Raw genomic sequence first — 72,089 nt, forward strand, 5'->3', positions numbered from 1 at the left:
TTTTTTGATAATATTCTTTTGTTCATATAATTTTCCTGAATTTTTTCAGAATTTTGGCATCTCGGTACCTATGAAGATGAAAAAAAAAATCCTATTTTTTGTTTTTATTTTCTAAATAAAGAGTGTTATTTGTGGGTTTTAGCTTTTTGGTACTTAAGGAACTTAAAAAAAACACTCATAATACACGTTTCTCGTAATGTCCTTTTGTTTCCCAAACATAGTGTTCTTTGCATGTATTTAAGCTTTTTTATAGATAACATGATAAATATCACCCAAATTACATGTTTTTGGTAATGTTATTCTGTTTCTCCATAAAGTTTGTTTTGCATGCGTTTTAGCGGTTTGGTATATAAGGAGCTCAAAAACATTTAAAGGCAAGTTCTTGGTAAAAATTGGTTTTATTCCAATGAAAAGTGATTGCCCTGCTTTTTAGTGTTTTATTGCCTATCACGATCAAAAACACTCAAAAGACATTTTTCTGGATATGTCATGTTTTCCCACATAAATCTGGTTTCGCATGAAATTTGGGTTTTTGGTAACTAAGAATATGAAAAACACTCAAAATACATGAATTTGGTAAGGTTGTTCTGCTTCTCAATTAAGAGTGTTATTCATGAGTTTCAGAATTTTGGTATCTAGGAAACTTCTCCATATACACGAGTTTTTGCGTTTTTTGCCTTGTTGTTCTTTTGAACTATAATACACTCATTATACACTTTTATAGCAATGTCCCTTTGTTTCCCAATATAGAGTGCTTTGTATCAATTTTAGCGTTTTTTTTGTAGGTAACAAGCTCAAAACACTCAAAATATACCTTTTTGGTAATGTTTTTTCTATTTCTTTATATTGGTTGGTTTGCATCCATTTTAGCGTTTTTCTACGTAAAACATTGGGAACACACGTTTTCAGTAATTTTGTTTTGGATTCCCATATAAAGTGAGTTCCTTATTATTTATCATTTTGGTGCTTAACATGCTGAAAAACACTCAAAAGACAGATTTCTGGTAAGGTCGTTTAATTTCCTTATATAGGAGGCTTTGCATGCAGTTTAGGGTTTGGTACATAACAGTCCGAAAAAAAAACAACTAAAATCAACTTTTTTGATAATATTCTCTTATCATATAATTGCCTTGAATTTTCCCAGAATTTTGGCATTTCGGTACCTATGAAGATGAATAACAAAAAAAAAAAAAATCCTATTTTTTTTTTATTTATTTATTTTTTTTTTTTTTTTCTAAATAAAGAGTGGGTTTTAGATTTTTGGTACTTAAACTTAAAAACTCTCATAATATACGTTTCTCGTAATGTCCTTTTGTTTCCCAAACATAAGGTTCTTTGTATGTATTTAAGCGTTTTTATAGATAATATGATCAAAAATACTCAAAATACATGTTTTTGGTAATTTTATTCTGTTTCACCATAAAGTGTATTTTGCGTGCGTTTTAGTGTTTTGGTATATAAGGAGCTCAAAAAGACTTAAAGGCAAGTTCTTATTAAAAATTGGTTTTATTCCAATGTAATGTGATTGCCCTGCTTTTTAGTGCTTTATTGCCTAACACGCTCAAAAACACTCAAAAGACATTTTTTTCTGGTAATGTCATTTTTTTCCCACATAAAGCTGTCTTCGCATGCAATTTGGGGTTTTGGTAACTAAGAATGTGAAAAGCAGTCAAAATACACACATTTAGTAAAATTGTTCTGTTTCTCAATTAAGAGTGTTGTTCATGAGTTTCAGCATTTTGGTATCTACGAAACTTCTTCATATACACTAGTTTTTGCATTTTTTGCCTTGTGGTTCTTTTGAACTATAAAACACTCATTATACACTTTTCTTGTAATGTCCTTTTCTTTCCCATTATAGAGTGCTTTTCATCAATTTTCGTGTTTTTTTATAGGTAACAAGCTCAAAAACACTCATTGTTATCGGTGGTATTGGAATTTTAGATTTATCAATTTATCAGTTATTGGTTATTGGGCAATAAATTTATTGCCAATTATCAGTCATCACTGATAAGGTTATTGTTACCGATTTATCAGTTATCATGATTAATTTTTTTCGTCATCACGACCAGCTATATATATATATATATATATATATATATATATATATATATATATATATATATATATATATATATATATATATATATATATATATATATATATATATATATATATATATATATATATATATATATATATATATATATATATATATATATATATATATATATATATATATATATATATATATATATATATATATATATATATATATATATATATATATATATATATATATATATATATATATATATATATATATATATATATATATATATACAAAGATGGGTAGTCGTAGAACAAAGTGATAGAGTGAGAGAAACTTGGAAGTAGCACTAGAGAAATGAATATGATTACTTCAAGAACTAAATAAATGTTGTAAAATTTGAAAGTGGTGTATATATATATATATATATATATATATATATATATATATATATATATATATATATATATATATATATATATATATATATATATATATATATATATATATATATATATATATATATATATATATATATATATATATATATATATATATATATATATATATATATATATATATATATATATATATATATATATATATATATATATATATATATATATATATATATATATATATATATATATATATATTTATATACACCACTTTCAAATTTTACAACATTTATTTAGTTCTTGAAGTAATCATATTTATTTCTCTAGTGCTACTTCCAAGTTTCTCTCACTCTATCACTTTGTTCTACGACTACCCATCTTTGTTTCTTTATCCTCTTGTCCCATTTCCAACATATGCTATTTCTTAGCTCCATTTGTCAATCTTGACTCCGTCATATTCATGTTAATAATCAGATTGGCTCCATTATATTCAGAATTTTCTGATAATTCTCCACTTTTCATTTTGCATGATTATCTTCATGACTGTAGCATCATTTACAGACATATATTTTTTTTGGTCATTTAGCATATAATTTACATAAAATGATATACAAAATTAGAGCTAGTGTGTGTGTGTGTGTGTGTGTGTGTGTGTGTGTGTGTGTGTATGTGTGTGTGTGTGTGTGTGTGCAGTTGATAAAGACATGCTGTTGCTACAATGAGACAGATCATTTGTTGTGGGGGCTGTTGAACCACACTTAACAAGCTGAGGGAAGTGTAAAATATGTGGTCATTTATATATTTTGGTTGTGTGCAAGTACGGTGAGACAAGTCATAAAGGTTCACATGACTGCTGTACTGACAGGTGTGACCCTTTTATTCAGTGTGGAGCCTGCAGGGGCTGACAGATGATATGGAGTGTTTAAGTCACTATAACAGCAGTTTTGTTTTGTATCTGATGAAATTTTTAAGGATGCTAATGAAGGTCAGTATTGACTTTTTTTTAAGGAGGCAAGATAAAAGATATTTTGTAGCTTTATTCATCCATATACAGTATGTACAGTATTAGTAACAAGGGGAACCCACCAACCTCCTTGTAATCTCCTAAATTTCATTTTCATCTTCCTTTTTCCATTCTCCCTTTATTGCATATTTTCAGAAGTTCTTATATCCTTACCCACTGTCTTTTTTCTCTTCACCTCCCCTTTCCTTCTGTTCCATTTCCTGGTGATGGCACAGAATTATCAACAACAAGCTTTTGATGGCTGAGGATGAAGCCCGAATAAACCAGATACAGGCCAGGTCATTAGCAGCAGGCATGGCCGCCGTGCCCTCCAAGCCCGGGTGTTGAACCTGAGACCAAGCCAGGTAGGTGTGTGGCCTGTACACCTAGCCACTTGTACTTCTTGTGCTTCACTTCCTATGCTGTCACATGAAACATATTTATTCCTTGTTTTCACAATGTTTCACTCTTAATTTTTGTACTTGTGTTTTGCTATGTATGTATGGCAGCATGTCCTCAAAACACTAAGCAACATAAGAGGAAAGGAAATGAGGTGGTGATTTATTATTTCTCTTATATGACAATAAAAAAGTTGTCAAAGGCATGTCAAGTTTGTGTGCAGGATTCTGTATTTGAGTGTTGAAGCATGTGTAAATTCACTTGATAAGTATTTAGCTTTTTAAATTGATGTTTGGATGATAATGTGAAGGTTAACATGGCATTGTACTAATCTCCTAAAAAAAAGGCTGGGAACCATCTGTTCATAATGTGTGTAGGAGGCTCAAGGTATCAGGTGTTTAAGCTTTTAGATTGTGATTTGATAGGAGGAGTTATGTTAAGAAGGTCACATGACCTTGGTTGTCCATGTTGTATAGAATGTTTTCCAATTAAATTTCTTTCAGTCTCCCTATCTTTTTTACAGAGATGTAGTTTAGATATTTGATTCCAAAGTCAGTTAAGTTTTTCTCTTTTCATTCCTGATCAACTCTGTGCTCTTTCATAAGAGGCATTGATCTGTGCCTTTTCATAGAAGCATGGTCCATGACCTAGTGACATGCAAGGTTTATTGAAGGGACCTGAAAAAGAACCATTTTACAGTGATGAAATTATTCCTTTGAAAGTATTGACGGCTGATCTCTTTCTATAGGTGAGGGTTAGTGTTCTCTACTGTACCAAATACTGAACTGTCTTTTGTACTATTTCTCCATCTGTATCCTACCCAGTAATGGTAATAGACTGAGGAACTCCCCACCTTTGTTAATTTTTACTAAGTATTGTCCTAGTGGTAATCAGATGCAGCATTGATTTGCTTAGGAGTTGGGTATCTGAGAATGAGTGGTTATTGGCACCAAGTGCAGCTCAGTTGTGGGTAACTCCAGTTGTTGGGAGCATTCCATGGTACACAGATGGTGGGATAGTCTTGCATTGGACTCTTACAAATGTGTACTATGTCCCAGTGAGTTTTGTTTTTATTTGACATGAATCCCAAGTTTATTTAGGCATTTCAGGGACTTATTGTGGGTGATGGAGATCTCCGCAGCACTCTTCTCTTGCTGGGTGGGTAGCTGTGGAAAAATTCATATGAATACAGATGTCAGATGTAGGTAAAATAGAGAAATGTTGATTTGATTGTGAACTAAATCCCACAACTTATATTATCTTTGATAAGAAAGGTTTCATTTAGACCATGAAAATTGGATAAAAGAAGCTGAACATTATTTTACTGCAACAAGAAGGCACACAAAGTGAAGGAGATCGCATACTTGACTTTAGTTTGTTGTTCCTTTGATGGGGAACTTGTATCATTGTTAAAAGCTTAAATCCTGTAAAATAGCATGGATACATCTGAATCTTTATTCAGTCAAAAGTTTATATGATGTGTAGACTATTCAAGCTTGCCAGCCTGGAGCCTGGAGCCTGCTTGTTGTAGAGTTGTCCTATGTTCTGTAGATTTGCTTGATATTATAAACAATTATGATAAAATTTTTGTAAACAATTTTGTTCTTTATTTCTGTCAGTATCAGATTCAGTATTTTCTCCATCTTATGGCAGCATATATTTTCAACACAGAGTGAGGGCAGTGTCATTCCTCCTGTCCACTACCCCAACTTCTACTCCCAACACTACCACAGCAATGAGCGGTCTGGTGTGGTGGCTGAGGATTCTTTTGAAGAGGACAACGCTTCTGCTTCATCTGAGCAGGTCAGAAGGTGGATGGCAGCAGTATTAGTAGCAGACTGGTGTTACCTTGATGCTACTGCTACATTTCATTATTTGCATAGTTTTTTCAGTTGTCATGGACTTTGTGTAATATATATAAAAGTATATGAAGCTCAAGAAACTTGTTGATAAGGTTTATGTTCAGCATACAAATTGTAGGATGCAAAGACAAGGATTGAAATATCATTGCCACAATTCCTGACAAAGCATTTGGTGCCACAGAATATTCAGCAATGTAATGTTTGTTTGGTAAACAAACCAGTTTCCCTGAATGATAGCTTTATTTCTGCAAGTTAATACAGTCTCTCTATGGGGGAGAGTTTGGACACAAAAGCCAAGCATATATATATATATATATATATATATATATATGTGGTTTGTGAGCCAAGCATACTGATCATTACACTATCATGTGTAGTTTTAATATGTAATTTAGATCAAGGACAGTGCAGTGATAGAGGAAAAATTGTTCACTAGATTTTTTCAGAGAAGTTTTATGACATAAAGGATTAATTGAACGATCAGTATATATATTGGCTTACTAGCTGCATCTCTTTAACACAGAAGTGCATCGCTGTTGTGGGAGGGAAGATATGCAGTGTTTCCCTGCCATCTGTGGGAGTTACATTCCAGAGCCTCCTGCAAATAGTTAAAATCTGTGAATATGGGAAACCATCCTTATAAGGATCAGAACTACCTATATTTATATTTTAAACCTTAAACTATGCATCTCACATTTACTAAGCAAATCACTTTAAGACAATAAAAAACAGTTATTATATGTATAGTACATGATATTTTAATTAAAAAATACAGTGCACTATAAAATAAAACGGGAATAAGTTGATATGTACAATAAACCCTTGATATAATGAACTTCTATTTACCAAATTTCAGGTATAACAACCTATTTAAGGCTGCTGTCTGCTGCCTCTCTCTCTCTCTCTCTCTCTCTCTCTCTCTCTCTCTCTCTCTCTCTCTCTCTCTCTCTCTCTCTCTCTCTCTCTCTCTCTCTCTCTATACACATATATAGCAAATTTTCATCTCAAGTGACCCACTCTCCCCCCATATGTGTTCATTATATCTTGGGTTACTGTAATTTATAACTGAAAGAATAATTTGGGCTCTTTGGGCTGAAAGACTGAGCTGGTGGTGACACCTGGCAACTCTGAAAACTCCCCATTAGTTAGGTTAGGTTAGGGAAAACTCTGCAAATATGCAAAACCATGAATATGTGAGGGAACGCTGCTATAGGCTATCTCTTATTTGTTGTAGATGTATTCCATTCTATTGGCATAGAACGATAGGAAAATGGCATCAAGGAAGTAGGGATGCCACCAAACTAAGGAAATAGAGAAGTCAAAATTTAGTCATTGCTCTGTTTTGTGAATTGGTAGATATTGTGCCTGGTGGCTCCACTTCACCATTCCTCAAATCAGGGCGGTCAAGTTCTCAACTTAAGCCAAAAGTATTCTAAAAAAGTAGCTTAAGAAAAAATATGTATTTAGTACAGTCCATGTAATGAAAAGGAACTAATCATGATTAAACAAAGAACTCTATGTTCTCCTTTATGAAAGAGAGAAATTCATATATTATAAATATGGGAGGTATGTATATTACAGTCCCTGTATTGAAGGGGAACTCATCATGATTGAATGGATAACTATGTTCTCTTTTATGAAAGAGTGAGAAATTCATATATTATAAATATGGGAGGTATATATATTACAGTCCCTGTACTGAAGGGGAACTCTTCATGATTGAATGGATAACTATGTTCTCTTTTATGAAAGAGTGAGAAATTCATATATTATAAATATGGGAGGTATATTTATATTACACTCCCTGTATTGAAGGGGAACTCATGATTGAATGGATAACTATGTTCTCTTTTATGAAAGAGTGAGAAATTAATTATGAGCGAAACAAAGTTTACTATGGAGGTTGTTGTTTCGTTTTGAGGGGCCTGGCTCGGTCTGACCATAACCCTATTCAATCGCTAATATCTCCAGAACTACGTGGCTGATCGTAACAAAATTAGCATCATATAATAGCACACCTCTATCAATTTTTTATGATATAGCTTTCATCTCTTCTATTGGGTGAAGTTAACTTACTAAAAGTAGAAGGGTGTCAGAAATGGGATTTCTCAAAAACTACTCAACCAGTTTTAATGAAACTTAAGAGGTGTCATGTTATAATTTTAATAAAATTCCTTACGTCAACTTTGAAGTAGCACTGTACATGCACAAAGTCAAAATTACAACTTTTTAAGTAATTAACTGATCAAGCTCAAATTTTTGTTGGTAATAAGAGTAATACAAGTTATGATGAAAAATCATGTGAAATTTGCAACACTACTGTGCATATGCAAAATACAATACAAAACTTTTTGTAAAGTGACCATCAGTTTTCTGCAATTTTCATCAATTTTCTTTTATCTCAATGAGAGCGGATAGATACCACTGAACACAAAATGAAATTTCCTACCAAGTGGTATATAGCACAACCACTGGGCTCTTGTAGAGTTTTGAGCTAGAGTGATTTGAATATTAGGCAAGTGCATGATGTGTGGGGTGCCTGAAGTTGCCTCTCTCTCTCTCTCTCTCTCTCTCTCTCTCTCTCTCTCTCTCTCTCTCTCTCTCTCTCTCTCTCTCTCTCTTCTTGAAATACCCCTTCCACTGATGCATTACTGACATCTTTGCTCGTTAATCGCCTTCCAAGGCATTTTACTGGTATATTATAACTTTTCTTCATTAAATTGTGTAACATTTGCTGTCTTAGATATAATTTTCTATCTGTACAACATCACCTCTCCTCTAGTAAACCTCATCTTTATTTATGATATGCATGTACAGTATTATGAATAAAATAATAAAAAATAATTAGGTAAAAACCAACTTAAAATTTTCTTGATGTGTCCTGTTGGTGATGCTCATCAAGGCTAGTGTCTTCTGGTATCAACCCTATGTCTCTTGAGACCCCCCCTCAACTTTTTCTTCATTAATTTCTGCAACATTCACAGTCTTAAATCTAGTTTTCAATTTCTAGAACACAATCTCTCCTCTACTAAACCTCATCTTCTTTTCCTCACTGAAACATAGGTGTCTGAGGCAACTTACAATAGCCCCTTTTCTGTTCCCTCCTACTTTCTTTATTCTCATTTTCAATCCAAAGCTGAATGTTGCGTTTATGTGTGCAATGACTTAACCTGCTGTTGTGCCCACACTCTTGAATATTCCGAGTTTTTCACCATCTGGCTACTATTACAGAGTCACTCTCAAACTAAATTTATCTGTGCTGTATACCTCTCACCTAACTCCTCAGACTATAAGAAATTCTTTGACTACTTAACCTCCAAAGTGGAGCACATTCTGACTCACTTCCCTTTTGCAGAGACCTCCATTCTTGGAGACTTCAATGTTCACCACCAGCTTTGGGTTTCCTCTCCCTTCACTGACCATCATGGTGAACTAGCCTTCAACTTTGCTATCCTCCAATTGGTGCAACACCCTGCTCATATCCTTGACCGTTTTGGAGATACACCCAACATTCTTGACCTTTTCCTAACCTCTAATCCTTCTGCTTATGCTGTTACCCTATCTTCTCCATTGGGCTCCTCCAATCACAATCTCATATCTGTATCTTGTCCTATTGCTCCAATCCATCCTCAGGATCTCCTAAGGAGAGGTGCCTCTGGTGTTTTGCCTCTGCTAGTTGGGGGGAACTGAGGAGGTATTTTGCTGAATTTCCTTGGAATGACTACTGCTTCTGTGCCAGAGACTGTGTGCCGAGCCCATAACGGAGGTGATAGTGTCTGGCATCGGGCCCTACATTCCTCACTCTTTTTCTCGACCTAAACCTTCCAAACCTTGGTTTAACACAGCCTGTTCTCCTGCTATTCATGATAGAGAGGTAGCTCACAAAAGGTACTTGAGCCTTCCATTACCAGAATCTCTTGCACTTTATATTTCTGCCCATACCTAAACTTTCCAAACCTTGGTTTAACACAGCATGTTCTCCTGCTATTCATGATAGAGAGGTAGCTCACAAAAGGTACCTGAGCCTTCCATTACTAGAATCTCTTGCACTTTATATTTCTGCCCGGAACCATGCTAAGTCTGTTCTCCGACTAGCCAAAACTCCTTCATTAATAGAGTGTCAAAATCTTTCAAGATCTACCTCCCCTCGTGATCTCTGGCACCTAGCCAAAAACACCTCCAATAACTTTGCTTCTTCTTTCCCTCCTTTATTTCAACCAGATGGTACCACTGTTATCATATCTATCTCTAAAGCTGAACTCTTTGCTCAAACCTTTGCTAAAAACTCTACCTTGGACAATTCAGGGCTTGTTCCTCCCTCTCCTCCATCCTCCATGCTACCTATTAAAATTCTTCACAATGATGTTTTCCATGCCCTTGCTGGCCTAAACCCTCGGAAGGCTTATGGACCTGATGGGATCCCTCCTATTGTTCTGCAAAACTGCTCCTCTGTGCTTGCACCTTGCCTAGTCAAACTCTTTCATCTTTGTCTATCAACATCTATCTTTTCTTCTTGCTGGAATCTTGCCTACATTCAGCCTATTCCTAAAAAGGGTGACCGTTCTAATCCCTCAAATAACCATCCTGTTGCTGTAATTTCCTGCTTATCTGAAGTTTTTAATGCATCAACAGGAAGATTCTTAAACATCTATCACTTCACAACCTTCTATCTGATCAACAGTATGGGTTCCGTCAATGCCACTCTACTGGTGATCCGGCTTTCCTTACTGAGTCTTGATTATCCTCTTTTAGAGATTTTGGTGAATCTTTTGCTGATGCCTTAGACATATCAAAAGCTTTTGATAGAGTGGCACAAAGCTTTGATTTCCAAATTACCCTCCTACAGCCTCTATCCTTCTCTTGGTAACTTGATCTCGAGTTTCTTTTCTGACCATTCTATTGGTACTGTGGTAGATGGTCCCTGTTCTTCTCCTAAATCTATTGACAATGGTGTTCCTCAGGGTTTTGTCCTGTCACCCACTCTCTTCCTATTATTCATCAATGACCTTCTAAACCAAACTTTTGTCCTATCCATTCCTATGCTGATGATACCACCCTGCACTTTTCTGCGTCTTTTTGTAGATGTCCAATCCTTCAGGAAGTAAACAGTTCACACAAGGAAGCCACAGAATTCCTGACTTCTGATCTCTCCAAAATTTCTGACTGGGGGAGAGTGAACTTAGTATTGTTCAGTGTCCCAAGAATTCAATTCCTCCGTCTATCAACTCGACACAACCTTCCAGACAACTATCCCCTCTTCTTCAGTGACACTCAACCGTCCCCCTTCTCTACACTGAACATCCTCAGTCTGTCCTCTGTCCTTTAATCATAATCTAAACTGGAAACTTCACATCTCATCTCTAGCTAAAACAGTTTCTGTGAAGTTAGGCATCAGTCTTCTTCACCAGTTTTTCTCACCCCCACCCCTCCTTATCTGTCCATGTATGTAGTATGCTATCTTTTAGATAGGGTGTAATCAAAAGTTTTCCATCTCATCAACTCCTTTCCTCTAACTGACCGTCTTCAGCCTCATTCTCATTGCTGCAATGTTGCATCTCTTGCTATCTTCTACTGCTATTTTCATGCCAACTGCTCTTCTTATCTTGTGAAGTGCATGCCTCCCCTCCTCCCTTGGTTTTGCTGCATAAGACTTGCTTTTTTCTCTCATCCCTATTCTGTCCATTTCCCTAATGCAAGTTAACCAGTATTCTCAATCATTCATCCCTTTCTCTAGTAAACCTTGGAACTCCCTGCCTGCCTCTGTATTTCCACCTTCCTGTGACTTGAACTCTTTCAAGAGTGAGGTTTCAAGACACTTAACTTGTATTTTTGACTAACATTTTTGACTGTTTGGGGACTGGCACCTCAGTGGCTGTTTTTTTTTTTTTTTTTTTTTGCTGGAATTTTTGTTTCCCTTGGCCTGTGCCACTCCTACATGAAGGGGAAGAAAAGAAAAAAAAGGGAGGTAGATGTGATCAGGGACTGAACCAGGAATGAACATACCAGAATACCAAGCCTTAACTAACTGGACCATGAGGTACCTCACAGCTAATCTAGCTTTGGCTCATATTTGTGTCCTATCACTGCATTACATGGCTCTTCCTTCTAGGTTAATTTCTGATGTTTCATTAATTTAATGTGCTACAATAAGTATCCAAACAATCCAAAGTGTGTGTCTGGGAAGTGTGGTTCTGGTCTTGCAAGGTTTACCAGAGTATTCACTAGGAAGCCCCTGCTCCATTCATGTTTTCTCCCTTTTTTGGGTGGGACACTCATTTCCTGTTTGACTCAACAAAACAATGCCATCATAAGTTCGTACTAGGCTTTATTCTTTCCCCTATATGAAATCTTTTAAGACTATCCCACCACCATGTTGCCAATGTCATAGTTAAACAAAGAAATACATTTCCTATTACAAAATTAAAAATTATGAAAAAAAAAAAATTTATAAACATGGGAAGTGGATGTGACCAGGGATTGAAACCAGATCTGACAAGCTTAAAGGACAAGCCTTTAGCTGACATAATCATAAAGTACATCACATCTAGTTTAGCTTTAGCTCATGTTTTCACATCCTAGCTGAGGTCTAAAAATGTGTACTAAGCATTTATGTTCCTTTTTACATAAGCTACTGTTGTTATTTGTCGACAGTATATAATTTATTTAGAGCTGCCTGTTATTTATTTTTCCAGTTTTTAGAGTAACATCTCTCAGGTATCAATAATTTTAACCCCCTGAGCAACAAGCAACACAGTGGTGTGCATCTCAGGGCTCTGATGGGTAATGAATGTATGTGCCTCATGATTTTCAATCCTTAAATTAAAATGAAAGTGGGAGAGAGATATTTTGAACATAACTTAGCAACATTTACAAAGCTGCTCCCTACCACTTTTAGTGACTTGCCATCTGGTATTCTATACAAGGCAAGTATCATGGAAGGAGGTGATCTGCCCTCATCCTAATGAATGGCTAAGTGCAAATGCAAGCTAACCTCATCCACTCCCATTAAGTGCTGTTAGACAAGGAGTCACAGTGGAAGAACATTCCTTTTGATATGTGGGGAAAGCAGTGAGGGCAGGTGGGGCAAGTGAGCTGTAGCCAGTACTATATCCAGCATAATGAACACACCTTTACTTCCTGTTGAACTAAAATAATGAGTCAGACAAAAGTACCACTAGAATGGAGAAGGATAGGTGCTTCTTATGCTGTAAGTTTCATTATTCTAGAATCTGTACTAAATGAGATATAACTAGGAATAAGAGTTATTTTTCTCTAAAAACTCATTACAAGAAGAGGTTTCTGCACAAAACACCCGTTGCTTAGGGGCTAGCAGAAGTTTCTGCATACTGGTAGTCTAGCTGAGTAGGTAATGCTTTTTGAAAGGTGATTACAAAATAATTTTATTACTGTAATATTTAGAGGCACTAGATCATTGATTATGGGGTATTATGAGTGAAAGAATTCACTGAAGAGTGTCTCTGGTATAATTGGCACCCAATCACTAATTGGACATTATGAAGGAAGAGTAACAACTGTAATGTCAGTGTCATTATCAAATTCTGTCCCCCTCCCCACACACACATACACACACACACACAATGGGCAGCAGAATTCTTATAAAAGAAGGAATAATAACAGACAAACAATATGGCTCCAGGAAAAGAAAATCATGTGTAACAAATCTATTAAGCTTCAGCTCAAGAGTGATGACATCATGTAGGAAAGAGAAGCATTTGTGGACTGTATATAACTAGATCTGATAAAAAGCTTTCGACAAGGTTCCCCCATGAAAGACTTATGTGGAAACTTGAAAATATTAAGAGACTACATGGGACAAGTATAAAGTGGATAGAAAATTACTTCAAATGATGAGAAATGAGAACAGTAGCTAATGATGAAAAGTTGGTTTGGAAAACAGTAAAGAGTGGTGTGCCACAAGGGTCAGTACTATCACCAATATGGTATTGTTCATTGTTTATATAAATGATATTCTTGAAAAAATTGATAGCTACAACAGCCTATTTGCAGATAATGCTAAATTACAGAAAGAAATAAAAAGTTGCAAAGACTGTGAATATCTACAAAATGACCAATAAAATTTGTGAATGGAGCAAAAAATGGGAAGTTAAATTCGATGTAAGCAAATGTCATATGATGGAGATGTGCAGAAGTGAATAGAAGACCACATTGGACATACAAGGTAGAAAACGAATATATTAAAAGGATCCAGGAAGAAAAGGATCTAGGAGTAGTAAAGCCAGATAACTTCCAACCAGAGAAGCATACAGGTAGAATATGGAGAACATTTACAGATTACTATGAAACATAGTACAGCTTCTTACCTCATGAACAAAAGTAAGATGAGAAAAATAATCCCTATGATAATAAGACCTAGATTGGAATATGCAGCAGTTGTGTAGTCTCTATGTAAGAAGCATGTAAACAAGTTAGGAAGAATACAAACAATAGCAACAAAAATGGTGGCAGAATTTGAGGAATTAAGTTATGAAGAAAGATTAGAAAAAATAGATTTACCAATACTGGAACAAAGGAGAGAAAGAGATTTGATAACTATCTACAAGTTGGCAAACAAAATGAAGTTGGTAATGACAAAACCATTACTAAAAGAGACAAGCAGTCATGACAGTAGAATGGGACACTCACATAAGCAGGGGAAAAGAAGATGTCTAAACAACACAAAGAATAGTTTTCCACAAAGACACACTGAAGTTTGGAATGGACTAAAAGAAGATATGTATAGTTTTGGCAACAAGTGTACACAAACTAAAGGAAAAATTAGATATGTATAGGTATGGAGATGGGACCACATGAGTGTAGCTCGGGCCCTGTAAATTACACCTAGGTAAATACACAACACAGTGCACACCGTGCATGGCTACATGGATTTGTTTCTGACCATTATAGAGATGTTGTGTGATGTTTCAATAAGTGTGATGCCAAGAATGGAGTGTTATCTGAACTAAATGTATACTATCTATGGTAAGAAATAGTGGTACAGATATTATAATAACTTTCTAATTAATTACTGATTTGAAAGGTATATAAAGACAGGTTGCCTGATGGGATCCCTCCTATTGTTCTCCAAAACTGTGCCTCCGTGCTTGCACCTTGCCTAGTCAAACTCTTTCAACTCTGTCAACATCTACCTTTCCTTCGTGCTGGAAGTTTGCCTACATTCAGCCTGTTCCTAAAAAGGAAGACCATTCTAATCCCTCAAACTACCGTCCTATTGCTTTAATTTCCTGCCTATCTAAAGTTTTTTAATCTATCCTCAAGAGGAAGATTCTTAAACACCTGTCACTTCACAACCTTCTATCTGATTGCCGTATGGGTTCTGTCAAGGCCGCTCTACTGGTGATCTTCTGGGTTTCCTTACTGAGTCTCAATCATCTCTTTTAGAGATTTTGGTGAACCTTTTGCTGTTGCCTTGGATATATCAAAAGCTTTTGATAGAGTGTGGCACAAAGCTTTGATTTCCAAACTACCTTCCTATGGCTTGTGTCCTTCTCTCTGTAACTTCATCTCAAGTTTCCTTTCTGACCATTCTGTTGCTGCTGTGTTAGATGGTCACTTTTTTTTCCTAAATCTATTAACAGTGGTGTTCCTCAGGATTCTGTCCTGGCACCCACTCTCTTCTTATTATTCATCAATGACCTTCTAAACCAAACTTCTTGTCCTATCCACTCCTACACTGATGATACCATCCAGCACTTTTCCACATCTTTTCATAGACGTCCAACCCTTCAAGAAGTAAACATTTCACGCAGGGAAGCCACAGAACACTTGAGTTCTGATCTTTCTAAAATTTCTGATTGGGGCAGAGCAAACTTGGTATTGTTTATTGTCTCAAAACTCAATTCCTCCATCCATCAACTCGACACAACCTTCCAGACAACTATCCCCTCTTCTTCAGTGACACTCAACTGTCCCTCTTCTACACTGAACATCCTCGGTCTGTCCTTTACTTATAATCTGAACTGGAAACTTCACATCTCATCTCTAGCTAAAAACAGCTTCTATGAAGTTAGGCGTTCTGAGACATCTCTGCCAGTTTTTCTCACCCCTCCCACTGCTAACTCTATACAAGGGCCTTATCCGTGCATGTATGGAGTATGCTTCACACGTCTGGGAGGTTCTACTATTACTGCTCTTCTAGACAGGGTGGAATCAAAAGCTTTTCGTCTCATCAACTCCTCTCTTCCAGTTGACTGTCTTCAGCCTCCTTTCATCGCTGCAATATTGCATCTCTAGCTATCTTCTACTGCAGTTTTCAAGCTAGCTGCTCTTCTGATCTTGCTAACTGCATGCCTCTCCTCCTCCTGCAGCCTTGCTGCATAAGACTTTCTTCATTCTCTAACCCCTATTCTGTCCACCTCTCTAATGCAAGAGTTAACTGGTATTCTCAATGATTCATCCCTTTCTCTGGTAAATTCTGGAACTCCCTACCTGCTTCTGTATTTCCACCTTCTTATGACTTGAATTCCTTCAAGAGGGAGGTTTCAAGACACTTATCCTTTAATTTTTGACTACTGGTTTGGACCCTTTTCTGGAACTAGCATCACAGTGGGCTTTTTTTTTTATTGGATTTTTGTTGCCCTTGGCCAGTGTCCCTCCTATGTAAAAAAAAAAAAAAAGAAAAGAAAAAAGGGGGGGAAAGGGGAAAAAAAAAAAAATTAATTGCACTATCCTATGATCATATTGCATCAGATATTATATGAGGTTCCCAGAGCCAGAGTGATCTATGTGCCCTTGTGGTCAAAATTACTATTTTATTGCATTGTCTTCCCCAACCTTCCTAACGTGACGAGAGAGAGTGCAGACATCAGAATGGACCCCACATTAGGGTCAAAATCCATCCAAGTGAAATTATCCACAGAACCTTTTTGTCACGCTTGAGTGATAGCTATCAGTTGCTGGGGCCAGAGAGAATAACTCCCTCGCCACAGCAGCACGAGAAGAGTCAGCCAATGACAGCTCATGCAGTGATTCACGTGTCACACTGAGACACTTCCCCGCCACGACACCCACACACTTCACACTCTCCCTCCCTCCAGCCTGCTTGCTATCCATAAATAACAAGCTGCTATCTTAATTTTACTTTTACACAACACATAAGCCTTTCATTATTATGACGGACAACAACATACCCCTGAGGAGCCAGAAGCCACATTCCCAGATGCTTCTAAGATTTATCTTAGTGGGCTATGAACATCTTAGTGCTGGTAATTTTTTAAAGCAAAATCATTCGCAACTAAGAACCATGGAACATTCATAGCTATGAATGGGTCAGGGTTTTCATAGCTCACTAAGACAACAGTTTCTCCTCAACAACAACAACAATGTGAACATATCCTTGTCTGAAAATAAAATCAGAAAAAAAAACCTGAAAGTAAGCATTAAGATGGGTTTTATTATCAATATCAAGTAGTCTTCAAACACACTGAATAGTCTTTTGCTTTGAATAAATCATGTGTGTTTAACTGACTTGCTAGTTGAGTACTGAAATCACATATCTGGAAATTACACTCATTAATAATCACAGCAGCAACACACATGATCCAGTGTGTGTAGCCAACACAAACTAAGGCTAATTATAGTTAACCCAATCATTCCAAACATGACAATTGCAAATATAACTTTTTTTCATTATGTTCCTTAAAAAGAAAAAATAATTCTGTCAGGGCATTTTCTTTCACATTCACAAAAAAAAAAAATAAAAATAAAAATAAAAAAATGTAAGTACAAAAGATGAGTGTTTCTTTTCTATGATCAATATCCCTGTGATAATAAGACAAGCAATTTTTTCCTAAATCTAGGTTCAAGATACATACTCATAAGAATATAAGAACATAAAAAATGGAAGCTGCAAGAAACCATCAGGCATACATGTGGCAGTTCCTGTATGAAATATACTTACCTATTTCCACCTATCTCTCCCCATCCATAAATCTTTAATTTTCTCTTAAAGCTTCCTAATGACCCAGCACCAACAACCTGATTACTGAGTCCGTTCCATTCATCTACCACTTTATTTGAGAACTGATTCCTTCCTATCTCTTTTTTAAACTAAATTTTTCAAGCTTAAAACTGTTATTTGTTGATCTATCCTGGTTACTAATCCTAAGAATTTTGCTTATATCCCCTGTGTTGTAACCCTTATAGCATTTAAAGACTTCTATCAGGTCCCCTCTCAACCTACATCTCTCTTAATGTAAATTTAACAGCTTCAATCTCTCTTTGTAAGGAATACTCCTCACTCCTTGTATCCTTTTAGCCATTCTCCTTTGTATTGATTCTAAAAGACCTATATACTTCCTGTAATATGGGGGACCAGAACTGCACAGCATAATATAGATGAGGTTTGACCAGCACCAAATATAACTTTAATATTACTTCGAGACTTCTACTTTTAACACTCTTAAAAATAAATCCTAATATCCTATTTGCCCTGTTTCTGGCCTCTATGCATTGCTTTCTTATATGGAATTTAGAGCTAACTATAAATTCTAAATCTTTTTGTACCCTAAACCTACCAGAGATTCATTGTTTATTGTGTACCTTCTGTGTGGATTTCCTCTACTTATGCTAAGTACTTTGCATTTCTTGATATTAAACTGCATTTGCCATCTGTCTGTCCATTCGTTCATCCTATCCAAATCTGCCTGCAAGGGGATGGCATCCAATTCTAATCTAATTAATCTACCTATCTTCGTGTCATCCTCAAATTTACTAACGTCACAACTAATTCCACTATCCAAGTCACTGATGTATATTAAAAACATCAATGGCCCTTATACTGATCCCTGTGGCACCCCACTAATTACTTAATCCCACTCGGATTTAGAGCTGTTTATTACGACTCTGTCGCCTGTCACTTAGCCACAACCTTATCCACCCTAACACCTTCCCATCTATTCCGTGTGCCCTAACCTTTCTCAGGAGCCTCTGATGGGGTACCTTGTCAAACACTTCACTGAAGTCCAGATATAGGATGTCATAACTATCACCATTATCTCCTGCCATGTAAACTTTACAGTAAAATCTTGACAAGTTTGTCAGGTAAGACTTCCCCTTCGTGAAGCTATGCTGTGACCAATTTATCAAGTTATGTTTGTCTAAATGTTCCCTAATGTTCTTTACTATTACTGACTTCATTATTTTTTCTACAACAGAAGTTAAGCTTAAATCTCCTTTCTTAAAGCTGGGTACTATATTCACTTGCCTCCACATTACCGGTATCTCAAGTGATTTCCTAAAGGCAGAAACTAACAGTTCACTAATAACGTCTTTGCATTCCTTAAGTACTCTGGGATATGAACTGTTCATGTTGACAAGTAGTTGGGTTTAGGAAGGGGGATAAAAACCCAGGGAGGAGTTAGGATTCTTTTAATCTCTAACGTTTCGGCTGAATAGCCATCCTCAGAGAGACTGATTTACATGAGTGAAAACACACTATTTATAACAACATACAAAATTTTCTCATTTGACATTCGTACAGAGTATTGCCATCCTGGCGTGTACCTCACCTAATTTAATTTTCCTAGTCAGGTGGCATTATCTGCCTATGTGACGAGCCTTTACTGGGGATTTTCCTTGTACCTGACCTGAGGGCCAATCTGGCGGAATTACCCACCCACCTGATAAAACCTTCTCTGTGATTAATGACTTCCCTAGTTGTTATGAGGGCTGCCTCTATAGCTTTTCTCATTCTTTTCTTCAATCCAACTTTAATTTCTTTAGCCTCTTCCCATTTTGGTAAGTGTTTACATTTTTCTATGTGCAATACAAGGGAGTTTGATGTGTTGTGTTTTAAAACACCTTTCCTATGCTCTGCTATTCTTGTTTTAAGTCCCCTGCCTGTTTCTCCTATGTACTGCTTTGTACAACCTTTGCATGGTATGCTGTACACTACGCTGTTATTATTAACAAGTCTGGTGTCTTTAGTCCTCGTTAGCTCACCAATTTTCTCTCCCGCTAATGTTGCTATTTTTAATCCTGTTCAAGACAAATATTTATTAATTATGGAAGCCTTGTCCGAATTTGGTACACATATATACCTCTCTCTTTCGCTGGTTGTACAGGGATCTTTATTCTCTTTGTTTTCAGTTGTTATTTTCTTTGCCTTATTCTTAAGCCTAACAAGGAGCCCTTCGGGATAACCCAGCTTTTTGAAAGTTGATATGATATATCGTATTTCTTGCTCTAGGAAGTTGTTGCTGCAAATTCTGAACGCTCTTAAGTAAAAATAAATAATCACACCAGATTTGACTCTCATGCTGTGGGTAGTGAATGAACGTCCAATAAGGACGATTTCATTCACTACCTTTCAGCCCACAGCATGAGAGTCAAATCTGGTGTGATTATTGTTTTTTACTTAAGAGCGTTCAGAATTTGCAGCAACAACTTCCTGACTAGGAAAATAAAATTAGGTGAGGTACACGCCAGAATGGCAATACTCTGTACTAATGTCAAATGAGAAAATTTTGTATGTTGTTATAGATAGTGTGTTTTCACTCATGTAAATCAGTCTCTCTGAGGATGGCTATTCAGCTGAAACGTTAGAGATTAAAAGAATCCTAACTCCTCCCTGGGTTTATATCCCCCTTCCTAAACTTAACTACTCTGGGATATATTTCATCTGGTCTTGGTGTCTTGAACTTTCTTAGCCTATCTATCACCTGTTCCACTATCTCCTTAATTATGGTAATATCTTTCAGCTTCTCATTCTCTTCTGCTCTAAAAATCTCACTATCCAGCATTTCCTGCATGTTTTCCTGGGTGAAGACAGTTAAAAAATACTTCTTCAGAATTTTACTAATCTACTCCCCAGAACTAACCAGCAACCTCAATCCTCACCAAACTTGTAGAACAATCAAGCACTTTCATTCATTGATGATACAAAATTCATTTCTTGGATTGGAATTTAGACTATCAGTTGTCAACTGGTTTTAAAGTGAGCCCTAACTTTCATTATGAAATCAGAAGCATCTGAGATCACTGTAGCACAATGGTGATAAGGCAGCATAGTGAAAACTGTGATGACAAAATGATTATGCTTATGAAGTGGTTAGTCTAGAAATAGTTCTGATATAAATTATAAAACTTGTGGCATGCAGTGAAGCAGAATTTATAGAGCAAGGGTGTCAGTTCTTTCCTTCCAAGCACAAAGTTTGTCTCTCATCAGTGGTATTACACATTACCAACAAATAGAAACAAAAGTGTTCAAAATTGTTATTTCTGACTCAAATCACTCCAATATGCCATTCAAAAATGGTGAAAAAAAATTGAAAGAATGTACAGATTTATAAATGCTTATCAAAGCTTTAACTATGCTTTATTCTGTCTCTCAAATCTCTAATATTAGAGTTACTAGTTTTAAAAGATTGGACTCCCAACTTTTTTATACAAGGCCCATGGATCTCATTTGGAGGAAAGTAGAGACAAGGATTTAATATGGTATACATTCACATTTGGAATCATTCCATCACATCTCAACCTCCAGGCTAGATATACAGAAGATGGTATAACTATTAATCATATGACCTTAATCATGTAAGATTAAAATGGAAATTAAAAAAGCTCTTCCCTGACAGGCAGTGAGGTTAAAAAAACTTTTCTCTGGCAGGTGGTGAGCTACAGCTACCTGGCTGCACCTCAAGGCCAAAGCCACTCCAAAGATGTGGTCTATGGGTCTAGTGCAGCAGCCAAGCCTCCTTCCTCTGGCCACAGCTTCTCTGCCAGATCTCCAACTCTTGGCCAGACACTTTCACTGGAAACTCAGAAATCTGGTCATACAGCAGCTCCTGGCCATGCCTCAGACCATACTCACCTCAGCACTACACCACCTGTTATTACGTTATTACTGCCTTCCAGTCCTCAAAATTATCTCACATTTCCTCTTCCCCATTAGTCCATTCCTCATCATTCTCTGCACCATCACCTTTTTTCTCCTCATCCTTCTCACCTTCTGCTCACTCATCATCTCCCCCACAACCATCACTCCCTCCTGCCTCTCCATTTACTCATCCTGAAGCCATATTTGCCATGCACCAAACTTCTGCCACAGTTCACCCTGCTGATCCCAGCCAATTTATCATCAAGGACTCCACTTTCCAGGTTAGTAAGTATTTGTGATTTCTCTCTCTCTCTCTCTCTCTCTCTCTCTCTCTCTCTCTCTCTCTCTCTCTCTCTCTCTCTCTCTCTCTCTCTCTCTCTCTCTCTCTCTCTCTCTCTCTCTCTCTCTCTCTCTCTCTCTCTCTCTCTCTCTCTCTCTCTTTCTCTCTCTCATTAAAAATGGTAATTTAGATTTGGGTCAATCTGTGAAAATACAAATAAGAAACAAATGCAAACACACACAAATGTACAAATTTGATTTTGGCTACCTTCTGTTCATTCATCTCCCTTTCCCCTTGTTTCTCCACCTTTTTATTTTTTGTTTGAGAGAGAGAGAGAGAGAGAGAGAGAGAGAGAGAGAGAGAGAGAGAGAGAGAGAGAGAGAGAGAGAGAGAGAGAGAGAGAGAGAGAGAGAGAGAGAGAGAGAGAGAGAGAGAGAGAGAGAGAGAGAGAGAGAGAGAGAGAGAGAGAGAGAGAGAGAGAGAAAATTGCCTCAGACCAGGGTATTTCCACTTGTATAGTCTTAAAACAGGCCATAGCCATTTTCTTCCATGTTCTTATTTGCTTCTACACACCTGCCATTATACCGTTCATGTTTCCCAATTTTCATTTTATAACCGTACAAACTGTTGCATCCCCTCTCTATACTTGCTCAAAAATATCTCATATTTTTCTTGCACTACTTTACCTTCAAATTGCTCTTTCCATTTAATTTTTCAATAAAACTTACTAAGCTCTGCAAAGTTTGCCTTAGCATAGTTCTGTCTCCAATTTCTGTATTGTTCTTTCCTGTGCAACACTGTTTCCTCCTGTAGTACTATCTCTATTGTCACATAATCACTTCTTCCCATTGAACTCAGACAATGTATACTTGGTCTACTTTCTGGGGTTTTCATAAACACTAAATCCAGCTGTGATGGTTCTTCTTCTCTTCTACATCTTATAGGCTCATTCACCCACTGTCTCGTTGTATTCACCATCATGGTTTGCATAAGTTCTTCACTCCATGACCCAACATTTTCTGTTACTTCCATCTCCTCCCAGTTAATTCTTTTAGTGTTGAAGTCACCTACTAAGAGTACTTTGTTACCTTTCCTTATCATTTCCTCCATACTATTTTTTTGTTTCTAGTTGCATACTTTTGAATTTATTAGTCTACCATGCATTAGTTTTTGGTGGTATGTATTTCACAATGATTTTCCTTTTTTCACATCTTTTGATCTTAATCACAACACTCATTGTTTCTACCATTCCATCACCATATTCCACTTCCTCAACAACAATATCCTTTTTTACCAATATCATCATTTCTCTTCCCTTTCCTTTTCTGTCCCTCTTCCATGTACTGTATCCTTCCTTTGCAAATCCCAACTTTATTTCCTCTTCTAGTTTGGTTCCTGTTAAACATACCACATCTGGTTTATTGTTCTTTAAATAGTCTTCAAGTTCCAGTAGGCTGAACACCAAACCATCTACATTAGTATACATAATCTTTAAACTTCTGTTTGGTGGTCTTGTGTGGCATCTTTGTGCCACCATTTCCTCACTTTCATGTCCACAACTTTCCTGTTCTCTATTCACTTTTTGACTTTTAGTTTACTTCTCTATTCTTTGTTCATGTCTCTTTTTATCCATATTTCCTTCAATCCTTTTGCTTTTGCCAATTTTCCTGTTCTTTGCAAGACATGTTCTGCTGCTGTTTGTGACATGATTCTTGTTTTACATTGGCTTTGTTCTATTTTTGTCATACTTTCCGATCCTGTAAACCTCTTCAATTTGTTCGACTCTCCCCTCTCCTTCCTCTGCCACTTCTGCTATAATTTCCTTAGTTCTTTTCACTTCTTTCTCTCTAGCTGTTTTCATGGGTAGGTTCTTTTCCTTGATCCCAAATACCACCATACACATCTTTCTCTGTACTGTGTCTCTCACAAGATTACTTTTTTCCTTTATTATTTTAATCACTTGCTTTTCCATATCCTTGTTGTTTCTGTTGCTGTTGCCTTGTTATGTCCTCCATGTCCACCTTTTGCTGTTCTCTCTCTTTCCAACCTTTGACTTCCTCTGTAACTAACTCTCACTCCTCCAACCCTAACCTCTCTTGCAAAGTTTTCTTTAATTCTTCATTCTCTTTCTTGAGTTTCTTAATCTCTTCACAGTATTTCTTATTTAAGTCCACTATTTTTGTCACCTCTTCTCAGTTCTTTGTTTTCTTTTTCCCTTTCCATCTCTATTATATCACTGGATATCTTTTTTTACATTGTCGCCACCCACTTCTGTTTCTTCCTTCCATGCCTTTATCATCGCTGTTAAGCTTCTTGTATTTTCACATTTTCTTCTTTAGTTATCCACATTCATGTATTTATATGAGCTACATTGAGATCCTCTTCCTTGAAGCCCTCAAAAATACTTGTATGTGTGTGTGTGTGTTAACCTAGTTGATTACACTTATCTAGTTGTGACATACTGTTCCATCATTACAGTGCGTGTGTCAAGGCTGAAGGAAGGACTTGGATAGTGAATGTGATAGTGTGGGTGATTGGGCCACTCAGGAAAAATTATACGATCAATCATACAAAAGTGTGATGCATGCTTCAAGTGCCAATGAAGAGCATTATGATAAGGATATATATATATATATATATATATATATACTCGTATATATATGCTTGGCTTTTGTCTCCAAACTCTCCCCCATAGAGAGACTGTATTAACCTGCAGAAATAAAGCTATCATTCAGGGAAACTGGTTTGTTTGCCAAACAAACATTACATTGCTGAATATTCTGTGGCACAAAATGCTTTGTCAGGAATTGTGGCAATGATATTTCAATCCTTGTCTTTGTATCCTACAATTTGTATGCTGAACATAAACCTTATCAACAAGTTTCTTGAGCTTCATATACTTTTATATATATTACACAAAGTCCATGACAACTGAAAAAAAAACTATGCAAATAATGCAATGTAGCAGTAGCATCAAGGTAACACCAGTCTGCTACTAGTACTGCTGCCATCCACCTTCTGACCTGCTCAGATGAAGCAGAAGCATTGTCCTCTTCAAAAGAATCCTCAGCCACCACACAAGACCGCTCATTGCTATAGTAGTGTTGGGAGTAGAAGTTGGGGTAGTGGACAGGAGGAAAGACACTGCCCTCACTCTGTGTTGAAAATATATGCTGCCATAAGATGGAGAAAATACTGAATCTGATACTGAAAGAAATAAAGAACAAAATTGTTTACAAAAATTTTATCATAATTGTTTATAATATCAAGCAAATCTACAGAACATAGGACAACTCTACAACAAGCAGGCTCCAGGCTCCAGGCTGGCAAGCTTGAATAGTCTACACATCATATAAACTTTTGACTGAATAAAGATTCAGATGTATCCATGCTATTTTACAGGATTTAAGCTTTTAACAATGATACAAGTTCCCCATCAAAGGAACAACAAACTAAAGTCAAGTATGCGATCTCCTTCACTTTGTGTGCCTTCTTGTTGCAGTAAAATAATGCTCAGCTTCATTTATCCAATTTTCATGGTCTAAACGAAACCTTTCTTATCAAAGATAATATAAGTTGTGGGATTTAGTTCACAATCAAATCAACATTTCTCTATTTTACCTACATCTGACATCTCTATTTATATGAATTTTTCTACAGCTACCCACCCACCAAGAGAAGAGTGCTGTGCAGATCTCCATCACCCACAATAAGTCCCTGAAATGCCTAAATAAACTTGGGATTCATGTTAAATAAAAACAAAACTCACTGGGACATAGTACACATTTGCAAGAGTCCAAGGCAAGACTATCCCACCATCTGTGTACCATGGAATGCTCCCAACAACTGGAGTTACCCACAACTGAGCTGCACTTGGTGCCAATAACCACTCATTCTCAGATACCCAACTCCTAAGCAAATCAGTGCTGCATCTGATTACCACTAGGACAATACTTAGTAAAAATGAACAAAGGTGGGGAGTTCCTCAGTCTATTACCATTACTGGGTAGGATACAGATGGAGAAATAGTACAAAAGACAGTTCAGTATTTAGTACAGTAGAGAACACTAACCCTCACCTATAGAAAGAGATCAGCCATCAATACTTTCAAAGGAATAATTTCATCACTTTTACGAAGAATTTGCCTTTAAGTATTTTTTAACCCCTTATATACCAAACCGCTAAAACGCATGCAAAACAAACTTTATGGAGAAACAGAATAACATTATCAAAAACATGTATTTTGAGTGTTTTTGATCATGTGATCTATAAAAACGCTTAAGTACATGCAAAGAACATTATGTTTGGGAAACAAAAGGACATTACGAGAAACGTGTATTATGAGTGTTTTTATAAGTTCCTTAAGTACCAAAAAGCTAAAACTCACAAATAACACTCTTTATTTAGAAAATAAAAAAATAAAAAAATAAAATAAATAGGATTTTTTTTTTTTTTTGTTATTCATCTTCATAGGTACCGAGATGACAAAATTCTGGGAAAATTCAGGGCAATTATGCGATAAAAGAATATTATCAAAAAAGTTAATTTCAGCTTTTTTTTTTTTCGGACTGTTATGTACTAAACCCTAAAGTGCATGCAAAGCCTCCAATATGAGGAAATTAAACGACCTTACCAAAAATCTGTGTTTTGTGTTTTTAAGCATGTTAGGCACCAAAACAATAAATAATAAGGAACTCACTCTATATGGGAATCCAAAACAAAGTTACTGAAAACGTGTCTTCTCAGTGTTTTACGTAGAAAAACGCTAAAACGGATGCAAACCAACCAATATCAAGAAGTAGAAAAACATTAACAACAAGGTATATTTTGAGTGTTTTTGAGCTTGTTACCTACAAAAAAAAACGCAAAAATTGATACAAAGCACTCTATATTGGGAAACAAAGGGACATTGCAAGAAAAGTGTATAATGAATGTTTTATAGTTCAAAAGAACCACAAGCCAAAAAACGCAAAAACTCGTGTATATGGAGAAGTCTCCTAGATACTAAAATGCTGAAACTCATGAATAGCACTCTTAATTGAGAAACAGAACAACTTTACTAAATGCGTGTATTTTGAGTGCTTTTCACATTCTTAGTTACCAAAAACCCCAAATTACATGCGAAAATAGCTTTGTGGGGAAAAAAAAAAGACTTTACCAGAAAAGTGTCTTTTGAGTGTTTTTCAACGTGATAGGTAATAAAGCACTCAAAAGCAGGACAATCACATTACATTGGAATAAAAACATTTTTTTACCAAGAACTTGCCTTTAAATGTTTTTGAGCTCCTTATATACAAAACTGCTAAAACGCATGCAAAACACACTATGGAGAAACAGAATAACATTACCAAAACCTTGTATTTTGAGTGTTTTTGATCATGTTATCTATAAAAACGCTTAAATACATGCAAAGAACCTTATGTTTGGGAAACGAAAGGACATTACGAGAAACGTGTATTATGAGTGTTTTTAAGTTCCTTAAGTACCAAAAAGGTAAATCCCACAAATAACACTCTTTATTGAGAAAAAATAAATAAATAAATAAAAAAATAAAAAAAATAGGATTTTTTATTTTTCTTTATTTATCTTCATAGGTATCGAGATGCCAAAATTCTGGGAAAATTCAGGGCAATTATATGATAAAAGAATATTATCAAAAAATTTAATTTAATTTTAGCTTTATTTTCGGCCTGTTATGTACCAAACCCTAAAGTGCATGCAAAGCCTCTTATATGAAGAAATTAAACGACCTTATCAGAAATCTCTCTTTTGAGTGTTGTTCAGCATGTTAGGCACCAAAACAATAAATAATAAAGAACTCACTCTATATGGGAATTCTAAACAAAATTACTGAAAACGTGTCTTCTCAGTGTTTTACGTAAAAAAACGCTAAAACGGGTGCAAACAAACCAATATAAATAAATAGAAAAACATTACCAAAAAGGTATATTTTGAGTGTTTTTGAGCTTGTTACCTATAAAAAACACGAAAATTGATGCAAAGCACTCTATAATGGGAAAGAAAAGGACATTGAAAGAAAAGTGTATAATGAGTGTTTTATAGTTCAAAAGAACCACAAGGCAAAAAATGCAAAAACTAGTGTATATGAAGAAGTTTCGTAGATACCAAAATGCTAAAACTCATGAACAACACTCTTAATTGAGAAACAGAACAATCTTACTAAATGTGTGTATTTTGAGTGCTTTTCACATTCTTAGTTACCAAAACCCCAAATTGCATGCGAAGCCAGCTTTATGTGGGAAAAAAATGACATTACCAGAAAAAATGTCTTTTGAGTGTTTTTGAGCGTGTTAGGCAATAAAGCACTAAAAAGGAGGGCAATCACATTACATTGGAATAAAACCAATTTTGAGCTCCTTATATAACAAAACACTAAAACGCATGCAAAATACACTTTATGGTGAAACAGAATAACATTACCAAAAACATGTATTTATTGTGTTTTTGATCATGTTACCAATAAAAACGCTTAAATGACATTAACAGAAAAAATGTCTTTTAAGTGTTTTTGAGCGTGATATGCAACAAAGCACTAAAAAGCAAAAAAATCACATAACTTGGGAATAAAACTAACTTTTACGAAGAACTTGCCTTTAAATGTTTTTTAACTCCTTACATACCAAAACGCTAAAACGCATGTAAAACACCCTTTATGGAGAAACAGAATAACTACCAAAAATGTGTATTTTGAGTGTTTTTGATCATGTTACTTATAAAAACGCCTAAATACATGTAAAGAACCCTATGTTTGTATAAGAAAAGGACATTAAGAAAATCGTGTATTATGAGTGTTTTTAAGTTCCTTAAGTACCAAAAAGCTAAAACACACAAATAACACTTTATAGAGAAAAAAAAAATTTTATTCATCTTCATAGGTACCAAAATTCTGGAAAAATTCAAGGAAATTTTGTAAAAAAAATTCATTTAAAAAAAATATCTTTAGCTTTTTTCCAGAGTTATGTACCAAACCATGAAGTGCATGGAAAGCCACCTATATGGAGAAATTACTCGACTTTACCAGAAACCTGTCTTTTGAGTGTTTTTTCCAGCAATTTCAACAATATTACTGAAAACGTGTCTTTTCAGTGATTTACGTAGAAAAAAGCTAAAACGGATGCAAACCAACCAATATGAAGAAATAGAATAACATTTTCAAAAAGACATATTTTGATGTGTTTTTGAGCTTCTCACCTACAAAAAAATGCGAAAATGGATGAAACGCACTCTATATTAGGAAAGAAAAGGATATTACGAGAAACGTGTATAATGAGTGTTTTATAGTTTTAAAAGAACCACAAGGCAAAAAACTAAAAAAACTCGTGTACATAAAGAAGTTTCTTACATACCAAAATGCTGAATCTCATGAATAACATTTTTAATTAAGAAACAGAACAACCTTACTAAATGCCTGTATTTTGAGTGTTTTTCACATTCTTAGTTACCAAAACCCCAAATACCATGCGAAACTAGCTTTATGTGGGAAAAAAAAAAATATATTACCAGAAAATGTCTTTCGAGTGTTTTTGAGCGTGTTAGGCAATAAACCACTAAAAAGCAATCACATTACATGGGAATAAAACCAACTTTTACCAAGAACTTGCCTTTAGGTGTTTTTGAGCTCATTACATACCAAAACGCTAAAACACATGCAAAACACCTTTTATGGAGAAACAATAACATTACCAAAAATATGTATTTTGAGTGTTTTTGATAATTTTCTCTATAAAAACGCTTAAATACATGCAAAGAACCTTATGTTTGGGAAACGAAAGTACATTACGAGAAATATGTATTATGAGTGTTTTTTAGTTCGTTAAGTACCAAAAAGCTAAAACCCACAAATAACACTCATTATTTAGAAAAATATATAAATAAAAATAAAAAAATAGGATCTTTTTTTTTGTTATTCATCTTCATAGGTACCGAGATGCCAAAATTCTGGGAAAATTCCGGGCTATTATATGATAAAAGAAAATTATCAAAAAAGTTAATTTTAGTTTTTTTTCGGACTGTTATATACCAAACCGTAAAGTGCATGCAAACCCTTCTATATGAGGAAATTAAACGAACTTAAAAGAAATCAGTCTTTTGAGTGTTTTTCAGAATGTTAGGCACCAAAACGATAAATAAATAAGGAACTCACTCTATATGGGAATCCAAACAAAACTACTGAAAACGTGTCTTCTCAGTGTTTTACGTAGAAAAACGCTAAAACGGATGCAAACCAACCAATTTAAAAAAAAAATAGAAAAACATTACCAAAAAGGTAAATTTTGAGTTTTTTTGAGCTTGTTACCTACAAAAAACGCGAAAATTGATGCAAAGCACTCTATATTAGGAAATAAAAGGACATTGCAAGAAAAGTGTATAATGAGTGTTTTATAGTTCAAAAGAACCAAAAGGCAAAAAACGCAAAAACTTATGGATATTTTCCTAGTTTAGTTTAGTTTTCCTTAGTTTCCTAGATACCAAAATGCTGAAACTCATGAATAACCTTCCTAATTGAGAAACAGAACAACCTTACTAATTGCGTGTATTATGAGAGCTTTTCACATTCTTAGTTACCAAAACCCAAAATTGCATGCGAAACCAGCTTTATGTGAGAAAAAAATGACATTACCAGAAAAGTCTTTTGAGTGTTTTTGAGCCTGATAGGCAATAAAGCATTAAAAAGCAGGGCAATCACATTACATTTGAATAAAACCAATTTTTAATAAGAACTTGCCTTTAAGTCTTTTTGAGCTTCTTATATACCAAAACACTAAATCGCATGCAAAATACACTTTATGGTGAAACAGAATAAAATTACCTAAAACATGTATTTTGAGTATTTTTGATCATGTTATCTATAAAAACGCTTAAATACATGTTTGGGAAACAAAAGGACATTACGAGAAACGTATATTATGAGAGTTTTTAAGTTTAAGTGCCAAAAATCTAAAACCCACTCTTTATTTAAAAAAATAAATAAATAAATAAAAAAATAAAAAAAATAGGATTTTTTTTTTGTTATTCATCTTCATAGGTACCGAAATGCCAAAATTCTGGGAAAATTCAAGGCAATTATATGATAAGAGAATATTATCAAAAAAGTTGATTTTAGCTTTTTTTTTCGGACTGTTATGTAGGAAACCCTAAACTGCATGCAAACCCTCCTATATAAGGAAATGAAACGACCTTACCAGAAATCTGTCTTTTCATTGTTTTCAGCATGTTAAGCACCAAAATGATCAATAATAAGCAACTCACTTCATATGGGAATCCAAAACAAAATTACTGAAAACGTGTGTTCCCAGTGTTTTACGTAGAAAAACGCTAAAATGGATGCAAACCAACCAATATCAAGAAATAGAAAAAACATTAACAACAAGGTATATTTTGAGTGTTTTTGAGCTTGTTACCTACAAAAAAAACGCTAAAATTGATACAAAGCACTCTATATTGGGAAACAAAGGGACAATGCTATAAAAGTGTATAATGAGTGTATTATAGTTCAAAAGAACAACAAGGCAAAAAACGCAAAAACTCGTGTATATGGAGAAGTTTCCTAGATACCAAAATGCTGAAACTCATGAATAACACTCTTACTTGAGAAATAGAACAACCTTACCAAATTCGTGTATTTTGACTGTTTTTCATATTCTTAGTTACCAAAAACCTAAATTTCATGCGAAACCAGATTTATGTGGGAAAACATGACATTTCCAGAAAAATGTCTTTTGAGTGTTTTTGAGCGTGATAGGCAATAAAACACTAAAAAGCAGGGCAATCACTATTCATTGGAATAAAACCAATTTTTACCAAGAACTTGCATTTAAATGTTTTTGAGCTTCTTATATACCAAACCGTTAAAACGCATGGAAAACAAACTTCATGGAGAAATAGAATAACATAACCAAAAACATGTAATTTGGGTGTTTTTATCATTTTATATATAAAAAACGCTTAAATACATGCAAAGAACATTATTTTTGGGAAAGAAAAGGACATTACGAGAAACGTGCATTATGAGTGTTTTTTTTTAAGTTCCTTAAGTACCAAAAAGCTAAAACCAACAAATAACACTCTTTATTTAGAAAATAAAAACAAAAAATAGGAATTTTTTTCATCTTCATAGGTACCGAGATGCCAAAATTCTGGGAAAATTCAGGAAAATTATATGAACAAAAGAATATTATCAAAAAAGTTAATTTTAGCTTTTTTTTTCGGACTGTTATGTACCAAACCCTAAAGTGCATGCAAAGCCTCCTATATGAAGAAATAAAACGACTTTACCAGAAATCTGTCTTTTGAGTGTTTTTCAGCATGTTAGGCACCAAAACGATAAATAATAAAGAACTCACTCTATATGGGAATCCAAAAGAAAATTACTGAAAATGTATCTTCTCAGTGTTTTACGTAGAAAAACGCAAAAACTCGTGTATATAAAGAAGTTTCTTAGATACCAAAATGCTGAAACTCATGAATAACAATTCTAATTGAGAAACAGAACAACCTTAGCAAATGCTGTATTTTGAGTGTTTTTCATATTCCTAGTTAGCAATACCCAAAATAGCATAAGAAACTAGCTTTATGAGCGAAAAAAATGACATTATCAGAAGTGTCTTTTAATTATTTTTGAGCGTGTTAGGCAATGAAGTACTAAAAAGCAGGGCAATCACATTACATGGGAATAAAACCAACTTTTTCCAAGAATTTGCCAATATGTGTTTTTGAGCTCCATACATACCAAACCGCTAAAACGCATGGAAAACAAACTTTATTGAGAAACAGAATAGCATTACCAAAAACACGTATTTTGAGTGTTTTTGATAATGTTATCTATAAAAACGCTTAAATACATGCAAAGAACCTTATATTTGGGAAACGTAAGGACATTACGAGAAACGTGTATTATGAGTGTTTTTAAGTTTCTTAACTACCAAAAAGCTAAAACCCCCAAATAACACTCGTTATTTAGAAAGAAATAAAAAAATAAAAAAAAATAAAAAAAAGATTTTCTATCTTTCTTTTTTTTTTTTTCATTCACCTCCATAGGTACCGAGATGCCAAAATTCTGGGAAAAATTAGGGCAATTATATGATAAGAGATTTTTATAAAAAAGTTGATATTAGCTTTTTTTCGGACTGTTATGTACCAAACACTAAAGTGCATGCAAAGCCTCCCATATGAGGAAATTAAACGACCTTACCAGAAATCTGTGTTTTGAGTGTTTTTCAGCATGTTAGGCACCAAAACGATAAATAATAAAGAACTCACTCTCTATGGCAAACCAAAAAAAAAAATTACTAAAAACGTGTCTTCTCAGTGTTTTACGTAGAGAAACGCTAAAACGGATGCAAACCAACCAATATCAAGAAGTAGAAAAACATTACCAAAAAGGTATATTTTGAGTGTTTTTGAGCTTGTTACCTACAAAAAAACGCGAAAATTGATACAAAGCACTCTATATTGGGAAACAAAGGGACATTGCAAGAAAAGTGTATAATGAATGTTTTATAGTTCAAAAGAACCACAAGCCAAAAAACGCAAAAACTCGTGTATATGGAGAAGTCTCCTAGATACTAAAATGCTGAAACTCATTAATAGCACTCTTAATTGAGAAACAGAACAACTTTACTAAATGCGTGTATTTTGAGTGCTTTTCACATTCTTAGTTACCAAAATCCCAAATTGCATGTGAAACTAGCTTTATGTGGGGAAAAAAAATGACATTACCAGGAAAGTGTCTTTTGAGTGTTTTTGAGCGTGATAGGCAATAAAGCACTAAAAAGCAGGGGAATCACTTTACATGGAAATAAAATCAATTTTTATCAAGAACTTGCCTTTAAGTGTTTTGAGCTCCTTATATACCTAAACGCTAAAATACATGCAAAACACACTTTATGGAGAAAGAGAATAACATTACCAAAACATATATTTTGAGTGTTTTTGATCATGTTACCAATAAAAACGCTTAAATACATGCAAAGAACCCTATTTTTGGGAAACGAAAGGACATGACGAGAAACGTGTATTATCAGTGTTTTTAAGATCATTATTTACCAAAAAGCTAAAAGCCACAAATAACACTCTTTATAGAGAAAAAATAGATAAATAAATACAATAAAATAAAAAAATACGATATTTTTTTCTTTCTTTTTAATCTTCACAGGTACCGAGATTCCAAAATTTGGGCAGAATTCAGGAAATTATGAGTCAATTATCAAAAAATTAATTTTAGCTTTTTTTTTTTCGTACTGTTATGTACCAAACCCTAAAGTGCATGCAAAGCCACCTATATGGGGAAATTAAACGTCTTTGCTAGAAAACTGTCTTATGAGTGTTTTTCAGCTTGTTAGGCACCCTAACGGTAAATAACATGCAAGTCACTCTATATGGGAATCTAAAACAAAATTACTGAAAAAGTGTCTTTTTCGGTGTTTTACATAGAAAAACGCTAAAACGGATGCAAACCAACCAATAAGAAGAAATAAAATAACATTACCAAAAAGGTACATTTTGAGTGTTTTTGAGCTTGTTACCTACAAAAAACGCGAAAATGGATGCAAAGCACTCCCTATTGGGAAACAAAAAGACATTACGAGAAACGTGTATAATGAGTGTCTTATTATTTTTGAGCAAAAAAACTTGTGGTTCAGAAGAACCACAAGGCAAAAAAACGCAAAAACTCGTGTATATATGGAAGTTTCTTAGATACCAAAATGCTGAAACTCATGAATAACAATATTAATTGAGAAACAGAAGAACCTTACCAAATGCGTATATTTTGAGTGTTTTTCACATTCTTAGCAAAACCCCAAATAGCACACGAAACTATGTTGGAAAAAGAATGACATTACTAGATGTGTCTTTTGAGTGTTTTTGAGCGTGTTAGGCAATAAATCACACACACACACACAAAAAAAAAAACAAAAAACAAAACAGGGCAATAACATTACATGGGAATAAAATCAACTTTTACCAAGAACTTGCCTTGAAGTGTTTTTGACCTCCTTACAAGCCAAAACGCTAAAACGCATGCAAAAAACTCCTTTATGGAGAAGCAGAATAACATTACTAAAAACATGTGTTTTAAGTGTTTTTAAGTGTTTTTAAGTGTTCCTTAAGTACCAAAACGTTAAAACCCAAAAATAACACTCTTTATAGAGAGAAAAAAAAAAAATAAATAAATAAAAAAATATCTTTTTTTTCATATTGATTTTCATAGGTACCAAAATGCCAAAATTCTGCCAAAATTCAGCGAATTTATGTGGAAAAAAAGAACATTATCAAAAAAGTTAATTATAGCTCTTTTTTCGGATCTTTATGTACCAAACTCTAAAGTGCATGCCACCTATATGAGGAAGTTAAACGACTTTACCAGAAACCTGTCTTTTCAGTGTTTTTGAGCATGTTAGGCACCAAAACGATAAATAATATGGAAGTCAGTCAATATGTGAATCCAAAACAAAATTACTGAAAACGTGTCTTTTCAGTGTTTTACGTAGAAAAACGCTAAAACGGATGCAAACCAACAAATACGAAGAAATAGAATAACATTACCGAAAAGTGTTTTTGAGCTTTTTACCTACAAAAAACGCGCAAAAAGATGGAATGCACTCTATATTGGGAAGCAAAAGGACATTACGAGAAACGTGTATAATGAGTGTTTTATAGTTTCACAAGAACCACAAGGCAAAAAACGCAAAAACTCGTGTATATAGAGAAGTTTCTTACATACCAAAACGCTAAAACTCATGAATAACACTTTTAATTGAAAAACAGAACTACCTTACCAAATGTGTGTATTTTGAGTGTTTTTCACATTCTTAGTTACGAAAATCCCAAATTACATGCGAAACTAGCTTTATGTGGGAAAAAAATGACATTATCAGAAAAGTGTATTTTGAGTGTTTTTGAGCGTTATATGCAACAAAACACTAAAAAGCAAAATAATCACATTACACTGGAATAAAACCAAAATTTACGAAGAACTTGCCTTTAAGTTTTTTTTAACTCCTTACATACCAAAACGCTAAACGCATGGAAAACAACCTTTATGGAGAAACAGAATAACATTACCAAAAACATGTATTTTGAGTGTTTTTGATCATGTTACCTATAAAATCGCTTAAATACATGCAAAGAACCCTATGTTTGTGAAACGAAAGGACATTACGAAAATCGTGTATTATGAGTATTTTTAAGTTCCTTAAGTACCAATAATCTAAAACCCACAAATAACACTCTTTATTGAGAAAAAAATAATAAAAAAATAGATTTTTTTTGTTATTCATCTTCATAGGTACCGACATGCCAAAATTCTGAGAAAATTCAGGGAAATTATGTGAAAAAACAAAAAAAAAATAATTCTAGCTTTTTCCGGAGTTATGTACGAAACCCGGAAGTGCATGCAAAGCCACCTATATGGGGAAAATTACACGACTTTACAAGAAACATGTCTTTGGGTGTTTTCAGCAATTTCAACAATATTACTGTAAACGTGTTTTTTTCAGTTTTAGCGTAGAATGCTAAAACGGATGCAAACCAACCAATAAGAAGAAATAGAATAACATTACAAAAAAGTTGAGTGTTTTTGAGCTTGTTGCCTACAAAAAACGCAAAAATGAATGCAAAGAAGTCTATATTGGGAAACAAAAGTATATTACAAGAAAATTGTATAATGAATGTTTTAATAGTTTTCAAAAACCATAAGGCAAAAAACGCAAAAACTCGTCTATATGGAGATTTTCTTAGATACCAAAATGCTGAAATTCATGAATAACACTTGTAATTGAGAAACAGAACAACCTTACCAAATGAGTGTATTTGAGTGTTTTTCGCATTCTTAGTTACCAGAACCCGAAATTACATGCGAAACTAGCTTTATGTTGGAAATAAATGACATTACCAGAAAAAAAGTGTCTTTTGAGTGTTTTTGAGCTTGTTAGGCAATAAAGCACAAAAAAGCAGGGCAATGACATTACATGGGAATAAAACCAACATTTACCAAGAACTTGTCTTTAAGTGCTTTTCAGCTCCTTACATACTAAAATGCTAAAATGCATGCAAAACACCCTTTATTGAGAAACAAAATAACATTACGAGAAACATGAATTTTCAGTGTTTTTGATCTCTTACGTATAAAAACGCTTAAATACATGCAAAGAACTCTATGTTTGGGAAACGAAAGGACATTACGAGAAACGTGTATTATGAGTGTTTTTAAGTTCCATGAGTACGAAAAGAGTTAAAACCCACAAATAACAGTCTTTATAGAGAAAATAAATAAATAAATTAAATTTAGGATTTTTTTTTTGTTATTTATCTTCATAGGTACCGAGATGCCAATATTCTGGCAAAATTTAGGGAAATTATTTGAAAAAAATAATATTTTGAAAAAAGTTAATTTTAGCTTTTTTTTTGGACTGTAATGTACCAAACCCTAAAGTGTATGCAAAGCCACCTACATAAGGAAATTAAACGACTTTACCAGATACCTGTCTTTTGAGTTTTTTTCGGCAAGTTAGGCACCAAAACGATAAATAATATGGAAGTCACTCTTTATGGGAATCCAAAACAAAATTACTGAAAACGTGTCTTTTTTAGTGTTTTACTTAGAAAAACATTGAAACGGATGCAAACAAACCAATATGAAGAAATAGAATCATATTACTAAAAAGTTATATTTTGAGTGTTTTTGAGCTTGTTACCTACAGAAAACGCGAAAATAGTTGCAAAGCACTCTATATTGGGAAAGAAAAGGACATTACGAGAAACGTGTATAATGAGTGTTTTATAGTTTCACAAGAACAACAAGGCAAAACACGCAAAAACTCGTGTATATGGAGATGTTTCTTAGATACCAAAATGCTGAAATTCATGAAGAACACTCTTAATTGAGAAACAGAACAACCTTACCAAATGGGTGTATTTTGAATCTTTTTAACATTCTTACTTAGCAAAACCCCAAATTGCATGCAAAACTAGCTTTGTGTGAAAAAAAATATTACCAGAAAATTGTCGAGTTTTTTTGAGCGTGTTAGGCAATAAAGCACTAAAAAGCAGGGCAATCACATTACATGGGAATAAAACCAACTTTTACTTGCCTTTAAGTGTTTTTAAGCTCCTTACATACGAAAACGCTAAAACGCATACAAAACAAGTATTTTGAGTCTTTTGTAAGATTGTTACGTAAAAAAAACGCCTAAATGAATCGGAAATATCGTATATGGGAAAAATTAAAAGATATTACGAGAAACGTGTTTTATGAGTGTTTTTGATTTTCGTGGTATCAAAAGGGTAAAACGCATGAAAAACACTCTATATGGAGAAACAGAACAATACTGCCAAAAAAAAGAAAACTGCATTTTGAGTGTTATGACATTGTTAGTTACCAAAAAGCCAAAACTCATGCAAAGACCCATATATAGATATATGAAACGACTCAAAAACACTCAAAATATACCTTTTTGGTAATGTTTTTTTCTATTTCTTGACATTGGTTGGTTTGCATCCATTTTAGCGTTTTTCTACGTAAAACACTGGGAACACACGTTTTCAGTAATTTTGTTTTGGATTCCCATATAAAGTGAGTTCCTTATTATTGATCATTTTGGTGCTTAACATGCTGAAAACACTGAAAAGACAGATTTCTGGTAAGGTCGTTTCATTTCCTTATATAGGAGGCTTTGCATGCAGTTTAGGGTTTGGTACATAACAGTCCGAAAAAAAAGCTAAAATCAACTTTTTTGATAATATTCTCTTATCATATAATTGCCTTGAATTTTCCCAGAATTTTGGCATTTCGGTACCTATGAAGATGAATAAAAAAATAAAAAAATCCAATTTTTTTATTATTTTATTTATTTCTTTTTTTCCAAATAAAGAGTGGGTTTTATGTTTTTGGTACTTAAACTTAAAAACACTCATAATATACGTTTCTCGTAATGTCCTTTTGTTTCCCAAACATAAGGTTCTTTGCATGCATTTAAGCGTTTTTAGAGATAACATGATCAAAAATACTCAAAATACATGTTTTTGGTAATTTTATTCTTTTTCATTATAAAGTGTATTTTGCATGCGTTTTAGTGTTTTGGTATATAAGGAGCTCAAAAAGACTTAAAGGCAAGTTCTTATTAAAAATTTGTTTTATTGAAATGTAATGTGATTGCCCTGCTTTTTAGTGTTTTATTGCATATCAGGCTCAAAAACACTCAAAAGACTTTTTTCTGGTAAAGTCATTTTTTTCTCACATAAAGCTGGTTTCGCATGCAATTTGGGGTTTTGGTAACTAAGAATGTGAAAAGCTCTTAAATTACACGCATTTAGTAGGGTTGTTCTGTTTCTCAATTAGGAATGTTATTCATGAGTTTCAGCATTTTAGTATCTCGGAAACTTCTCCATATCCAGAAGTTTTTGCGTTTTTTGCCTTTTTGTTCTTTTGAACTATAAAACACTCATTATACACTTTTCTTGCAATGTCCTTTTATTTCCTAATATAGAGTGCTTTGCATCAATTTTCGTGTTTTTTATAGGTAACAAGCTCAAAAACACTCAAAATATACCTTTCTGGTAATGTTTTTCTATTATTTTTAAATTGGCTGGTTTGTATACGTTTTAGCGTTTTTCTACGTAAAACATTGAGAAGACACTTTTTCAGTAGTTTTGTTTGGATTCCCATATAGAGTGAGTTCCTTATTTATTTATCGTTTTGGTGCCTAACATTCTGAAAAACACTCAAAAGACAGATTTCTTTTAAGGTCGTTTAATTTCCTCATATAGGAGGCTTTGGATGCACTTTAGGGTTTGGTACATAACAGGCCGAAAAAAAACTAAAATTAACTTTTTTTGATAATATTCTTTTATCACATAATTACCCTGAATTTTCCCAGAATTTTGGCATCTCCGTACCTATGAAGATAAATAAAGAAAAAAAAAAATCTTATTTTTTAATTTTTTATTGATTTATTTATTTTTTTCTCAATAAAGAGTGTTATTTGTGGGATTTACCTTTTTGGTACTTAAGGAACTTAAAAACACTCATAATACACGTTTCTCGTAATGTCCTTTTGTTTCCCAGACATAAGGTTCTTTGCATGTATTTAAGCGGTTTTATAGATAACATGATCAAAAACACTCAAAATACAAAGTTTTTGTAATGTTATTCTGTTTCTCCATAAAGTGTGTTTTGCATGCGTTTTATCAGTTTTTTATATAAGGAGCTCAAAAACACTTAAAGCCAAGTTCTTGGTAAAAAATGGTTTTATTCCAGTGTAATGTGATTGTCCTGCTTTTGAGAGCTTTATTACCTATTACGTTGAAAAACACTCATAAGACACTTTTCTGGTAAAGTCGTTTTTTTTCCCCACAAAGCTATTTTTTGCATGTAATTTGGTGTTTTTGGTAACTAAGAATGTGAAAAGCACTCAAAATACACGCATTTAGTAAGGTTATTCTGTTTCTCAATTAAGAGTGTTATTTATGAGTTTCAGCATTTTGGTATAAAAGAAATCTCTCCATATACACGAGTTTTTGCGTTGTGGTTCTTTTGAAGTATAAAACACTCATTATACACTTTTCTTGCAATGCCCTTTTGTTTCCCAATATAGAGTGCTTTTGCTTTCTTGTTTTTGTAGGTAAAAAGCTCAATAACACTCAAAATATACTTTTTTGGTAACGTTTTTCTATTTCTTGATATTGGTTGGTTTGCATCCGTTTTAACGTTTTTCTACGTAAAACACTGAGAAGACACGTTTTCAGTAACTTTGTTTTGGATTCCCATATAGAGTGAGTTCCTTATTATTTATCGTTTTGGTGTCTAACATGCTTAAAAACACACAAAACACAGATTTCTGGTAAGGTCGTTTAATTTCCTCATATTGGAGGCTTTGCATGCACTTTAGGGTTTAGTACATAACAGTCCGAAAAAAAAAAAGCTGAAATTAACTTTTTTGATAATATTCTTTTATCACATAATTGACCTGAATTTTCCCAGAATTTTGGCATCTCGGTACTTATGAAGATGAATAACAAAAAAAAAAAAAAAAATCCTATTTATTTTATTTTTCATTTTTTATTTTCTAAATAAAGAATGTTATTTGTGGGTTTTAGCTTTTTGGTACTTAAGGAACTTATAAATACACTCATAATACACGTTTCTCGTAATGTCCTTTTGTTTCCCAAACATAATGTTCTTTGCATGTACTTAAGCGCTTTTTATAGATCACATGATCAAAAACACTCAAAATACATGTTTTTGGTAATGTTATTCTGTTTCTCCATGAAGTTTGTTTTGCATGCGTTTGAGTGGTTTGGTATATAAGGGGTTAAAAAATACTTAAAGGCAAATTCTTCGTAAAAGTTGGTTTTATTCTCATGTAATGTGATTATTCTGCTTTTTTATTGCTTTGTTGTATATCACGCTCAAAAACACTCAAAAGACACTTTTCTGGTAATGTCATTTTTTTCCCAAATGATGCTAGTTTCGCATGTAATTTGGCAATTTTGTAACTAAGAATGTGAAAAAAACTCAAAATACACAATTTGGTAAGTAGTTTCGTTTATCGATTAAAAGTGTTATTCATGCATTTCATCATTTTGGTATGTAAAAATTTCTCTATATACACGAGTTTTTGCGTTTATTGCCTTGTTATTCTTTTGAAACTATAAAACACTCATTATACACGTTTCTCGTAATGTCCTTTTGTTTCCTAATATAGAGTGCTTTACATCCATTTTTGCATTTTTTGTAGGTAACAAGCTCAAAAACACTCAAAATATATTTTTTTGGTAATGTTATTCTATTTCTTCATATAGGATGGTTTGCATCTGCTTTAGCATTTTTCTACGTAAAACACCGAAAAGACACGTTTTCAGTAATTTTGTTTTGGATTCACATATTGACTGATTTTCATATTATTTATCGTATTGGTGCCTAACATGATGAAAAACACTGAGAAGACAGGTTTCTGGTAAAGTCGTTTAACTTCCCTATATAGGTGGCTTTGCATGCATTTTAGGTTTTGGTACATAACAATCAGAAAAAAAAAACTATAATTAACTTCCACGATAATGTTTTTTTTTTTATATAAATTCCCTGAATTTTGGCAAATTTTTTGGCAATTCGGTACCTATGAAGATGAAAAAAAAAAAAAAAAAATTCCCAATTTTTTATTTTTTCATTTATTAATATTTTTTTTTGTAAAACGTGTTATTTGTGGGTTTTAGCTTTTTCGTACTGAAGGAACTTAAAAAACACTCATAATAGACATTTCTCGTAATGTCCTTTCGTTTTCCAAACATAAGGTTCTCTTTGCATGTATTTAAGCGTTTTTATAGATAGCATGATCAAAAACACTCAAAATACATGTATTTGGTAATGTTATTCTTTTTCTTTATAAAATGTATTTTACATGCGTTTTAGCGTTTTGGTATGTAAGGAGCTCAAAAACACTTAAGGGCAAGTTCTTGGTAAAATTTGGTTTTATTCCCATGTAATGTGATTGCCCTGGCTTTTAGTGCTTTATTGCGTAACACGCTCAAAAACACTGAAAAGACATGCAAAGCCTCCCATATGAGGAAATTAAAGACCTTACCAGAAATCTGTCTTTTGAGTGTTTTTCAGCATATTAGGCACCAAAACGATAAATAATAAGGAACTCACTCTATTTGGGAATCGAAAAGAAAATTACTGAAAACGTGTCTTCTCAGTGTTTTACGCAGAAAAAAACGCTAAAACTGATACAAATCAACCAATATGAAGAAGCAGAAAAACATTACCAAAAAAATGTATATCTTGAGTGTTTTTGAGCTTGTTACCTACAAAAAAAAAAAAAAACGCAAAAATGGATACAAAGCACTCTATATTGGGAAACAAAGGGACATTGCGAGAAAAGTGTATAATGAATGTTTTATAATAAAAAAAAAAAAAAACACACAAGGCAAAAAACGAAAAAAACTCGTGTATATGGAGAAGTTTCCTATATACCAAAATGCTGAAACTCATGAATAACACTTAATTGAGAAACAGAGCAACCTTACTAAATGCGTGTCAAAAACACTAAAAGGCAAGTTCTTCGTAAAAGTTGGTTTTATTCCCATGTAATGTGAATGCCCTGCTTTTTAGTGCTTTATTGCCTAACACGCTCAAAAACACTCAAAGACACTTTTCTGGTAATGTCATTCTTTTTTCACATAAAAGCTAGTTTCGCATGGAATTTGGGGTTTTGGTAACTAAGAATGTAAAAAAACACTCAAACTACACGCATTTAGTAAGGTTGTTCTGTTTCTTGATTAAGAGTGTTATTCATGAGTTTCAGTATTTTGGTATCTTAGAAACTTCTCCATACAGTCGAGTTTTTGCGTTTTTTGCCTTGTGATTCTGGTGATTCTATAAAACACTCATTATATACGTTTCTCGTTATGTCATTTTTTTTTCCTTATATAGAGTGCTTTGCATCCATTTTCGCGTTTTTTTTTATTTAATAATCTCAAAAACACACAAAATATACTTTTTTTGGTAATGTTATTTTATTTCTTCATATTAGTTTGGTTTGCATCCGTTTTAGCGTTTTTCTACGTAAATCTTTTAAAAGACACGTTTTCAGTCATTTTCTTTTGGATTTACATATAGAGTGACTTTCATATTATTTATCATTTTGGTGCCTAACATGCAGAAAAACACTCAAAAGACAGGTTTCTTGTAAAGTCATTAAATTTCATCAGATAGGTGGCTTTGCATACACTTTTTGGTTTGGAACATAACTCCGAAAAAAAAGGTAAAATGAACTTTTTCGGTAATGTTTTTTCCACATAATTTCCCTGAATTTTGGCAGAATTTTGACATCTTGGTACCTATCAACATCAATAACAAAAAAATAAAAATGCTATTTTTTTATTTATTTTTTTCTCTATAAAGAGTGTTATTTGTAGTTTTTAACGTTTTGGTACTTAAGGAACTTAAAAACATTCACAATACACATTTTTCGTAATATCCTTTCGTTTCCAAAATATGGGGATCTTTGCATGTATTTAAGTGTTTTTATAGGTAACATGATAAAAAACACTCAAAACACTTATTTTTGGTAATGTTATTCTGCTTCTCCATAAACGAGTGTTTTCCATGCGTTTTAGCGATTTGGTATGTAAGGAGCTGAAAAACACTTTAAGGCAAGTTCTTGGTAAAAGTTGGTTTTATTCCAATGTAATATGATTGCCCTGCTTTTTAGTGCTTTATTGCCTAACACGCTCAAAAACACTGAAAAGATACTTTTGGTAATGTCATTTTTTTCCCACATAAAGCTAGTTTCGCATGCTATTTAGAGTTTTGGAAAAGAATATGAAAAAGCACTCAAAATACACGCATTTGGTAATGTTTTTCTGTTTCTCAATTAAGATTTTTATTCATGAGTTTCAGCATTTTGGTATCTAAGAAACGTCTTTATATACACGAGTTTTTGCGTTTTTTGCCTTGTGGTTCTTGTGAACCACAAGTACTTCAGCCCGAAAATAATAAGACACTCATTATACATGTTTCTCGTAATGTCCTTTTTTTTTTTTTTTTTTTCCAATAGGGAGTGCTTTGCATCCATTTTCGCGTTTTTTGTAGATAACAAGCTCAAAAACACTCAAAATATACCTCTTTGGTAATGTTATTCTATTTCTTCATATTGGTTGGTTTTCATCTGTTTTAGCGTTTTAGTAAGTAAGTAAGTAAGTAAGTAAGTAAGCTTTATTGTCACATTGAATTACATACAACATGAAAATCTTCTTGGCTTGCTCAGTAGCTCATCCACATAATATAATATAATATACTAAAAATAATACATCATTAAAAATACACACTCACACACATAAAACAAAAGTTAGCGGGAAGCAAAGGAATTGAAGAGATCTATACTCTTAGGAATAAAGGTATTTTTAAATCTAGTAGTTTGCAGCTTTGGGAGGGCAAGTCTTTTACCAGATCTCAGGAACTTGTATTGGCAGTGCAGTGGATGCTGGACATCATTCATAATTTTATTTAGTTGTTTCATCACCATCATAATATATATATATCATCTAGGGAATCAGTTCTAGCTTTAAGTTTACCAGCGTTCTTTACAATTCTTTTGAGTTTATTTCTATCTTTACATGTTAAGGATCCATACCATACTGTAATAGCAAAGCTCAAAATGGATTAAATTACTGATTTATAAAATAGTGATAATATTGATTGATCTATATGGATGTTTTTCAATATTCTTAGAAAATTAATTCTCTGTTTACATTTTTTGTATAATTTAATTGTATTTGAAGATCCTGTTAATTTGTCATCAATTATTACGCCAAGATATTTATATTCATGTACTCTTTCAACTTTGTCATTGGCTATGACTAGTGGATCTGGAATTGTGTTAATTGTACGGAAATCAATTATCATTTCTTTTGTTTTCTTTACATTTAGATTTAAAAAAGTTATTATTGCACCATGTAACAAAGTCTTCAACTTGCTTCAGGAACTCTCGTGAATCATCATTATTGATTTTTCCCACTATTGCCGTGTCATCTGCATATTTAATTATAGAACAACTTTTATATTTACTTCTGCAGTCATTTGTGTACAATACAAAAAGTAGTGGAGCCAGAACACAACCTTGGGGTGCCCCTGTATTTGTTATAGCAATGTCTGATTTAACATTTTTAAGTTTTGTATATTGTGAACGCATTGTTAGGTAACTATGTATCCATTTAATGAGTTTTCTGTTTACATTTAATGCTAGTAACTTTTGTAACAATATGTGGGGTTGGATGGTGTTAAAAGCGCTACTAAAATCTATAAAAAGAATGCGAACCTGTGTATTTCGATTCTCTAAGTGTTCATGGATAGGGTGAAGTAACGTTAATATAGCATCTTGAACACATCTGTTTTCACAATAAGCAAATTGAAAGTTATCTCGCTCTGAGTCTAAATATTTACAGAGATGTGGTTTTACATTGTGCTCCAAACATTTCATAAGAATTGGGGTTAGTGCGACAGGTCTTAAATCATTTAGCTCTTTTGGGTTGTTGGTTTTAGGCACTGGATTAACTTCAGATTTCTTCCACACATCTGGAATTACGGACTGATCAAGTGAAGCTTGGTAAAGTTTACAAACTGGATTAACAAGTTGTTCTGCACAGTTTTTCAATAACCTTGAACCTATACCATCTGGACCACCAGCTTTACCACACTTAATTCGTTTCAAAGAGCGTCTTGTATCTTCTTCTGTGATAGTTATATGGTCTGACTCAATACTATTTGCAAGTGACATAATATTGTTACATTCTTCATTAAAATCATGGATATCAAATCTAGAGTAAAAAGAATTTAATTCATTTACATATTCTTGAGGATTTGACGGGTCTATTCTCTGTTTTCTCTACGTAAAACACCGAAAAGATACGTTTTCAGTAATTTTGTTTTCGATTCCGAAAAAATATTGCCAGAATTTTGGCATCTTAGTACCTATGAAGATGAATAAAAAAAAAAAAAAATAATAATAATAATAATTTTTTTATTTTTTTTCTTTATAAAGAGTGTTATTTGTGGGTTTTAGCTTTTTTTGGTACTTAAGGAACCTAAAAACACTCATAATACACGTTTCTCGTAATGTCCTTTCGTTCCTAAAAAATAGGGTTCTTTGCATGTATTTAAGCGTTTTTATTGGTAACATGATCAAAAACACTCAAAATACATGTTTTTGGTAATGTTCTTCTGTTTCACCATAAAGTGTATTTTGCATGCGTTTTAGTGTTTTGGTATATAAAGAGCTCAAAAACACTTAAAGTCAAGTTCTTGTTAAAAATTGGTTTTATTGCAATGTAATGTTTTTGCCCAGCTTTTTAGTGCTTTATTGCCTAACACGCTCAAAAACACTGAAAAGACATTTTTTCTGGTAATGTCATTTTTTTCCCACATAAAGCTGGTTTCGCATGCAATTTGGGGTTTTGGTAACTAAGAATGTGAAAAACACTCAAAATACACGTATTTAGTAATATTGTTCTGTTTCTCAATTAAGAGTGTTGTTCCAGAGTTTCAGCATTTTAGAATGTAAGAAACTTCTCTATATAAACGAGTTTTTACGTTTTTTGCCTTGTAGTTCTTGTGAAACTATAAAACACTCATTATACACGTTTCTCGTAATGTCCTTTTGCTTCCCAATATAGAGTGCTTTCCATCCATTTTCGCGTTTTTTGTAGGTAACAATTTCAAAAACACTCAAAATATACCTTTTAGGTAATGTTATTTTATTTCTTCATATTGGTTGGTTTGCATCCGTTTTAGCGTTTTTCTACGTAAAACACGGAAAAGACACGTTTTTAGTAATTTTGTTTTGGATTCCCATATAGATTGATTTCCATGTTATTGATCGTGTTGGTTCCTAAGATGCTGAAAAACACTCATAAGACCGTTTTTTCGCAAAGACGTTTAATTTACCCTTACAGGTGGCTTTGCATTCACTTTACGGGTTTGGTACATAACAGTCCGAAAAAAAGCTAAATTTAACTTTTTTGATAATGTTCTTATTTTACATAATATCCTGAATTTTGCCAGAATTTTGGCATATTGGTACCTGTAAAGATGAATAAGAAAGAAAAAAAAATATCGTATTTTTTTTGTTTATTTATTGTTTCTCAATAAAGAGTGTTATTTGTGGCTTTTAGGTTTTTGGTAATTAATGAACTTAAAAACACTCATAATACACATTTCTCGTAATCTCCTTTCGTTTCCCAAAAATAGTGTTTTTTTTCATTGTATTTAAGCGTTTTTATTGGTAACATGATCAAAAACACTCAAAATACATGTTTTTGTTAATTATATTCTGTTTCACCATAAAGTGTGTTTTGCATGCGTTTTAGTGTTTTGGTATATAAGGAGTTCAAAAACACTTATAGGCAAGTTCTTGGTAAAAATTCGTTTTACTCCAATGTAATGTGATTGCCCTCCTTTTTAGTGCTTTATTGCCTATCACGCTCAAAAACACTCAAAATACACTTTTCTGGTAAATCATTTTTTTTCCCACAAATCTATTTTCGCATGCAATTTGGGGTATTGGTAACTAAGAATGTTAAAAGCACTCAAAATACACGCATTTAGTAAGGTTGTTCTGTTTCTCAATTAAGAGTGTTATTCATGAGTTTCAGTATTTTGGTATCTAGGAAATCTCTCCATATACACGATTTTTCCGTTTTTTGCTTTGTGGTTCTTTTGAACTATAAAACACTCATTATACACTTTTCTTGCAATGTCCTTTTGTCTCCCAATATAGAGTGCTTTGCATCAATTTTCAAGTTTTTTGTAGGGAAAAAGCTCAAAAACACTCAAAATATACCTTTTTGGTAACGTTTTTCTATTTCTTGATATTGGTTGGTTTCCATCCGTTTTAACGTTTTCTACGTAAAACACTGAGAAGACACGTTTTCAGTAACTTTGTTTTGGATTCCCATATAGAATGAGTTCCTTGTTATTTATCGTTTTGGTGTATAACATGCTAAAAAACACTCAAAACACAGATTTCTGGTAAGGTCGTTTAATTTCCTCATATTGGAGGCTTTCCATGCACTTTAGTGTTTGGTACATAATAGTCCGAATAAAAAAGAAGCTGAAATTAACTTTTTTAATAATATTCTTTTATCACATAATTGCCCTGAATTTTCCTAGAATTTTGGCATCTCGGTACCTATGAAGATAACAAAAAAAAAAAAGAAAATAATAATAATTTTCTTTATTTTTTTTATTTGGTTTTATTTTCTAAATAAAGAGTGTTATTTGTGGGTTTTAGCTTTTTGGTACTTAAGGAACTTAAAAAAAAAACACTCATAATACACGTTTCTCGTAATGTCCTTTTCTTTCCCAAACATAATGTTCTTTGCATATACGAGTACTTAAGCGTTTTTATAGATAACATGATAAAAAACACTGAAAATACATGTTTTTGGTAATATTATTCTGTTTCTCCATAAAGTTTGTTTTTCATGCGTTTTAGCTGTTTCGTATATAAGTTGTTAAAAAACACTTTAAGGCAAATTCTTCGTAAAAGTTGGTTTTATTCCCATGTAATGTGATCGTTCTGCTTTTTAATGCTTTGTTGCATATCACGCTGAAAAACACTCAAAAGACACTTTTCTAGTAATGTCATTTTTTTCCCACATGAAGCTTGTTTCGCATGTAATTTGGCATTTTTGTAACTAAGAATGTGAAAAACATTCAAAATACAGAATTTCGTAAGGTAGTTCTGTTTATCGATAAAAAGTGTTATTCATGCATTTATTCATTTTGGTATGTAAGAAATTTCTCTATATACACAAGTTTTTGCGTTTATTGCCTTGTGGTTGTTTTAAAACTATAAAACACCTATTATACACGTTTCACGTAATGTCCTTTTGTTTCCTAATATAGAGTGCTTTACATCCATTTTTTGCATTTTTTGCATTAATAAGCTCAAAAACACTCAAAATATATCTTTTTGGTAATGTTATTTTATTTCTTCATATAGGATGGTTTGTATCCGCTTTAGCGTTTTTCTACGTAAAATACTGAAAAGACACGTTTTCAGTAATTTTCTCTTGGATTCACATATTGACTGACTTCCATATTATTTATCGTTTTGGTGCCTAACATGCTGAAAACACTGAAAAGACAGGTTTCTAGTAAAGTCGTTTAACTTCCCTATATAGGTGGCTTTGCATGCACTTTAGGGTTTGATACATAACAATCCGAAAAAAAAGCTATAATTAACTTTTATGATAATGTTCTTTTTTCCACATAAATTAACTGAATTTTGGTAGAATTTTGGCATCTTGGTTCCTATGAAGATGAATAACAAAAAAAAAAAAGTCCCATTTTTTAATTTTTTAATTTATTATTTATTTTTCTAAAGAGTGTTATTTGTGGGTTTTATCTTTTTGGTACTGAAGGAACTTTAAAATCACTTATAATACACGTTTCTCGTAATGTTGTTTCGTTTCCCAAACATAAGGTTCTTTGCATGTATTTAAACGCCAAAATGCATGCAAACCACAATATAAAGGGAACAATAAAGATGTCTAGAATCGCGTCTTTTGAGTATTTATGGAGTGGCGGTGACGTAGAATCACGAATCCTATGTTAAATTGCCTATATTTTTTTTTTCATTAAAAATGCATTTAATCAGGAAGGATAGACCAACAATTTTTTCTATATATTGTTTTTTTTCATGTAAAATGGTAAAAAAAAAAAAAATATTTCTACGAAAAATATTTAAAAAAAATGTTATAACATATTTAAAAAAAAAAACTCCAAACAAAAATTTTGATAGCACATTTTTTTGTCTTATATAGTTTAAAAAGCTGCAATAGCCTGTATATGTGTAACAGGAAGAGTAACGATCATTTTTACATCCGAAAATTCGCTACTTTGAGATATGAAGCGATAATGTTTAAAGGGGTACTATAATTCATTTATTGCAGCTAGGGACGTAAAATTCACATGATATAAACATCAGGATATGTTGAAAATTTGAAAACGAAACGATATTTCCAGAAACATGTATTTTTTAGTATTCATAAGCGTGTTAGTCACCAAAACGCTAAAAAAAAAAACATGGAAAACTCCGACTATGGGAAAACCAAACATCATTAGCAAATACGTGTCTACTAAATGGGATAAGAAATGACATTTCCAGAAACATGTGTTTTGAGTGTTTATGAGTGTTCTAGGCAACAAAACGCTTAAAAGAATGGTAAGGACCTTGTAAGAGAAAACAAAACATTACAAAACACTTGATTTATGAGTATTTTTGAGCTACTTACATACCATATCGTTAAAACGCATACAAAACACGTTTCTTGTAATGTCACTTCATTTCCCCATATAATAGGCTTTGCACGCATTTTGGTGATTTCACAGCTAACAATTTGAAACTAGCGTTTTGTTACGTAAGAAGTTAAGAAATCCTCAGAAGACACTTTTTTTTATAATTTTGTTCTATTTTATAATGAAGTGTGATTTCTTGGCTTTTTTTTAATGTTTTGGTGCGTAACACGGTGAAAAATACTCAAAAGAAACATTTTTCGTAATGTTTCTTTTTTTTTTTATTTAGGGAGTTATGCAGACATTTTCGCCTTTTGGTACCTAACAATATTAAACACGGAAAATACCTTTTTTTTTTTTGTGTGTGTGTGTGTAATATTATTCTGTTTCTTAAATATGAGTAGTGTTTTGGTACCTAAGAAGGTCAATAACACTTATAATACACGTTTCTCGTAATGTTCTTTAGTTTCCCCATGAATTATATTTTTCATGCATTTTGTCTTTTTCTAAGTAACAATTAAAGAAAAAAAAAACACTCAAAATACACGTTTTTGGTAATGATCTCTTCATGCATTTTACCATATTCATACCTAAAACGAAGACATTCATAATACAAGTTTCTCGTAATGTCTTCTCGTTTCATGATAGAGTACTTCTGTATGAATTTTCTACATAAGAAGATGAAAAACACTCAAAATACACGTTTTTGATAAAGTGATAGTGTTTCTCGATTTTTTTTTGTGTGTGTTTTAGCGTTTTGGTACATAAGAATAAAAAAAAAAAAAACAGTGAATGTATACGTTCAAAGTATTTCATTTTTTTTTTTTCCATAGAGGGTGCTTTATATGCTTTTTATCGTTTTGGTGCTTAGAACGCTCATAAACACTGAAAAAAAAGAAAACATTTCTGGAGGTCTCGTTTTATTTTTCCATATTGGATGCTTTGCACGGATTTTGTCCTTTACGTATCTAAGAATGTTAAATACACTCAAAATGCATGTTTTTGGTAAAGTTGTTATGTTTCTCTATTTAGAGATTTTTAGGTACCAAAAAATGCTGAAACGCATGAATAGTACTCTCTATCGAGAAATACAAGAGAATTACCAAAAACGTGCATTTTTTTAGGTTTTTCCACATTATTAGGGACCAAAACGCCAAAATGCATGCAAAACAACTATATTGAGGAAATTAGACAACACCAGAAACGTGTCTTTTGAGAGTTTTTGAGGCACTAATACGCTAAAAATTATAAAAAGCACTCTATATGGAAAACAAAACATTACGAAAATAGTGTATTTTGTGAGTTTTTCACCTTGTTAGGTTAAAACACCAAAATTAATCGAAATCCTTTGATATGTGGAAACGAAAAATAACATAACGAATAACATATAATATAAAAATAACATTACGAATAACGTATCTTTTCAGTGTCTTTGAGCTTTTTATGTAATAAAAAGCATGTGTTTTAACACATGCAAAACACCCTTTATGGAGAAAGAAAATAGTGTTTTGTGTGTTTTCTGCTTATTACGTAGAAAATCGCCAATATGCACACAAAGTATTTATTACGAAAAACGTGTATTAGGAGTGTTTTTTGAAGTTTTTGGATACTCCCCAAAAAATGCAAGAGTCATTCTATATGGAGAAAGAGATCAATATTACCAAGAACGTTTATTTTCAGTGTTTATCAAATTATGAGTTATTAAAACGCAAAAATGCATGCAAAGCCTCTTATATTAGGAAGGAAAACATCATTACAAATATATTTTTTTTTCATGTTATGCACCAATCAGCAAAAAAAAAAAAAAAAATGCAAGCACTTTATATAGGAAAACAAACAACATGCCAAAATCGTGCCTTCTGTGTTTCTTTCAGCTAGATACGTACCAAAACGCTAAAACGCATGCAGAACACCCTTTATGTAAAAAGATGATAACATTACCCAAAACAAGTATTTTGAGTGTTTTTGAGATTGGTGGGAAGAAAAACTCCGAAATGCATGCAAAGTACTCTATTTGAGGAAACGAAAAGACATCAAGAGAAACTTGAATTATGAATATATTTTTTTACTTCTTAGGTACTAAAAGGCTAAAACGCATAAATAGCACTCTGTATGGAGAAACATACATTAAAATCTTGTATTTTTAGTGTATTTCACATTGTTATTTACCAAAACATAAACATGATGCAAAGTAGCTTGTATTTCGGAAAGGAAATGATATCTCCAGAAACATGTCTTTTGAGTGTTTATCAGCTTGCTAGGCAGAAAACGCTGTAAAGCATGGAAAGAACCATATATGAGAAAACAAAACATTTCCTGAAAGGTGTCTTTTGAGTATTTTTGAACTATTTGCTTATTAAAGCGCTTGTAAAACGCATGCAAAACATCATTTATGGAGAAACACAATACACAAAAAGGTGCATTTTATGTGTTTTTGAACTTGTTACGTAAAAAAAAACACAATATACTCTATTAGGGAAAAAAGATAAATCATTACGAGAAACGTGTATTACGAGTGTTTTTGAGCTTTTTAGGTATCAAACAGCTAAAACTCATGAAGAGCACTCTACATGAAGAAACAAAACAAACTTTTTTTTTTTTTTGTGTATGTGTGTGTGTGTGTGTGTGTGTGCGTTTATCCCATTGGTAGGTACCAAAACGCCAAAGTGGATGGAAAAAACCTATCGGGAAACAAAACGATATTTCCAGAACATGTCTTTTGAGTGTTTGAATGTTAGGCACCAAAATGTGAAAAAAAGAATGGACAACTCTGTGGGAAAACAAAACAACATTACCAAAAAACGTGTTGTTTAAATGTTTTGATCTACTTATGTACCAAAACGCTAAAACGCAAGCAAAACACCATCTTTAGAAAAACAGAATATTACCAAAAACAAGTATTTTGAGTGTTTTCGAGTTTCTTAGGTGGCAAAACGCGAATACGCGTTAATATCACTCTATATGGAGAAACAGAACAACTTTACCAAAAACAAGAATTATAAGTTTTTTTTTTTTTATTTTAGGTATCACATAGGGTACTTTGCAAGGAATTTTTGCCTCTCTTCCTATGTAATATTCTCCAAAACACTTAAAATGCACTTTTGTTATTTTTTTTTATTTATTTTTTTTTATATTTTTTTTCATAAAGGGTGTTCTGCATGCGTTTTAGCCTTTTGGTACGTAAGTTGCTTGAAAACAATCAAAAGACACGTTTTTGTTAATGTTGTTTTATTTCCCCAAATAGGGTTCCTTCCATGTTATTTAGCGTTTTGGTGCATAACACGCTCATAAATACTCAAAAGACACGTTTCTGAATATGTTGTATTTTTTCATCATGTAGGGTACTTTGCATGGAGTTTGGCGTTTTGGTACTAAACAATGTGCAATACACTCAGACATTGGTTGGTTTACATTTGTTTTAGCGTTTTTCTACGTAAAACACCGAAAAGACACGTTTTCAGTAATTTTGTTTTTGATTCTAAAAGAATATTGCCAGAATTTTGGCATCATAGTACCTATGAAGATGAATAACAAAAAAATAATAATATTTTCTTTTTCTTTTTTTTTCTATAAAGAGTGTTATTTGTGGGTTTTAGCTTTTTTGGTACTTAAAAACTTAAAAACTTAAAAACTTAAAAATTAAGGAACTTAAAAACACTCACAATACACGTTTCTCGTAATGTCCTCATGTTTCCCAAAAATACGTTTCTTTACATGTATTTAAGCGTTTTTATTGGTAACATGATCAAAAACACTCAAAATACATGTTTTTGGTAATGTTCTTCTGTTTCACCAAAAAGTGTATTTTGCATGCGTTTTAGTGTTTTGATATATAAGGAGCTCAAAACACTTAAAGGCAAGTTCTTGTTAAAAATTGGTTTTATTCCAATGTAATGTGTTTGCCCTGCTTTTTAGTGCTTTATTGCCTAACACGCTCAAAAACACTCAAAAGACATTTTTTATAGTAATGTCATTTTTTACCCACATAAAGCTGGTTTCGCAATTTGGGGTTTTGGTAACTAAGAATGTGAAAAACACTCAAAATACACGCATTTAGTAAGATTGTTCTGTTTCTCAATTAAGAGTGTTGTTCCAGAGTTTCAGCATTTTAGAATGTAAGAAACTTCTCTATATACACGAGTTTTTACGTTTTTTGCCTTGTAGTTCTTGTGAAACTATAAAACACTCATTATACACGTTTCTCGTAATGTCCTTTTGCTTCCGAATATAGAGTGCTTTCCATCCATTTTCGCGTTTTTTGTAGGTAACAAATTAAAAAACACTAAAAATATACCTTTTTGGTAATGTTATTTTATTTCTTCATATTGGTTGGTTTGCATCCGTTTTAGCGTTTTTCTACGTAAAACACGGAAAAGACACGTTTTTAGTAATTTTGTTTTGGATTCCCATATAGATTGACTTCCATGTTATATATCGTGTTGGTTCCCAAGATGCTGAAAAACACTCATAAGACCGTTTTCTGGCAAAGACGTTTAATTTACCAAATTGGCTTTGCATGCATGCATGGCTTTTGCATGCATGCATGGCTTTGCATGCACTTTACGGGCTTGGTACATAACAGTCCGAAAAAAAAGGTAAGTTTAACTTTTTGATAATGTTCTTATTTCACATAATTTCCTGAATTTTGCTCGAATTTTGGCATATCGGTACTTGTGATGATGAATAAGAAAGAAAAAAAATATCGTATTTTTTTTTATTTATTTATTGTATTCTCAATAAAGAGTTTTATTTGTGGCTCTTAGCTTTTTGGTAATTAATGAACTTAAAAGCACTCATAATACACGTTTCTCGTAATCTCCTTTCGTTTCCCAAAAATAGTGTTCTTTGCATGTTTTTAAGCGTTTTTATTGGTAACGTGATCAAAAACACTCAAAATACATGTTTTTGGTAATGTTATTCTGTTTCACCATAAAGTGTGTTTTGCATGCGTTTTAGTGTTTTGGTATATAAGTAGATCAAAAACACTTAAAGGCAAGTTCTTGGTAAAAATTCGTTTTACTCCGATGTAATGTGATTGCCCTCCTTTTTAGTACTTTATTGCCTATCACGCTCAAAAACACTCAAAAGACACTTTTCTGGTAAATCATTTTTTTTTCCCACAAATCTATTTTCCATTAAATTTGGAGTTTTGGTAACTAAGAATGTTAAAAGCACTCAAAATACACGCATTTAGTAAGGTTGTTCTGTTTCTCAATTAGGAGTGTTATACATGAGTTTTAGCATTTTGGTATCAAGGAAACCTCTCCATGTACACGAGATTTTGCGTTTTTTGCCTTGTGGTTCTTTTAAACTATAAAGCACTCATTATACACTTTTCTTGCAATGTCCTCTTGTTTCCCAATATAGAGTGCTTTGCATCAATTTTCGCGTTTTTTGTTGGTAACAAGCTTAAAAACACTCAAAATATACCTTTTTAGTAACGTTTTTCTATTTCTTGATATTGGTTCCTTTGCATCCGTTTTAGCGTTTTTCTATGTAAAACACTGAGAAGACATGTTTTCAGTAACTTTGTTTTGGATTCCCATATAGAGTGAGTTCCTTATTATTTATCGTTTTGGTGCCTAACATGCTAAAAAACATTCAAAACACATATTTCTGATAAGGTCGTTTAATTTCCTCATATTGGAGGCTTTCCATGCACTTTAGGGTTTCGTATGATTATAACAGTCGGAAAAAAAAAAGAGCTGAAATTAACTTTTTTGTTAATATTCTTTTATCACATATTTGCCCTGAATTTCCCCAGAATTTTGGCATCTCGGTACCTATGAAGATGAATAACAAAAAAAAAAAAAATCATATTTTTTTATTTTTTTTTATTTTTCTTATTTTCTAAATAAAGAGTGTTATTTGTGGGTTTTAGCTTTTTGGTACTTAAGGAACTTAAAAAAAAAAACACTCATAATACACGTATCTCGTAATGTCCTTTTGTTTCCTAAACATAATGTTCTTTGCATATACTTAAGCGTTTTTATAGATAACATGATGAAAAACTTGTTTTTTGTAATGTTATTCTGTTTTTTCCATAAAGTTTGTTTTGCATGCGTTTTAGCGGTTTGGTATATAAGGGGTTATAAAACACTTAAAGGCAAATTCTTCGTAAAAGTTGGTTTTATTCCCATGTAATGTGATCGTTCTGCTTTTTAGTGCTTTGTTGTATATCACGCTGAAAAACACTCAAAAGACACTTTTCTAATGTCATTTTTTTTTTCAAACATGAAGCTACTTTCGCATGTAATTAGGTATTTTCTTAACTAAGAATGTGAAAAACACTCAAAATACACAATTTGGTAAGATAGTTCTGTTTATCGATTAAAAGTGTTATTCAAGCATTTAGTCATTTTGATATGTAAGAAATTTCTCTATATACACGAGTTTTTGCGTTTATTGCCTTGTGGTTCTTTTAAAACTATAAAACACACATTATACACGTTTCTCGTAATGTCCTTTTGTTTCCTAATATAGAGTGCTTTACATCCATTTTTGCATTTTTTTGTAACAAGCTCAAAAATACTCAAAATATATCATTTTTGGTAATGTTATTCTATTTCTTCATATAGAATGATTTTTATCCACTTTTGCGTTTTTCTACTTAAAACACTGAAAAGACTTAAAACACTTAAAACACTTAAAACACTGAAAAGATTTCAGTAATTTTTTTTGGGGGGGATTCACATATTGACTGACTTCCATATTATTTATCGTTTTGGTGCCTAACATGAAAACATATACACGTATATGTTACGTGTATACGAAAACGTATTTGTTAATGTTCTTCTGTTTCTCCATAAAATGTATTTAGCATGTGTTTTAGCGTTTTGGTATGTAAGGAGCTCAAAAACACTTAAAGGCCAGTTCTTGGTAAAATTTGGTTTTATTCCCATGTAATGTGATTGCCCTGGCTTTTAGTGCTTTATTGTGTAACACGCTCAAAACACTGAAAAGACATGCAAAGCCTCCTATATGAGAAAATTAAAGACCTTACTAGAAATCTGTCTTTTAAGTGTTTTTCAGCATGTTAGGCACCAAAACGATAAATAATAAGGAACTCACTCTATGTGTGAATTCAAAAGAAAATTACTGAAAACGTGTCTTCTCAGTGTTTTACGTACAAAAACGCTAAAACTGATACAAACCAACCAATATCAAGAAGCAGAAAAACATTACCATAAATGTATATTTTGAGTGTTTTTGAGCTTGTTACCTACAAAAAAACGCGAAAATGGATACAAAGCTCTCTATATTGGGAGTCAAAGGGACATTGCGAGAAAAATGTATAATGAATGTTTTATAATTCAAAAAACCACAAAGCAAAAAACGCAAAAACTCGTGTGAATGCTGAAACTCATAAATAACACTCTTAATTGAGAAATAGAGCAACCTTACTAAATGCATGTCAAAAACACTAAAAGGCAAGTTCTTCGTAAAAGTTGGTTTTATTCCCATGTAATGTGATTGCCCTGCTTTTTAGTGCTTGATTGCCTAACACGCTCAAAAACACTCAAAGACACTTTTCTGGTAATGTCATTTTTTTTCTCACATAAAGCTATTTTCGCATGAAATTTGGGGTTTTGGTAACTAAGAATGTAAAAAAAAAAACACTCAAAATACACGCATTTAGTAATGTTGTTCTGTTTCTCGATTATGAGTGTAATTCATGAGTTTCAGTATTTTGGTATCTTAGAAACTTCTCCATACAGTTGAGTTTTTGCGTTTTTTCCTTGTGATTCTGGTGAAACTATAAAACACTCATTATACACGTTTCTCGTTATGTCCTTTTTTTTTTTTTCCTTACATAGAGTGCTTTGTATCCATTTTCGCGTTTCTTTTCATGTAACAAGCTCAAAAAACACACAAAATACACTTTTTTGGTAATGTTATTCTATTTCTTCATATTGGTTGGTTTGCATCCGTTTTAGCGTTTTTCTACTTAAATCTTTTAAAGGACACGTTTCCAGTAATTTTATTTTATTTTTTTTTATTTCCATATAGAGTGACTTTCATATTATTTATCGTTTTGGTGCCTAACATGCTTTTTGGTGCCTTTTACTTCCCAATATAGAGTGCTTTCCATCCATTTTCGCGTTTTTTGTGGGTAATAATTTCAAAAACACTCAAAATATACCTTTATGATAATGTTATTCTATTTCTTCATTTTGGTTAGTTTGCATCCGTTTTAGCGTTTTCTACGTAAAACACCGAAAAGACACGTTTTCAGTAATTTTGTTTTGGATTCCCATATAGATTGACTTCCATGGGTTTTATCGTGTTGGTTCCTAACATGCTGAAAAACACTCATAAGACAGTTTTCTGGCAAAGACGTTTAATTTCCCCATATAGGTGGCTTTGCATGCACTTTAGGGGTTTGGTATATAACAGTCCGAAAAAAAAAGCTAAATTTAACTTTTTTTTTCATAATGTTCTTATTTCCTGAACTTTGCCCGGATTTTGGCCCCTCGTTACCTGTGAAGATGAATAAGAATGAAAAAAAATCGTATTTTTTCATTTATTTCTTTTTCTTTTTTTTTTTTCTTAATAAAGCGTATAATATGTGGCTTTTAAGTTTTTCGTACTTAATGAACTTAAAAACACTCATAATACACGTTTCTCCTAATGTCCTTTCATTTCCCAAAAATAAAGTTCTTTGTATGTATTTAAGCGTTTTTATTGGTAACATGATGAAAAACACTCAAAATACATGTTTTTGGTTATGTTATTCTATTTCACTAAAAAGTGTATTTTGCATGCATTTTAGTGTTTTGGTATATAAGGAGCTCAAATACACTTAAAGGAGAGTTCTTGTTAGAAATTGGTTTTATTCCAATGTAACGTGATTGCCCTACTTTTTAGTGCTTTATTGCCTAACACGCTAAAAACACTCAAAGGACATTTTTCCGGTAATGTCATTTTCGTCCCACATAAAGCTGGTTTCGCATGCAATTTGGAGTTTTGGTAACTAAGGATGGGAAAAGCCCCAAAATACACGCATTTAGTAAGATTGTTCTGTTTCTCAATTAAGAGTGTTGTTCCAGAGTTTCAGCATTTTGGAATGTAAGAAACTTCTCTATATAAACGAATTTTTGCGTTTTTTGCCTTGTAGTTCTTGTGAAACTATAAAACACTCATTATACACGTTTCTCGTAATGTCCTTTTGCTTCCCAATATAAACTGCTTTCCATCCATTTTCGCGTTTTTTGTAGGTAACTATTTCAAAAACACTTAAAATATACATCTTTGGTAATGCTATTTTATTTCTTCATATTGGTTGCTTTACATCCGTTTTAGCGTTTCTCTACGTAAAACACCGAAAATACACATTATTAGTAATTTTGTTTTTCATTCCCATATAGATTGACTTCCATGTTATTAATCGTGTTGGTTCCTAACATGCTGAAAAACACTCATAAGACCGTTTTCTGGCAAAGACGTTTAATTTCCCCATATATGTGGCTTTCCATGCACTTTAGGGGTTTGGTACATAAGAGTCCGAAAAAAAAGCTAAATTTAACTTTTTTGATAATGTTCTTATTTCACATAATTTCCTGAATTTTGCATGAATTTTGGCATTTCGGTACCTGTGATGATGAATAAGAAAGAACAAAAAATATTTTATTTTTTTTTATTTATTTATTGTTTCTCAATAAAGAGTGTTATTTGTGGCTTTTAGCTTTTTGGTAATTAATGAACTTAAAAACATTCATAATACACGTTCCTCGTAATCTCCTTTCGTTTCCCAAAAAATAGTGTTCTTTGCATTTGGTTAAAGCGTTTTTATTGGTAACATGATCAGAAACACTCAAAATACATGTTTTTGGTAATGTTATTTTTTCACCATAAAGACTGTTTTGCATGCGTTTTAGTGTTTTGGTATATAAGGAGCTCAAAAACACTTAAAGGCAAGTTCTTGGTAAAACTTCGTTTTCCTCCAATGTTATATGATTGCCCTCCTTTTTCGTGCTTTATTTTCTATCACGATCAAAACACTCAAAAGACACTTTTCTGGTAAAGTCTTTTTTTTTCCCCACAAATCTATTTTCGCATGCAATTTGGGGTTTTGCTAACTAAGAATGTGAAAAGCACTCAAAATACACGAATTTATTAAGGTTGTTCTATTTCTCAATTAGGAGTGTTATACATGAGTTTTAGCATTTTTGCATCTAGGAAACCTCTCCATATACACGAGATTTTGCGTTTTTTGCCTTTTGGTTCTTTTGAACTATAAAACACTCATTATACACTTTTCTTGCAATGTCCTTTTGTTTCCCAATATAGAGTGGTTTGCATCAATTTTCGCGTTTTTAGTAGGTAACAAGCTCACAAACACTCAAAATATACCTTTTTAGTAACGTTTTTCTATTTCTTGATATTGGTAGGTTTGCATCCGTTTTATCGTTTTTCTACGTAAAACACTGAGAAGACACGTTTCCAGCAACTTTTTTTTGGATTCCCATATAGAGTGAGTTCCTTATTATTTATCGTTTTGGTGCCTAACATGCTAAAAAAAAAAAACACTCAAAACACATATTTCTGGTAAGGTCGTTTAATTTCCTCATATAGGAGTCTTTGCATGCACTTTAAGGTTTGGTACATAACAGTCCGAAAAAAACAAAGCTGAAATTAACTTTTTTGATAATATTATTTTATCATATGATTGCCCTGAATTTTCCAGGAATTTTGGCAACTTGGTGCCTATGAATATAAATAACAAAAAAAAAAAAAAAAAAAAAAAAAAAAAAATTCCTATATTTTTTATTTTTTTTGTTTGTTATTTTCTAAATAAAGAGTGTTATTTGTGGGTTTTAGCTTTTTAGTACTTAAGGAACTTTAAAAAAACACTTATAATACACATTTCTCGTAATGTCCTTTTCTTTCCCAAACATAATGTTCTTTGCATGTATTTAAGCGTTTTTATAGATAACATGATCAAAAACACTCAAAATACATGTTTTTGGTAATGTTATTCTGTTTCTCCATAAAGTTTGTTTTGTATGCGTTTTAGCGGTTTGGTATATAAAGAGCTCAAAAACACTTAAACGCAAGTTTTTGGTATAAATTGGTGTTATTCCAATGTAATATGATTGGCCTGCTTTTTAGTGCTTTATTGCATATCACGCTCAAAAACAATTAAAAGTTACTTTTCTGGTAATGGCATTTTTTCCTCACATAAAGGTGGTTTTGCATCCAAAGATGGGTTTTGATAACTAAGAATGTTAAAAGCACTCAAAATACACGCATTTAGTAAGGTTGTTCTGTTTCTCAATTAAGAGTGTTATTCATGAGTTTCAGCATTTTGGTATCTAGGAACCTTCTCCATATTCACGAGTTTTTGTGTTTTTTGCCTTTTGGTTCTTTTGAACTATAAAAAAAAATTATACACTTTTCTTGCAAAGTCCTTTTGTTTTCTAATATAGAGTGCTTTGCATCAATTTTCGCGTTTTTTGTAGGTAACAAGCTCAAAAACACTCAAAATATACCTTTTTGGTAATGTTTTTCTATTTCTTGATATTGGTAGGTTTGCATCCGTTTTAGCGATTTTCTACGTAAAACAAAGAAAAAACACGTTTTCAGCAATTTTGTTTTGGATTCTCTTATAGAGTGAGTTCCTTATTATTAATCGTTTTGGTGCCTAACATGCTGAAAAACTCTCAAAAACAGATTTCTGGTAAGGTCGTTTAATTTCCTCATATAGGAGTCTTTGGATGTACTTTAGGGTTTGGTACATAACAGTCCGAAAAAAAAAGCTAAAATTTACTTTTTTGATCATTTTTGTTTTATCATATAATAGTTATGAATTTTCCCAGAATTTTGGCATCTCGGTACCTATGAAGATTAATAAAAAAAAAAATCCTGTTGTTTTATTTTTTTACTTTTTTTTCTAAATAAAGAGTGTTATTTGTGGGTTTTAGCTTTTTGGTACTTAAGGAACTTAAAAACACACATAATACACATTTCTCGTAATGTCCTTTCGTTTCGTAAACATAAGGTTCTTTGCATATATTTAAGCGTTTTTTATAGATAACATGATCAAAAAACTCTTAAAATATATGTTTTTGGTAATTTTATTCTATTTCTCCATAAAAGGTGTTTTGCATGCGTTTTAGCGTTTTGGTATGTAATGAATTCAAAAACACTTAAAGGCAAGTTCTTGGTAAAAGTATTTTTTATTCCCATGTAATGTGATTGTCCTGCTTTTTAGTATTTTATTGCCTAACACGCTCAAAAACACTCAAAAGACACTTTTTTGGTAATATCTTTTTTTTTTTTTCCCACATAAAGCTAGTTTTGCATGGAATTTGGGGTTTTGGTAACTAAGAATTTGAAAAAAAAATTCAAAACACAGGCATTTAGTAAGGTTGTTCTATTTCCTAATTAAAAGTATTATTCATGAGTTTCAGCATTTTGGTATGTAAGAAACTTTTCTAATACACACATTTGGTAAGGTATTTCTGTTCCAAAATTAAAAGTGTTATTCTTGAGTTTCAGCTTCTCTCTATAAAGAGTTATTTGTGGGTTTTAGCTTTTTGGTACTTAAGGAACTTAAAAACACTCATAATACACGATTTTCGTAATGTCCTTTCATTTTCCAAACATAGGGTTCTTTGCATGTATTTAGGCGTTTTTTGGTTAACATGATCAATATACATGTTTCTGGTGATGTTATTCTGTTTTTCCATAAAGGGTGTTTCGCATGCGTTTTAGCGATTTGGTATGTAAGCTCAAAAACACGTAAAGGCAGGTTCTTGGTAAAAGTTGGTTTTATTCCCATATAATGTGATTGCCCTCTTTTTTAGTGTTTTAGTGCCTATCACGTTCAAAAACACTCAAAAGACACTTTTCTGGTAATGTCATTTTTTTCCCACATAAAGCTAGTATCGCATGCAATTTTTGGTTTTGGTAACTAAGAATGTGAAAAGCACTCAAAATACATGCATTTGGTATGGTTGTTCTGTATTCTTAATTAAGAGTGTTATATATGAGTTTCAGCATTTTGGTATCTAAGAAACTTCTCCATATACACCGAGTTTTTGCGATTTTTGCCTTGCGGCTGTTGTGAAACTATAAAACACTCATTATACACGTTTCTCGTAATGTCCTTTTGTATCCCAATATAGAGTGCTTTCCATCCATTTTTGCGTTTTTTTAAGGTAAGCTCAAAACACTCAAAATATACCTTTTTGGTAATGTTATTCTATTTCTCCATATTCGTTGGTTTGCATTCGATTTAGCGTTTTTCTACGAAAAACACTGAAAAGACACTTTTCAGTAATTTTGTGATGGATTCCCTCATTGAGTGACTTCCATATTATTTATCGTTTTGGTGCCTAACATGCTGGAAAAAAAAAGCACAAAAGACAGGTTTTTGGTAAGGACGTTTAATTTCTCCATATAGGTGGCTTTGCATGCACTTTAGGGTTTGGTACATAACAGTCCGGAAAAAAAGCTATAATTAACTTTTTTTCATAATGTTCTTTTTTCACATAATTTCCCTGAATTTTGCCAGAATTTTGGCATCTTGGTACCTATGAAGATTAATAACAAAAAAAATAAATAAATTCCTATCATTTTATTTATTTATTTTTTTCTATAAACAGTGTTATTTATGGGTTTTAGCTAAATGGTACTTAAAGAACTTAAAAACACTCGTAATACATGTTTCTCGAAGTGTTCTTTAATTTCAAAAACATAAGGTTCTTTGCATGTATTTAAGCGTTTTTATAGGTAACATTATCAAAAACACAGAAAATACATGTTTTTGGTAATGTTATTCTGTTTCTCCATAAAGGGTGTTTTGCATTCGTTTTAGCGTTTTGGTATATAAGGAGCTCAAAAACACTTAAAGGCAAGTTCTTAGTAAAAGTTAGTTTTATTCCCATGTAATGTGATTGCCCTGCTTTTTAGTGCTTTATTGGCTATCATGCTAAAAAAAAAAAAAAAAAAAAAAAACACTTAAAAGACACTTTTCTGGTAATGTCATTTTTTTTCCCACATAAAGCTACTTACACATAAAATTTGGGGTTTTAGTGACTAAGAATGTGAAAAACACTCAAAATACACGCATTTGGTATGTTTGTTCTGTTCGTCAATTTAGAGTGTTATTCATGAGTTTCAGCATTTTGGTATCTAAGAAACTTCTCCATATATATATGAGTTTTTGCGTTTTTTGCCTTGTGATTCTTGAGAATCTATAAAACACTCATTATACACGTTTCTCGTAATGTCCTTTTGTTAACCAATAGAGAGAGATTTGCATCCATTTTTGTGTTTTTTGTAAGTAAAAAGCTAAAAAAACACTCAAATTATACCTTTTTGGTAATCGTATTCTATTTCTTCATATTGGTTGGTTTGCATCCGTTTTAGCGTTTTTGTACGTAAAACACGAAAAAGACACGTTTAAAGTAATTTTGTTTTGGATTCCCACATAGAATGACTTCAATATTATTTATTGTTTTGGTGACTAACATGCTCAAAACACTAGAAACACAGGTTTCTCGTAAAGTCGTTTAATTTCCCCATATAGTTGGCTTTGCAGGCACTTCATGGTTTGGTACATAACAGTCCGAAAAAAAAGCTGAAATTAACTTTTTTGATCATTTTTTTACACATAATTTCCCTGAATTTTGCCAGAATTTTGGCATCTCAGTACCTATGAAGAAGAATAACAAAAAAAAAATCCTATTTTTTAATAATTTCTTTATTTTTTCTCTATAAAGAGGTTTTAGCTTTATGGAACTTAAAAACACGCATAATACACGTTTCTCGTAATGTCCTTTTCTTTCCCAGACATAGGGTTCGTTGCATGTATTTAAACGTTTTTAGAGGTAACATGATCAAAAACACTCAAAATACATGTTTTTGGTAATATTAATCTGTTTCTCCATAAAGGGTGTTTTGCATGTGTTTTAGCGTTTTGGTATATAAGGAGTTAAATAACACTTAAAGGCAAGTTCTTGGTAAAAGTTGGTTTTATTCCCATGTAATGTGATTGCCCTCCTTTTTAGTGCTTTATTGGCTAACTCTCTCAAAAACCCTCAAAAGACACTTTTCTGGTAATGTCATTTTTTTTCCCACATAAAGATAGTTTCGCATGCAATTTGGGGTTCTAGTAACTAAGAATGTGAAAAACACTTTATTTACACGCAATTAGTAATGTTATTCTGTTTCTTAATTAAGAGTGTTATTCAGGAGTTTCATCATTTTGGTACCTAAGAAAATTCTCCATATACACTAGTTTTTGCGTTTTTTGCTTCGTGGTTCTTGTGAACCTATAAAATACTCATTATACACGTTTCTCGTAATGTCTTTTTATTTCCCAATATAGAGTGCTTTGCATTTCTTTTCGCGTTTTTTTTTTTTTTTTGTTGGTTACAAGCTCAAAAGTACTTAAAATATACCTTTTTGGTAATGTTATTCTATATCTTTATATTGGTCTGTTTGCATCCGTTTTAGCGTTTTTTACGTAAAACACTATAAAGACACGTTTTCAGTAATTTTGTTTTGGATTCCCATATAGAGTGACTTCCATATTATTTATCGTTTTGGTGCCTAACATGCTTAAAAACGCTCAAAAGACAGTTTTCTTTTAAAGTCGTTTAATTTCCCCATATAGATGACTTTGCATGCATTTTAGGGTTTGGTACATAACAGTCCGAAAAAAAAGCTAAAATTAACTTTTTCGATAATGTTCTTTTATTCACATAATTTCCCTGAATTTTAACAGAATTTTGGCATCTCGGTACCTATGAATATGAATAACAAAAAAAAACAAAAAAATATTTTCTTTTATTTCATTTATTTATTTGTATTTTTATTTTTTCTTTCTTCATAAAGAGTGTCATTTGTGGGTTTTAGTTTTTTGGTATTTAAGTAACTTAAAAACTCTTATAATACACGTTTCTCGTAATGTCCTTTCGTTTCCCAAACATAGGATTCTTTGCATGTATTTAAGCGTTTTTATAGGTAACATGATCAAAAACACTCAAAATACATGTTTTTTGTAGTGTTATTGTGTTTCTCCATAAAGGATTTTTTGCATTCGTTTTAGCGTTTTGGTATGTAAGGAACTCAAAAATATTTAACGGCAAGTTCTTGGTAAAAGTTTGTTTTATTCACATGTAATGTGATTGCCCTTCTTTTAAGTACTTTATCGCCTAACACGCTCATAAACACTCAAAAGACATTTTCTGGCAATATAATTTTTTCCTCACATAAACCTAGTTTCGCATGCAATTTTGTGTTTTGGTAACTAAGAATGTGAAAAACACTCAAAATACACGCATTTCGTAAGGTTGTTCTGTATCTCAATCAAGAATGTTATTCATGAGTTTCAGCATTTTGGTATCTAAGAAACTTTTGCCTTGTGGTTGTTGTGAAACTATAAAACACTCTTTATATAGGTTTCTCGTAATGTCCTTTTGTTTCCCAATATAGAGTGCTTTGCATCCATTTTCGCGTTTTTTGTAGGTAACAGGCTCAAAAACACTCAAAATATACCTTTTTTGGCAATGTTATTCTATTTCTTCATATTGGTTTGTTTGCATCCGTTTTAGCGTGTTTCTACGTAAAACACTGAAAAGACAAGTGTTAAGTGATTTTGTTTTGGATTCCCATATAGAGTGACTTCCATATTATTTATTGTTTTGGTGCCTAACATGCTGAAAAACACTCAAAAGACAGGGTTTTGGTAAAGTCGTTTAATTTCCTTATAGAGGTGGCTTTGCATGCAATTTAGGTTTTGGTACATAACTGTCCGAAAAAAAAAAACTAAAATTAACTTTTTTTTATAATGTTCTTTTTTCCACATAGTTTCCCTGAATTTTGCCAGAATTTTGGCATCTCGGTACCTATGAAGAAGAATAACAAAAAAAAAAAAAAAAAAAAAATTTTCTCTATAGTATTATTTGTGGATTTAAGATTTTTGGTGCTTAACGAATTTAATAACATTCATAATACACGTTTCTCGTAATGTCCTTTCGTTTTCCAAACATAGGGTTCTTTGCATGTATTTAAGCGTTTTTATAGGTAACATGATCAAAAACACTGAAAATACATGTTTTTGGTAATGTTATTCTGTTTCTTCATAAAGGGTGTTTTGCATGCGTTTTAGTGTTTTGGTATGTTAGGAGCTCAAAAACACTTCTATCTTCTTCTTCTAAAGACTTCTATCAGGTCCACTCTTAAGGGGAGCGCCCACCTCCACCTGCAAAGTGGCTGATTTTAACCGTAGACTTTTTTTCATTTTTTCATCTTCTTTGTCATTAAAAATATAATACTCGTTGAAATTTTTATTAATCTATAACGAACTGCGCATGTGCAGTGAATTCTTTTCAAAGTTGTTAAAAAAAATTGGATAAAAAATTTTAGGGTCGATGGATCACATTGAAATCGTGCATGGTAGCAGCTAGGAAGATTATGCAGGTTCAGTAAGAAGGTTTTGTCCAAATCTATATTATAAAGTAATCAAAACATTAGTCAAACATAGAGGAAATTTTTTTGTGCATAAGAAAAATCACAAGAAAAAAACCTACTTGAAAAATGAAAATTTCTTCTTACCGATCGTGTGTCACAGTCCAGTTTACTTACATGACAAAAATGGTGACTATAGGACAATAAATAACCCAGTCATTACAGGAAAACCTCAAAAAAGCATGTTTTTCAGGAGAGGCAAAAATAGATCAACTTTCAATAAGATGCCCAAAAATCAGTAGAAACGAGGCTAGCTACCCCTAAAACTTTTCCATTTTCTCTCTTGCTGAGTCAGAGAGAGAGCAGGATTTATAGGGGTTTCATTTATATATTGTTATATTTGTAAATCATTGCTATTAGAGGCTTTCTATACAATGCTGAAACATTGCAAGGCTCAGCGTGTGGTGCCTATAGCTTTTATCGCCTTTTTATACCCTTCCCTGTACTTTGATTTTATTTGATCAGATTAGTGATGTAAGTGAAACATAAAAGTATTGCTGAATATTTAGTTATTTATTTATTTATATATTTTTGGCCTTTACCGACTAGATAGTCTCACCCCTGGGGTATCATGGAAGTAGTTGCGTCATCGGAAAGGGATATATATTTTTCCTTTTTTCTTTCCAGCATAGATTTTGCTGTAGAGAAGGACAAATTGTAAGCCATTGATAGAGAAATAAGCAATTCTCTCTATGGCAGCTTGTCGCGCGCGGCCATCGAGACGCCACCACAACACGGCGAAAATCAGAGGGGGGGTGGGGAAACCGCTCTCTACTTAAGGCTAAGCTTGTCAGATCCGTGATTATTGTATACCAAACGTTTCCCCTATCATGTGGGATGAATTTAAGCCAAAAAAAAAAAAAAAAAAAAAGTGAAAAAAATAATTTTCAATGCAATTGGAGGTGGGCGCTCCCTTTAACCTACGTCTCTCTAAAGAATGTAAATTTAACAGCTTGAATCTCGCTTCGTAAGGAATACTCCTCATCTCCCTGTATCCTTTTAGTCATTCTCCTTTGAAGTGATTCTAATAGACCTTTATTCTTCCTGTGATGTGGTGACCAGAATAGGACAGCGTAGTCTAGATGAAGTCTGACCAGCGCTAAATGTAACTTTAATATTACTTAGGGGGTTTTACTTTTAGCACTCCTGAAAATGAATCATAATACACTATTTGCTTTGTTTCTGGCCTCTTTGCATTGCTTTCTTAGACGGAGTTCAGAGCTAACTTTAAATCTCAAAATCTTTTTCTAACCCTGAACCTACCAGAACTTGATTGTTCATTGTGTAACTACTGTGTGGGTTTCTTCTACTTACGCTAAGTGCTTTGCATTTGTTGATATTAAACTGCATTTGCCATCTTTCTGTCCATTCGTTCATCCTATCCAAATCTGCCTGCAAGGCGATGGTATGCGATTCTGACCTAATTAATCTACATACTCTCGTGTCATCCGCAAATTTACTAACAACACTACTAATTCCACTATCCAAGTCATTGACATATATTACAAACAACACCGGCCCTAATACTAATAATCCCTTTGTCACTCCACTAATTACTTGACCCCACTCAGAATTAGAGCCGTTTATTACAACACTCTGTCGCCTGCCGCTTGGCCATGACCTTATCCAGATTACTTATAACCTTTTTCCAATTCTTAAATACTGTGGAATATATTTCATCTGGTCCTGGTGACTTGAACTTTTCTGCTTATCTATCTCCCGTTCCACTATCTCTTTAGTTATGGTAATATCTGTCAGCTTCTCATTTTCTTCTACTCTAAATATCTTGTCACTATTCGGCAAATCCTGCATGTTTTCCTGGGCAAAGACAGTTAAGAAATACTCGTTCACAATTTTACTAATCTCCTCCCAACAACTAAGCAGGTCCCATTCTGCTGTCTTTAAGGAACTATTGTTTCTCTATTCTTCGTCTTATATGCCTGATAAAATCACTTGGGATCCATATTCGCTTGGCTGGCTACCTTTAATTCATAACTATTTTTAGCTTTCCTTGTTAAACTCCTGACTTTTCTAATTCATTATATTATGGCCTTAAAACCACTTCCCCTGTCTTTAATCTCATATATACTTCTCTTTCGCCCTATGTAATGTTTTAACCTCTGTCATCCATTTAGGATCATTCTTCTGCGATCTTATTCTTATGTAAGGGATATTCCCTAACTGTCCTGAATGTAATTTATCAACGAAATATTTATTTCGCTTCTCTATAAAGAGTGTTTTGCTTGAGTTTTAGCGTTTCTGTACATAAGAACCTTTAAAACACGTTTTTAGTAATGTTATTTTGTATTCCTTTATGGAGCGCTTTCCATGCTTTTCAGCGTTTTGGTGTCTAACACGTTGAAAAACACTCAAAAGACACGTTGATGATACTGTCATTTCGTTTCCCGATAAAGGGGGCTTCCAATGCATTTTGTATTTTGGTACTTAACAATATGAAAAAAAAGTTTAAGTAAAAGTTTTCGGTTGAGTTATTTTTCCATATAAAGTTCTAATCGTGTGTTTTTGAGTCTGGGTACCTAAAAAGCTCAAAATCTCTCATAATACACTTTTCTCGTAATGTCCTTTCTTTTCTCCATGTGGGATGCTTTGCGTTTAATTTGGCACTTTTATACTTAACAAGCACAAAAACAATCAAAATACAAGTTTTTTGGTAATGTTAATTTGTTTCTCCGTAAAGGTTGTTTTGCATGCTTTTCAGCGATTTCGGATGTAAGAAGGTGAAAAACACTCTAAAGATACTTTCTTGGTAATGTTATTTTATATCGCCAAATAGGGTGCTTTCAATGCTTTTTAGCATTTTGATTCCTAACACTCAAGTAAACACTCAAAAGACACGTTTCCTGTAATATCGTTTTGCTTCTTCATATAGGGATCTGCATGCATTATGATGTTTTGCTACATAATGTGAAAAACGCTCAAAATAAAGATTTTAAATAATGTTGTTCTTTTTCTCTATATAGGGTGCTATTCATCCTTTTTAGCGTTTTGGTACTTAGGAAGCTTACTTAGGAAGCTCAGAAACACAAATAAAACTTGTTTCTCCAAATGTCTTTCCATTTCCCCATATAGGATGCTTCGTATTTATTTTGACGTTTTGGTACATAAAAAGGAAAAAAAAAACACTCAAAAACACGTTTTTGGTGATGTTCTGTTTCTCTATTAAGAGATATAGAATATATTTAATTTTCATTCAGGCGGTTTAGTGTTTGGTACCTAAGAGACTCAAAACTCTGATAATGCACGTTTCTCGTAATGTCCTATCGTTTCCTCATACAGGGTGCTTTACATGCATTTTTAAGATGATGTACGTAACAGACTCAAAAAGACTCAAAATACACGTTTTTGGTAAGGTTTTTTTCTGTTTGGTAAGATTATTCGTGTTTGTTGCATGTGTTTTAGCGTTTTGGAACGTAAAAAGTTTAAAACACTTAAAAGACATGCTTATTATTTTGCATTTCTATATAAGATGCTTTCCATGCTATTTAGCGTTTTCGTGCCTAACACGCTAAAAAAAACATAAAAACACATTTCTTATATTGTTGTTTAATTTTCTCGTATAGCGAGCAAGCATTATCGTGTTTTCCTACCTGACAATGTGAAAAACATTCAAATTACACGCTTTTGGTAATGTTTTTTTCTTTCTCGATTTTTGCGTTTTGGTACCTGAGAAGCTAAAAAAAAAAAAAAAAAAACTCATAATACACGTTTTTTGTCATGTCCTTTCGTTTCCTCATATAGGCTGTTTTTTGGTGCTTTGGTACCTAACAGGGTGTTTGCATGTATTTTGACATTTTAGTTCGTAAGAACCTAAAAAAAAAACACTCTAAAGACACGTTTTAGTAAAGTTGTTTTGTATTCCCCTATGGGGTGATTTCGTTGCTTCTTACTGATTTGGTGCCTAACACGCGCAAAAAAAGAACAAA

At 32.8% G+C, this 72,089-nt stretch overlaps 1 long non-coding RNA gene across 1 annotated transcript; it reads left to right on the plus strand.

Annotated features, from left to right (window-relative positions):
* Positions 1 to 3,139: 3,139 nt before the first annotated feature.
* LOC135102744 (uncharacterized) lies at positions 3,140 to 24,730 on the plus strand. The gene is made up of 4 exons (XR_010269759.1): positions 3,140 to 3,816; positions 5,522 to 5,653; positions 21,359 to 21,849; positions 24,327 to 24,730. It is a non-coding gene; the product is annotated as an uncharacterized LOC135102744 (long non-coding RNA).
* The last annotated feature ends 47,359 nt before the right edge of the window (positions 24,731 to 72,089 follow it).

The sequence above is a fragment of the Scylla paramamosain genome, chromosome 8 (assembly GCF_035594125.1).
Source record: "Scylla paramamosain isolate STU-SP2022 chromosome 8, ASM3559412v1, whole genome shotgun sequence".
NCBI lineage: Eukaryota > Metazoa > Arthropoda > Malacostraca > Decapoda > Portunidae > Scylla > Scylla paramamosain.